Below are 72,089 nucleotides of genomic sequence, written 5' to 3'. Positions count from 1 at the left end.
CTACTACATATTTATTTATTAAAGAATACGTTCATACTGTAACTCTACTCGTCTACTGTATGTTCAGTACATGGAGGAAAGGGAAAGGAAATTGTGAAATTGTTTGTTCCTACTGTTGCATTTGATGTCACACTAAAGTGATATTGAAAGTTTCATAGCACTGGGGGGACAGAAGGGGTTATTCAAAATATTTGATGGGGTTATTGGTTTGAATTTTTCAAGTACATCTACTGATATGTGATGTAATAACTACAAAAAGCATCCAGTCTTCCAAGGAGTACTGTGAAGTATTGGAGTTTCAGGGTACAAACACTGAGTTAATGTGATTTTTGCCATGAAATGTTCTGTATTTGGATCCGAAATAAGATGACAAGGTGCAAAATTCATTTTCACTTCATTTTCTCTTCGACCCGTCTGCAAGAGGAACCAGACAGGCGTCTTCTTCCTTCCTCCCCCCCAATCTCCTCCTGTCCTCCCCTCTCGTCCAACCTCTTGTTCCACATCTCCACTTTTTCATCTCAACAGCCTGTCATCTCTGGGACACAATTATGACTCATCTGTCTGTCACATTAAAGATGCCAGACAAACAGACAGCCAGAGAGTCCGTCTTTATCTCCGGAGAGTGAATCACAATTTAGTGCTGGATGTCTCATCCAAAATCAGGCAATCTGTGCTGTCTGCACCCCTCCTTCCTCGACAGTTGGCAGTTCACTTGATTACAAATAGTTTACTGTAGAACTGATCAATATGATGCTGAGTCGTAGAGGGAAACACTTTTCCCTGAACTGTACAGTGAGGTAGAATTTTGATCGGTTCCTATAAACTTTGTAAGAACTCGTGAAGTATATTTCCATCCAAGGTTTCAGTAAGGAGCTGTTGTTTTTTTCATGATGGTGTAAACTTGGTGTCATACGCCCTCCCACGCTGACAAAAATAAATGTCTAGTAGAAAAACTGGATATTTTGATATTTTATGTAAGTGTCTGGCAGGAACATGATGGAGAAGCAAGACCAACTGCAGTCCAACAAAATTTTATATATAACCTTGAGTGTTTGTTTTTACTAGTTATTACCGAAAGGAATAAGTTTTACTTAGAACAGCAGCCCATGCACAAGTAGTCTCTAGTGCAGGCATAGTCAATTTTATTTCAGGAGGTCCAGATAAAGAAAGTTTCCTCATGTTCAGGTCTGCAGCAGCATCATGTTTAAGTTGCATTATAATTTAGTTATACATTACAATTATTTTATATATATATTGAAGTAGCATTATCATTGTATCAACATCTGCACTGTGTGAAGTCAACGACTCAAATCAAACAAAAAGCTATAATTCAACTTCATGTCAACAATATTTTCTTTCAACGCAACTCTGGACTCTGGAGAGCTACATACATTAATAAATAAAATAAATAAAAGTCAAATAAAAGTAAATTTGAATGAGAACTTTTTATCTACATAGTAAGCGGGTCCTCTTCGACGGAGTCCGCCATATTGCACAGCCATGTTTGCATACTACAGTACAGTGGTCCCTGGTTTATTGCGGGGGATACGTTCTCAAAATAACCCACAATAAACGAAATCCGCAAAGTAAGTTTTACAATTATTATACATGTTTTATAATAAAACCCCTAACCACACACTTTTATACACATTTTTACACGCATTTTGTACAGTACTCCCTTAGTTAATCAGGACGCAGAACACATGTGCGGTTCTCCCTTAGCCAATTTAGGACGCAGAACACAATGCGGGTTCATACAGTACGCTGTAAAAAAAAAAAAAGCATGCAAAATTACACAAAAAAAATCTGCGAAACAGCGAGTCCGCGAAAAGTGAACCGCGATATAGCGAGGGATCACTGTACCCCAGAGCGGACAAATGAGACACTGGATCTCGAGTGTGGCTTTTCTCAGCCACTGAAGGCTGTCGTACAAGCTTGGTAGTTGAGGGTGAGGCAAAGGGTATTCACTTGGTTGCAACCTTCAGCCTCACCACTAGATGCCGCTACATCCTACACACTGGACCTTTAACCTTTTCCAGTCCATCTGTCCCTATATTAATATTCTATTTTGTCTTTTGTCAGAGGATCTATAAGACAGGTCAACATATGCCACACAGAAGTGGTATACATCATGTGAAAGCTGCGAATCTGAAAAGATGTAGCTCAGCACTGCATGTCAAGTTTTTCTAGTCATGAATACGTAATAAAGATGGGTTTTTTTATGCGCATATTCAAGGACTTAGTACATTATTATGAAAATATATTGGCCATTCTCATGCTCAGGTTATGTTTCAGTAGTTGTTGCAGTAGATGTTGTGTTGATTTTAAGTGGCAACCTCCGGTGCTGGCAAGTGCTAAAAACTGTAATTCCTCGAGCTGCTACTTGAAATGACTTAAAAAGCCCAACTTCACAGCAGAAACATGTTTACAGCTAATTTCCTTTTCCAGTTTATTTATTGTTCAGATGATATTGAGCTGTTACAGAAGGCTTATTAGAGCAGCCAGGCTTCATGATCCACATCTTTGCTGATATTTAGATTAGCCGGGAGGCGGAGGAAGCAGTACATCCAACATTTATATTTATAAATGCTCAGAGTCCCTCCAGAGTTCTGCATTGAGACCTTGAGTAACACCATAGAAAAACATATATACTATGCTTCTATTGTATGTTGAAATGGCCGATTGTTATGCATGTGAAATGATGGTATTTTTCAGTCACCACCACAGCACAAGGTCCATACTATGTGCAAGGAGTCGTCTTGACATTGGCCATAGCCCACAGAAGTTCAGGTTGAAGTATTGCACATAATTCACCTCTTCTGCTCTCAATGCAACTCGACCCTGAGTGCGGGTTTATGTGGCGCTCCTGGAAAAACCGCATCTCCCATGATCCTTTGCCAAAGTGGCACAGTGATGAATGACAGCTGTCGGGGGTCAGCCTCGAACCCATTCTTTTGAAGCCGTGTTGTGAAAACAAGAAGTGTGTGGATTACATGAGTGTGTGTGAGAAAGAGAGAGATGGCCCACAGCGAGCACTGTGATGTTTTCCAGCCCACGCTGAGCTGACTCTGGTTGGACCGGAGGGGCTCAGTGTGACCTGCCAAAACACACAGCAGCCACACCAACAGTGAACTCTGTATGGTCAGGGACGGAGGGATGAGGTGGAAAGTGATGTATGAAAGAAACGGGAGAGGAGTGGAAGAGTTAGGGGAAGACGGGGGGAAGGAGGGAGGGAGGGTGGAGAAAATTCATCATGGTCACAAAATGTGCACACACACTCGGCTGTGACGTGTGTGTGTGTGTGCTCAGTAATGACAGAGTGACAGATGTAGTTCTGGTCTCAATAGGTAGATACCCTGTACTTAAGAACCCATTTAAGCTTGTAAAACCACTCACCCATAAAACTTTAGGCTCTGAATGTGTGTGTGTGTGCATACTATGAAGGACTCACTATTTGTCTGCTGATTGCGTTCCCAGGTCTTTTGAGTCTTTGCTCATTAATTTTGATTGCAAGGGCGAGTGGCGGGCGTTTGTCGAACAAAAACAACAGGTTGGCTGCGTCGTGAACTTCGCAATTCGTGGGAGGTGAGAGGTAGCGAGTTGATAAGAGAGTGGAATACAGAAGGAGACTAAAGGAGGGGAGGAGGCAGCAAATAAGTGCCTTTCAGTCTTGTGGAGGGGTAGATGAGCGGGGACTCTGACAGCTCAGAGAGTCCGACAGCTAAATGGCTCACTCAGGACAGGAGAGGTGATCAAGGAAGAATAGCAGGGGAGGAGAAAAAAAGCAAAAGAAAAAAAAAAAAACCAAACACGTGAAGTCAGCCGTGTAACTGTTTCTGTCGCCAGCCGGAGTCACTCATTGTTTTCTTGTCAGTGCTTTTTAACAGATTTTTGTTAAAGAGGTGCTAACAGACAGACAGCCTCTATATCATTTCCTGTGGTTGAAAGTTGAATACTGAAAATGAACTTTAACATAAAGAACCTGTTAGGGCACATTTTATAAATCAAACTATACGGTTTTGGATTAATAAGGCAGTTATTGATTTCCACTGTTGTTACAATGATATGAAAACGCTCTGTTGGTGTATTAAAGGATGCTGGCTGACTTATTAATTCAAGAAATGAATTAATAAGTCAGCCTGTTCATTTCTTTGCTTATTGGATATAATTTCCCACAACATAATTGAATGCAATGATTTTCAGCTATGTTTCAAATCTTTGACTTACATAGTAGTGCCCTTTGACGCCATCACCACCAAGTGTATCTGTCAAAATGGTCCCAACCTAAATTGCAGTATCTCACAAAATAATGGAACTGTGACGAATTAAATTTATTATGAGGGAATATGTATTTCAACTCAGAGATAAATGGAAACCAACGATAGAACAAGAAGCTTCAGTACTCCTTGACATAGATAGACTACTGGAGGAATCAACACCATCCTTCCAGAAAATAGTCCTTCATTTGGAGGAATCAACACCATCCTTCCAGAAAATAGTCCTTCATTTTTGATGTTTTGATGATGTTTGTGGATCACAGGATATGGCTCGCATAGTTTTTGTACTCAAACAATTCAGTAAGCCCTTTTGTCCTGTATGGTAGCATCTGCATTTTTTCAGCTGGCTTGTATATTAGTTTGGTAGCTTTACCAGGTAGACCGTCTCTAAGCAAAAACAAATGAATAAGCTAATGAATTTCGTTGTGACACTTTGTGGTGGTACTTAAAATATGCTAAATCCTTTTAGGAGATGAACTGAACTCACACCACAGTCATTAAAGGGGATTACTCACTTGTGCATCTGTACACCATGTAAGGAAAGTTAGTCATTTGAAGCCTGTTGACCATCAGGGTGTTCAGTAGATAAACATATGTAAATTTTTCTAAAAAGAGGCCAACAAACTAGCTATTTCCAAAAATCTCATTTACATCTCTGTATGTGATTTTACCTTCATTTTATAGCTGACAGTTGTGTTACGAAACATGGGGGGAATGAGGGAAAGAGGGATAACGGTCCACCAGGACACGCTGCTATCATTCTTTGACTGAACAGATTATTATTCCCAATGAAATTCTATCAGAAGCTGGTTAGTCTGTCTATTTGATACCGTTATATACGACACATTTATTTGACAGTACTATACATTCCTTTCATCAGTGATATAAGGCTCTATGTGTGTCTCTCCTGTGAGGTTTCGTGTTCTGCTCGGGCCTTTGTCTGCTCCCTCGCATGCATCCTTTTCACGTCGATGTAAGTCATATTAACAGATGTTGAAGAGACATCCAACAATGCTGGCAGTCGAAGCTATATGTGCCTTGTGCATTTTTCAATGTAACATTGCAGTTCATGATCAGCGAGTATACTTCTTATGTTCTATTGTAGGAACTTTGAATGTCTTGTGAGGCGTGACGGCGATGAGACGAGTCTGCTCCAGGAATGTGATAAAGAGGCTCGGGATGTGGCAATCACTATGTCCTTAGACAGACTCGTAACCTTTTATTCTACAGACAGAGGAGGATGGTGTGTGTGTGTGTGTGTGTGTGTTGGCTATATGTGTGCTCTTTCGCCTCACACTCTCAGCCACATCCATAACTTTTTATATCCAACAGTCTGCACTTCTCCTCATTGGCATAATTTACTGCTGTTTTATGCAGCATGTCCTGCAGGTCGTCCAAAGTTTAACACCTCTGTTAGATTTTTAATGGCTCTGTGACTGGAGCCGTGTGAACCTTTACTCGCCACACCGCTGGCCAGGCTCGGGGAACTCTTTTATTTCTCACAATACATCCCTAACACCTTCTTTTACTTTTGAATTAAATTAAGCAACATGTGTTGCATGTGAAGTGAATTTCACATTCACGAAAATTCTCTATTTCCTGTGTGTTAAGTGTTTAATCATTAGTCTTTTGATAACTGAGAGAGTTCATTGTATATATTTCTATAATTAACACCGTTTTGCACATAATTGAGATCTTTACAAATGATAACGTCAGTAGCTGGATTTTCCTCCAAATCTTTTATGAGATACTGAATTAAACAGACTGAAGCTCCCATAAAAGAAAGTTTTTACACTTGCTTAAGGCAAATGCATTTTATGATAATAAATATATCATGTAATCACAGATACGCAATGTGAAATAGGTTGTAACATTCCTCCTGTGTTTTTTTTTTCCCATGGTGCCTTTTTGTGTTTTAGTCTGAAATATGGCAAACATTTCATAGCGTTACATGAATAATGAGAAGAATCTTTATTGTTGGCATTGCAGGCGTGACAAATTCCTTGAATTCAGTGCGTTAACTTAAGTAGTCTCCACGTATGATTGTAAAATTGTTCTGAGTAGTGATTCTGTAGTGATTACTGTATGTACAACAGCCAGAGAACTGCGTTAACAGTCAGCCACTGGTCTGCAATCCTGATCCTTGAAAGGTCTTGAGAATTTTGTGGCTTTTTTTGGATTCATGACACACGCTGTAAAACAAAGCAGACATATTATATCCCTATAAACTGAATATGGTGAACGTGCTTTACATCCAGCGCACATGAAGTAATATTACAGCTCATTTGAAGTTGTGTTTCTGGCCACTTGACAAATATAAAGTCCGTGAGGGGAAATATCTGGCTCTTTAGCTGCTGCATGGTGCAGCTGGAAACAAATGAGAGCAAGGAAAGTGAATCAAAACAATAGAGTGGGGCACAAAACCGAAACAATAAGCTGAAAGATGCTAAAATGCTCACCCGGTCGGCAGCCCAAAACACTTCATCATTGAAGTAATGTACATAAAATAAGAAATTGAAGCATCCTTAGGGTTATGTTTACATGTATACAGCATGCCTAAAAAAACATCCTGTTACGCGGCCTGTGCAGACATTATAGGAGTACTTTTCCTCTTTGCTTTTTGAATGAGCAGGCAGGATATTATCATGTTTTTTTTTTTAAAAGAGATATCCGGTTCAATCAGACACACAATGATACATCTCATTTACTGCTATTAAATTACTGTTTCTCCATGTACCAAACACTAACTGCATCATACCCAAAAATAAGCTTTTGTGACTGCACAAGAAGTGCTTTGAGCATTATCAAACGTGCTCTTATTGGATGGAGGAGAAACTAATTACAAAATAAACCAAGGGCTGATACTGTTCTGCCTGATATGGATTCTGTGTGGGATGACAATGTTTACACTTCCCCTGTTTCTTCTTTCTTATTATCTTCTCTTCAATTACACCTGAATACCTGTGAAAGTGTGTCACCACGATGACAGAGAGTGTGTATGTCATCCCATGTTGTGTTATATACAAAGGCTCTAACAGGAGGTTTATTTACTGCTCATAGCTGAGAGGTGCATGTGCCAACTTTGCTCAGCGGCTGCCTGGCTGCACATGTCAGCCAAGCCTTGACATAACTTTACTGTTCTGCCTTTCATTCTTTCACTCTCTGCCTCTCCTTGCAACCCCAAGGCAGAGCAAGGCGATGAGAGTTCCCAGTAAAAGCAATGATCAAAAGTAGCACTCCGGATGCCTACAGGTTTCCCTGACATGAGAGGAGATTGTGTGGTGGGAAGAGCGATGGCGGAGCGGAGTTTGGAGGGTAGAAGGAGGAGGGCGAGAAAAGGAGGAGAGACACACCCATTACTTGTCAAGCACAAGTATAGATGGGGTACCTCAGGATTGGGAGAGATGTATAAAGAGGGGAGGGATGGTGGCGGGTGAAGCGTGGTGGTGGTTTGCAGGATAGGATGAAAGGTTTGAGGCATGAAAGGAAGGCAGACATGGGGTGAAAAGAGACGGAAAAGAGAAGTAAAGGAGAAAAAAGGATGAGAGAGAAAGTTGGGCTGAGCAGAGAACGACATGGGGGGGGGAGCCGAGCCGGGGGATCGTCTTGAGTTGAAAAGCCGTCATAGGTGAATAATTGAAGACAGGCTCGACTGCCTACACACACACTCACATACAACCAAGTCAAAGGCAGAGGTGGAGATGCGTATGTGCAAGGCTGAGCAACACCGAAGCGGAAAATCTTTCCGTAATGAGGAAATTCTTGACTCAGTATAATAATATTTTCCCAATTCGGAGAAAATGTCATTCCTCAGCACTCATTCACACCCGCTGCCTCTATTTCACTTTCGTCAGAGTGGATCTGATAGCAGCGCGTAGCAGAGCTGTGTTAACTCAATAACAAGCCGATAACTCCTGGCCTCTGTGATATGCGGTGGAGTTTGACAGTGACAAGAGTGTGTGAGTGCAGCTTTCTCTTTCGATCTTGCGCATTAGGTTTTTGTCTAGGCCTCGTATAAATGATTTTACACTCTCTCAAGGGCAATGTTAGGTAAATGATTTACCTCCTTGCTATTGTTTTAGTTTCTGATGTCTGCATGTGTGTGTGTCAGTGAGTGAGAGTGTGTCAGTACACGCCTTGTGCTCCTATGTGACATGATTTCTTGCTCACACAGCATGTATAATGCATTTCCCAAATTATATGTTGCATGTTTGTCTGCGCCCCCCTCCGCAACTCTCCAACCAAGGGTGAGCAGACATTCTAATGCGCAGGGCGCTAGCACTAGAATGCTTTATTTGGCTGCATATAAGACCAATTTCAGCCAGATTTATGACTTCTGGAGTCGGGTTATTTCACCAAATCCCCAGACGGGACACAATTCACGGCTGTTCTGTGTGATACCTGCTCTGTTTTCAAATCTGTGAACCGCAGCATTGCAGGCGTGCCGGGGGAGTTGTAAGGAGAAACCCTCTATATTTTCAGCGGCCCACCTCTTATTTAGCCTTTTCTACATTCACTAGCTGAAAAAAAAAAAAAAAAAAAAAAAAAAGCCCCCGGCAACTTTTATTACACCCTCCCCTCAATTACACCATCGTCATAAAACAACACACATTTAATCACAGCCTCTGCTAACATGATGAAGTAGTTCATCACAAAGAAACGCCAGGTCTTAACAATGGAAACATACATTTTAGAGCGGACGCATATTAGATACGTGTCGATAAAAAAAAAAAAGATATAGGCCTCGACGGTGCCAACGCAACCCATGAGTTATTATTGAGGGGAGGGGATGTCGCATTCCATAACTTATCCAACTCCAGGGGAGCCGAGTCCCGCGCTCCCTAGGGAGAAAGCGCGGCATCCTCGGGGTGGTGACAGGGGGATGTTGGTCGGGCGGATGCTCCCTCTGTGGGGGATTCATGTGCTTTAAGGAAACAGTGACAATCCATGTTGGGAATACAAAGTATTAGAAAAAATCCCTGAGGTGGGGAGATTCTCCAGACAAAGAGAAGAGTCTATTGTAGGTGCACGGGGATTCGCACTGACTGGTTTTCCCACTGGGAAGATGGATATATGTCACTGACGTGACTTTGACACCATTGTGACTTGACGTATAGGCTAAAGATAACAGCCCACATACATCTAGAGTTCTTTTTGTTCACGGATCACTCAAGTCACCCTAGTTTAACTGGATTTATTCCTGCGTAACCAGGCTGTAATGAAACAGACACTCACATACAATAGCGTAGAAGAATAAACAGCTCAGCAGGATCTGTACGCCAAACCACGCAGCATCCCCTCTCCTCTTCTTGTCCATGCGGGAGTTGCTCTTCGACACTGACGGTGCTGTCAACAAATCTACGGCAAATGGCAACAACAGTAGAAGTAGAAGAGGAGGAAAAAAAAAAAGCAGTTTGTCAGGATGAACAAGAGTGTTTTTATGTAAATGTCCTCTGATGCAATGCTAAAGCCAGCCAGGCAAGCAACGCACTCGTTTTGATTCCAACAGAAACAGAAGCACAGAAGAGTTGTTTACTGCGATGCTCCACTTGTGGAGCGTGTATCAGTGGGAGATAACCAAGGAGTTGTTGGTTGCATAAGCTTAAATATATAACTAAGATAACGGGTCATAACATGCTCGTTTTAGTTTCAATCATTTAGGTTATTTCAAACAGGTAGGATCAGGTTCAAACAATTCAAATGAATGGCACGTTGTCATGGAAGCAGAGTCACATGAACCAGACTTTGAAGAAAGAGGTGCAGAAATGTATTTAGAGCTCCTTTTAACCATTTTAAAGGTGAACTGTGTATGTGCCAAACAGAGATAAATCTATTTTCTTTCTTCCTCTTTCCCAGGAAGGTCATCTTCACATACCTGGCCGGTCTGTTGTCACTTCATAGGAAGAGCACCTGCAAGGAAAAAATGTATCCATTTTCTTTTCTTCTTGAAGGCAACTTGCTCATAAAACTTTTCCAGTTTTGATTTGATTTCCCATCGATGTACCAACATGTGGATAAATCCAGTGAGTGGGTGGATAGATACAATATTTCTCGGTGGTACTGAAAGCTGGGCTGTACTTTTCTTGAGCATGCTACATTTTGGATGTTTAGTAGTCAATAGTAATCATACTCAAGGAATATAACAGGAAGGTGGCCACAGGATAAAAAAGGATAGAGTGCGAAATGAAATTGTGAAGAAAAAATAATGGGATAAAAGACGTGACATCAAAGAAGCAAAACTCTATTTTTAGCTTAAAGGAGTGATTTACAAGGTGGTGTAGAACGCTAGACAGCACAAAACAATTTCAAAAGGGGAGAAATATTTCGTTATACGAAGGAAGAAGAAGAAGAAGAGGAGGAGGAGGGGAGAGGGGAGGAAAGAAAAGGTAGAAAAGAAAGATTAGAAAGCGCCCAGAGACAGTGATTTTGATTGAGAGAAAGAGAGGGAGAAGAGGGGATTCTCAGCGGGGAATTGGAACGATAGAGAGAGGAAGAGTGTGTCCAGGGGGCGAGGAAGAAGAGCTGCAATAGAAGTGCAGGTAGCGAGTAAGTGGGCGAGAGAGAGAGAGGGAGAGGTGGAGGGGAGGGGGGGAGAGGAGAGTTTGTATTGCATTCCTGTTGCATCAGTTCAGAGTAACAAGATTTGGAGATGCAGGCTCAGACATACTAATAGGTTTTGCACTGACGTCCACCCCCCGCGCACACACACACACACACACACACACACACACATACACGCACCCACCCAATATAATAGACAGTTCTGCTCAGCAACACCGGTTTGCTCTCCACTCACATTTAGCCCCTGTTGATACCTCTGTAACTGTGTTTGTGTGAAAGGGAATAGAAAGAGAAGAAACAAGTGACCAGCACACACACACACACACACACAGCACTGTCAAGAAGAAATAATCATCCGCGAAAGAGACGGATAAAGACAGTGAACTTGAGTCGCGGTGAATAGACCCATCACCAGAGGAAATAAACACAAGCAAGGCCACCATAAGAACACACAATATCTCTGCCCCAGCAAATCTAATTAAGACGTTTTTTCTTCCTAGACAACGCGGCCTTTTGTAGTGTTGTTAAAGTCTCGTAAGAATGTGGGCTCGCTTTTGTTCATCCCCACAGTCTGAGGAGGTATTTTGTATTTTTTCGTGGGGATGAAAACTCGTCTTACACGAATCACAATGTGTTTTAAGCTCTGCGTTAAAAAGAAAGAAGGGGGGAGCGGGGGAATTGGCGAGCGTCTTCTTGTTTTCGAGTGGTTTGTCGAATCGAACGGGAGCTCTCGAGCACTTTAATCTCCTCACCGACTGCTCTCACCGCAAACAATTGAAGGGGGGGGGGAAGACACACACAGACTCTGATATCTGGTCAGTTTTGAATTTCGGCTCCTCTAAGAGGTTTGGGTTGTTTGTTTTTTAGATGGAAAACTGATCCCAGGCCTGCACTCGAGGGCAGCTTAAACTGGCAATCAAAAACAGCCGAGTGTTGCCGTTATGTTGCAACATCTTGTGTATTTTTATCCTCGGACGTTAAAAGAAAAAACAGCTAATTTTTCCCATCTTCTGCCATAACATATTATGTAAATGCACAAACATGGCATCAAAAAACCAGAGACCATTACCACCTCTTCAAAACATAATAAATTAAGGAGAGGCACACTGATGTGAAATTACTCTGCAACATTTGTGTGTTTTTAACAGGATGATTAAGTTGGCCAATCTGCAACAGGAGCTTCACGTTGATCTGTTGTCTTTTCTCTCTCCTTTTTTCATCCTGTACTCCACCAAACTGTTTCAAATTTCAATTCAGCCTGGGTTTAAATCCCCTGATGTGTGTTTCCCTCGAAGGACTCGCCCCCTTTCTTCTATTCTCTCTCTTCTTTTTTTATAAGCTTGCGAGTTCTTTCAGGTCGAAATAGTACCTTATGTGTAAAGAAGAGAGACAGTGAATCAATAATCAAAGCTCACCGTCTTTATGCCCAAAGGCGAATGGTTTCTCCCTTCTCGATCTGTGCCGAGGATCATTCATAGTGTATAAAAGGCATTCCTAATGCCTTGCTGTATGAGCAATAAGAGAAGCCAGAACACACTCCTTTTATTCTCAGGGAGCTTTTGAGTTGATCCTTGTTGTTTCAGTGTCTTGTGAAGGGAAATCCAGCGCCACAAGAAAGGGGATCTCTTAGCTGCATGAGAGAAAGCGCTGTGGGTTTTGTTAATTTGCTTTTATAGATGAAGGCAAGGGACTGCCCCAGGTGAAACAGGTAGCGCTCAGATCTCTTTAAAGCATAATCTGATAGAGCGTTGTACTGCTTTGCGGTGATAATGGCGTTGAGCGTTTGGAAGTGTTCACTGTGGGCGGATGTCATGCAAACTCTTGACTAAATGCACACAAGAACAAGCACACGCAAGGCTAAAAAAAAAAAAGAGGCCTTTGAATATATCACTAATTAAAGAGTGATTAGCACTAATGGTACATATTGATTGTTGGAGGCTGACGTAATGGCAGAGGGTAATCTGGTTAGGATCATGGCGCTGAGGGACAGAAGGCCTGTAAATTGAACTCTGCTGAACCTAAAGTGGTTAAAGGCTCCCTTGCTTGTTTGTTTGGCACGTCATGCTTTTATGGTATTTAAGCAGGAATCAATTGACCATACACTAATGCCCTCCCTCAAATTGTGACTTTCCAATCAGAGATTTAAAGCCGTAGGGACGGCAAACCTTGTGTTTCTTTGTGTCAGGAATGGATGAAACTTAAATCTAATCCAGCGTTGCTTCCGAGGCTGTGTTACATTAATAGTATGGGCTTCAAGTATAACATTAGGTCATACTTGAGGTTCGTGCTTTGCACTCCAACAACCGCAGCCAAACTCATTTTTTAAGATAGCATTACATTCACCAAATGTAATGGTTATTCCTCACCCGAAAAGCTTTCTGTTACTGTGGAACCCCACTTGACCTGTCTCCATCATATCTTGGCTGTGACACTGTTTTTGTCTGTCCTCCACACGACTTCAAACCCGACCAGGAGCATTTCAGAAGCAGGGTATTCTGCTTACAGGACTTTAACTTAGCTCAGATTTGGTCATTTTTTTCCCTTTGGTTTATGTGTTTCTAAAAATGTTTCTAAATATGCTATGTTGTTAAATTGTTTCCCTTTTGGCTGTTTTCATGATCGGAAGTTCGTGCAGGATGTTTTATTTTGAAAATCGCCCAGATTCTGTTTCTGATGCCGTTTCTGTGTGTGACTCCTGGCCAGCTTGAGCTGCTCTGCAGATTGACATGGGCTGAAACGGACCATGGTGCTTCTGGTGGGGGTTTCAACATCGGTTAGAACAGGGGTGATTAGCTCTGACGGCCGCGGCGCACACTGAACACGTCACATCCGTGCCTGTTAAAGTGAAAACATACTACTTTAAAATAGGAACCTTGTCTAAGGGAGCACCTTACCAAGACAATCTGATGTTGTGTTTTTCTTAATCGTACTTAGAGGATTACTAACTCATATTTAAGATCTCTTTTACAAGATTCTCATTTTTTTTCTCATGTGCTTTCAACCAAGACATAACCCTAGTGACTAATAAAATCTCTCAGTGACAGATGACAAAACTGATGCTCATCAGCCAGAAATAAGAAGCTTGCATGTGTTTAACTCTTTTCAAAACTAAAGGACCCATTGTTTTAAAAATGACTGGATTCTGTCTGCTAAATCTGCTGCTGTTATCACTCAAATGTGCCGTGCAAGAGCAAAATGCTTGACTGGCGTTGCAACAGTAAGTCAGCAAACTATTTCCATGAATACGGCTTCGCTCGGAAGAAAAAAATATGTTGATGTTGGCAAACTTTCCCTCTGTATCCTTGTTTGGCTTGTTTACCTTTTTTCGTGATCTGAAAGCACATCATCTCACAGACGGTTGAGTGAGCTGTGACCTTTCAGAGCTTCCAGGTCAGAGGTGAGTCATAATCTGCCTATCACCATTCCTGTCATAACCCATCTGACATTTCACTGGCTCTGACTCCAAATGTCAAGCCATAATCTGTAAGGGTGAGTGCTGCCAGGCCGCGGCTCTCCTGCCTCTCACCGATACATTTTCCTGTTTTTTTCCAATACTTTCGCTCTATTTCAACATTTTTTTTCTGAGGATTTGGTTTCATAAACAAGCTGGATGTGTTTATGATATCCAACTCTGTCTGAAATGAAATTGGAAACTGTCCACTGGGTTCAAGTGAGTTATCTTTCATTTTCCTCAGTAGCTGAGTGAGCTCCAAATTCATGTGGGAGGTCAACGGCGGCCTGCATCTTTGTTTGTATGAGAGAGACGGAAGCTAAATGAGTATTGTTGCTGGTGTCTACTTTTATTCTGAGCCAGTGGAAAGATGGAGGGAGATCATTTGGTGCCCAGGTCCCCCTTTGTAATGGGGAAATGGATTGTGAGAGAAAGGAGTGTCGGGCCTCATTTATGCCTTGATTCCTCAATCTCTTTATTTATATTTCCCCCACATGGTCAGGGCGGCCTGCCAAATTTGTGCAAGTGTGTGTGTGTGGGGGGGTCTGTTTGATCTCTCGATGCAGTGCGAACTGGTAATGCATGCTCATTAAACTTTAATATATACAGTATAGCATATATGTTGGTGGTTGGCAGTTGTGGTCATTGCATTTACAATGAGATTCGGATTTAGTAATTTGGCAGTTTTAGAGGTGATGTGGAATGAGAATTTAGGCGAGCGCTGTTATTCATGGATTGTTACTTCTTAAAAGTTGTTTTCTGACCTCTTGTATCTGCTGCTCTCCTTCACACTTGCAGATGTGCTGAATATTTTTTCAATTCATATGTAGAGCAGGGTGATTTCACCCTTCAACCCTTTATTTTTTTGTATTAAAACTATATTATTGAAATTCCCAAAGAAAACTTGAAAACTAGGCCTGTGTCACGGGGATTTTGGTTCTGGAAAATGTGTTTTTATGCAACACTTTGAGTACTAACTCCTCAGTGGTATGGTTGAACCGAATATAATAATAAGACGACACTCCCTCTTCCGAGACACAAAAGATCTTAGGTAAGAGTAAAAAACATGAAATACTTCCATCAAATCAGAACATAACTTTCACCTTTGTGTAGCTTGTCTATGTCTACATACCCAGTATATACAGTACCCTTCTGTCAGAACTGATCCGAATGATTTTCTCTGGCTGTAAGCGCTTTGTGTCCTCCTGAGCTCCTCATCGTGACTTTCTGTGACAGCGGAAATTCTTTCCTACTTGACAAATGATTCGATCCCAGGTCTGTTTCTGTCACGAGCCATTAGAAACTCCAGTAGGTCAAACGGAAACACTATTAGGAACTGAAAAGACACAATGAAATGGCCCCTTGTACATATATTTTCATCTAATTTCACATCATAAAGGCGAGTTTCTGATGCTGCTCGATAATCCGACAAGCACTTCTTTCAATCGAGATGTTTTTCTCAAAACCTACATCTCTAATGAATAATGGTATATATGTATTTTGTGACCTGGGTAAATAGAACCTTTAAATAAAAAGTAAATTAATTACAACCTCCATTCAGCCATCATCGCCTGGATAAAAATCTATTTAACAAGAAAGCCCATCTTCATATATCATGCATCAGATATTAATACCACTTTTGTGCCGTTAAAGCCTCATACTTTGATATATTGTGTGAATTTAGGTCACAAGGTTTTATGAAAGCACTTTAAAGGCTGATAAAATCTATTCCTGTGAATAAAAAGTAAACACTCAGACTGAGTAAACCCAGTTTTTCTTGGTTTATCCCTCCCTACATCCCCTGTTCCCTTTCATCATTCAGCCAACACCTACTTCTTGTCATGTCCATGTCAAGCCTATTCTGACATATCCCGATACCTGAAGCACTGTCAGATCTCTTCCACAGCTGTGTGGAAGTGTGTGATGAGATGTTAAAGGAACTTTGCCACTGGGCCTGAGTGCCACCCCATCTTCTAGGCCTAAGGCTAAGACATCGTCTCCAGCTCCCCATCATGAGGCCCAAGCTGGAGCTGCCACGGATGCACACGCCAATCCACAGCATCCTTGCCATTTAGCCGCTCTATGTAAAGAATGCCAAACACATCACAACCCCCGCAACGACTGCCTCGCTTTCGATTCTACCTCGCTTTTTTTTTTTTCTTCTTCTTCTGTACGTTGAAGGTGGAGAGTGAGTGCTCAATCGCTGTGACATATATAGGTCCTGTGTGTTTAATGGTGTGTGTGTGTCTATGAGAAAGTACGAAATGGTATGGGGTTGGGGTTGGGTTAAATGCGTTTGTGTCAATCATTGAGGCACCCATAGATTACGATCCCTTCCCCTCAATTACACTTTATCAAAAGAGAGAGAAGAAGAATGGGAAAAGGGTAGAAAGAGGCGAAGGAAAGATCTCAACAATTATAAAAATGGAACTAGTCTCCGAGCTTCAAAGGGAAATCACATTTCTCCCATTTCATTTTTTCAGATTGTTCAAGATTACTGTCACACATATATGATATGTAATTCCACTAACGCGGCTGCTAATACTCTCTTGGCGGGTGTTTTACACAGTAGAAACAGAGATATCAGCCTATACGGCCTACATTTATTACTCTGATCCATAATATGACATTATTGCATCATCTGTCCACCCAACATTTCTCGAGCCCTAAGGCACTCGTAACTGAAGTGACAGACGGCGACTGTGTGTGTGTGTTTTGTGGTTTCATGCGTGTGTCTGTGTGCGTATCTGTGTGTAGGCCCTTGTGTACAAGCTGGAAGCGTGGCACAGGTTGTGTTTGAATTGATGGCCAATCGTTGCGAGTTTGCATGTCCATATGTTTAAACCCGCAGCTACATCCACCATCTGTCCTAGTATGATGCTAATTTAGCTCTGCTGTCATAATCAACTGTCTCTGTATTTCCACTGTCTACATGCATCGACTGCCATAGTGACATTACACACTTGTTTACCAGGCCATTTCCTTCCTCCTGTAATAAGCAAGGCTGGTGGTTCGAGGTAAGGAGCCTGAGGGTGGCGCGTGTGTTATGGGAGGAAGGTATAGGCTATACGGGTTCAGAAGCGCTTTGGGTTGTCTTAAAGCGTAGCCTGGGGAAGCATGTCAGGATATTCTCTGGATAATCACTCAAAGCCGGGGTGTTTACCCATTGCTCAGAGCTGGGGGGAGGGTGGTAAACCTGCGGAGTAGTTTGCTCATAGGGGTCAAGAGGGTGAAGGTGAGAAAATGTATGTGGGGGGGTGTGCACTTTTGTACTACATGTTGGCGTACCATTTTGTGGGAGATGAGGGAATAAACGCCTATGACACGCGCATGTATGAATGCATAGATACACTATACTGGACATCCGTCTGCATGGCCAACTTTTGAAACATGAAATGTATCACATGTAAACAGCTTGAAGCTGTTTTTAGCGTTACTGTAAGTGGGTTGATATACCAAAGAATAAACATTTAAAAAACAGACAACGTGAAGTTTAAAATTATGAAAAAGCATTTTCTAAATTACCTCAAAGAGGGTTAGAGCCCCAAAGCAATATAATGTCTACTAACATTGGAAAACATGAGCTAGGTAATGCAACTGGTCATACCAGACCAAGTTTGGTTGAGTGTATTGGTACTGGTATGAGGAAGGGTGCATTTGGTTGCATTTGATTTTGAAATACAAAACATTATATAGTCTAACTTTAATCTCACTTATAACTGTTGATCTGAATTATGCTTAGAGGGTCCTTATACATGACTTCCACAGACACCCACATGCCAATCAGAATTCAGTATGAGATCATACTAGGATTAGGTGTAAAGTTTGCTCATAAACAATATATATGTCCACTGATATGACTAATTTTGTGTTTGGAAAACCTGCCTCGAAAACCCATGAACCCTTCGAACGCTGTGTCCTTCAGAAACAATGAAACTGTAATGATCATTATGACGATTATCGACTGAAATGTGTCATTAGTCAATAGTTTGATGCATCTGGTCCAGCTAAGTAACATCATATCTAAGTCAGTAAAGCTATCATAGTTATCTCCACTGTATTTCCCCCTACAAGTCAACCATCTGTGTTACACAACTGTACCTTACCTTAGGGGACAGAAATTGCACAACGCATCAAGAAGGGGGGGCGATAATTAACGCAGCTCACCATGTTGTTAGTGCAGTCCTGGTTTCCCCTCAGCGCTCTGCAAAGCTGTCATATGACCGAAGCGGCATCTGACGGCTGCGCGAGCACACGTATGCTCGATGATTGTCTTTGAAGGTAAAGGTGGAGATATTCCTTTGGGGAGTGGGGGGGCGATACTCACCGGAGGTACATCAGACTGAAAGAGAGACAGTGTGTGTGTGTGTTTGGCATAGAGCGAGAGAAAGACACAAGCGTTTGGGTGATTGAGACAAAAGCAGATGAAGGGAGAAGTTGAGTGTGTCCTGTCTGATAAACAGGAACATGGCTCATCATTACAGGGAGCACCGGGGGAGCACTGAAGCCCATCTGCCGGCTAATACATACTAATGCTCTCACTGCACTGTACAGCCACCATCAAAGCCACAGGGCGCGGACGTGGCATGTGCACTCTATACCACATTTATTGAAACACGGGAGAGGGGTAAATCAAAGCAGGATTTCAAAGAGAGACTACAGTGTGATACATAATTATAGATGCTGATGTGCCAGTGAATAGTAAATCCATGTAGGTTTGTAGGTGTCCATAGCTGCTGCTTGCATTGTTTTCTCAAATCTGGAGCTAGATGTCCTGGTGATATGAATTTTCAATTCATTTTCAGCTGTATGAACATCACACAAAGCTAATGGGTTGGACTTGGCCACCTCCCTGTACAGTATGCTGCCATCCATCAAATGCTCGCTGGGATTTTCTCTTCCTCTTTTTTTCTCGCCATAATGTGAACACTTTGTTGGCACACTGTTATAACATTTTGGCTGCGTTGCAGTTGCCCTATTTTCCTCTTTCTTTTTCCTCATTAACCGCCAACACAAGTGTAAAAGGATGGACCATCACACAGTGCAGTTTACTGTGTCAGGATGATTTCAAACAGGTTCAAATCCCCGAGCGGTTAGGTTTGACACCCACTCAGGCGTGCTATTGCCTTTGATTTTGTGTTTTGTGTTGTTTTTTTTTCCCACTTGTGTGTGTGTGTGTGAGATGGGTGTCAGTGGTGTAAACAGTGAATGTCCCCGGTGTCTGGAGGTATTACACTGAAGCCCAGCCATGCATACAGGCCTAGGAGGGCCTTTCTGAATCAGTGGACAGCACCGGAGCGACCTTTTCAACACAAATTAAAGCAGGGTCACCTCACTGAGATACAGGTTTGTGAGAGAGCGACACAGAGAGGAAGAGGAGTAGGGAGGTAGGGGTTGCATGCAAGTGCCGCCTTCACTATACCTTGTGAAAATGTGCCCTTTCATCATCACTGTATTCCCATGTGCATCTGTCCATATGTATTTGTGTTCCCCGGCTCTGGAGGAAACGCATATACTATACACGGTCACGATATGCTGTCAGATAAATTGGGTTGATTTGTTTGGAAAGGTTTCAAAGTTCCGCAGCATGATCAGAGCTGAACACACTCCGGTAAAGGCGATGCTGTGCATGCAGAACAGGCTGTGCATCGATCAGAGTTGTTCCGCAGCTGTGTTGTCGTTTTTGATATCAACTTGTGGGTCCAATCACATCGCAGGCCTTACATTCCCTTATAGGACTAAATAAAACACATGCATGGGTGCGCTTCTCCTACCTCAGCAACAATCTGTACGAAAACTTGTGTGTGTGTGTGCCCGCTTCGTCTGTGTGTGTCTGTGTGTGCACGAGTGCATGTGTGTCTCAGTGCATCAGACTGGTGAAGAGAAGAATAACCCAATTATAGAGACAGTCTGCCTCACAGACATACAGTATGTGCACGGGGTAGAAAGAGGTGTGTGTGTGTGTGTGTGTGTGTGTGTGTGTGTGTGTGTGTGTGTGAGTGAGAGACAAAGACGAGCACAGGGAGGGAGAGTGATTTTTGATGAAAAGAACACAGCGGAAAAGAGGAGGGCGAACAAGAGGAAAAAATCGCACGGCTCAATTGAATGAATGCAGAATGAACTGGGTGTGCACTGAACAAAGGTGAGCTGGTAAGAAAAAAATAAATAAATAATAAAAAAATACAACCAGTTCTTGAAAATAGTGTGAGGGAAAACTCAAATATTGAAATTGGGATTTATTCAAATGAGGAATCCCGAGGGTGGTGCTGCACTGTGCACGCCTCAGTTCACGTACAAAGTACCTATCCCTCTGCAGTTTTTTTTTTTTTTAGGAAAAAGGGGTGGAAAAGGAGGGGAATGTGGCCCTGAACCTGACAATTTGGAGGATATGGTTGCATAGCAACAGACAGCAGCCGAGTACCTAAAAAAAAAAAAAAAAAAAGCAAGGCTATTTGGCTTGTTAAATATTCTCTGCCTGCCAGGACAGCACTGAAAGCCAAACACGTTACCATAGAACCAGATTTAGAAATGCAGCTTTAAAACAGCACATAAGGTGGAAGCTGAACACAAACCAACAGTTCATCTATTTGTTTTTTGTTTTTTTCTTTGATCCAAATTGTGACTTTATTGACATTTTTTTATCCGCAGCATATCGAACATTAATACAGCACATCCTTTTATTTACACACAAAAGAAGCGATTGCATCTTTAGAAGATGGCCGGTTGCTTATGATGTAATAATATTCAATATGACAAAAAAAGATGAGTTTGTCAGCATCGAGTCACACGTTTCATTGTCCACATGGAAGGAACATATTGCGTTCGCATATTATCTAATAAGCCCGTACACAATGGGGAATTAGCATTTGAAATGGCATTTGTGTGTTTGTGAGCTTTATAACATGCGGCGGGGATCAAAGTCAAGGTGTTTTGTCATATTACAGATAAACACAAAGCAATTTCCCCCTTGAATTTATTAACATTTCAGACGTGAATCCTCAATCTGCGGACACGTGTGTGCACATATGGGCCGTGCGTGCCTCTGTGTCCTGCATGTTGGGAGATTTCAATAAAAGCAATAAGCTGCAGAAGTTGTTTGTTGTCTGTAAAGTCAGCTGTAGATTAAAATTGACAAAAAAAAAGAGACAATATTCCTCCCCAAAGGACAAACAAGACTCCCTTTTATTGAACTTCTCCAATATACAACGCCCATACATACCTGCTTCTGAATAATACATCAAACATCGATTTTTTTCTTTTGCTTAATCTAGCTTGTGTTGAATCCATACCAGCCCTGAAAATCAAAGCCCTGTTCTTCCACAAGATTTGCCAACTTTGCAGAGCCTCTCCGCTATCGTGGGTTATTAAGGTTTCTTTTGCACATGAATAGGACGGCGTTGCTCAGGGATATATTGTAAGTGACTGCTGTTGATCTCGCCACCAGTGTCTCTCACGGAGCTGTGAATAATAGATAGGAAAGCTGACCAGAGATAATATGTCTCTCATTGAGGACGTATCTCCTAGAGCAAGCAGCGTCTAAGAGAATGCTAACAAGGAGCGTTGTTTTTTTTTTCTTTTCTTCTCTTTTTCTTTTTGCAAAGCCGCAGAATGTTCCTTTTTTCTGTCGGCTCTCATGCATTTATTAATAACAGTTCCTTCCTTTCAAAACATCTCCTCTGGATAAGATGGAGAACACGTTCCTTTTATCATACTCTCTGCCTCACACACACACACACACACAGTATATCGCACTGACAGTGATGAGCTGTGAAATCGGACGGGAGGGCTGGAGTGGGGTTTTGTAGCCTTTCAACACATAAATTTGGGTCACAGAATAGATTATCACCCCACACATGTCACTCTGACACCGATAGATACATGCAATCCCACACCACTCATAAATTACACATGCTTCATGAAAATTAATGCCCTGTTTAAATGGGTAAATGATCATTCTGTAGATTGATATGTACTGTACATGCAGCACATATTCAGCATTCATGTGTTTTTACATCTTAAGGAATACTATAAAAGTTTATAAGTAGGCATTAATATCACTCCGCGGCCTTAAGCTGTGTATTTTTGAGTTTAAAGTACACTTCTGGATTCTCGGCTCGTTTCAGATGAATTGAAAGTGCCCCGGTTTACCTTATAGAGCTCACGGTCTGTAACTGCAGAGGCCGTATCAAAAGGATCCTATAGAAAAGCAAAGACAGACAGCTCTGTCGCTCCGCAGGAGCACACCACTGTGAAGAATTCAAAGTGTTTGAAGTCAATGACAGCTTTTAGGGATTTGGTGAAGACTGAAGCGTTCTCTTTTACCCCTCTCACACATAAATATGAGCGTGCATGTGTCTGAAGGTGACATAAAGACATAAAGTACAATTTCAGCTACCCTCGGAAGCCAATCGTGCTACAGTTTCTAAAGATTTAAAACATTATTAAAATCACAAAATAAGTCATTGCCCGCTGGATGTTTAGCTGATTTTTTGTCAGCGACGACATAAGAGACGTACTTTTTTGTCAAGCCGAGACGACTAAAACTACATAAGGTTTGGGGAAGATGATTAGAAGAAACATCCACCCTGACCTGCTCACTAAGAATTTTCTGGATGTGTAACAACATCACATTACTTTCTTTTCTGCTACTGAATCTGAAGACAGCTCTTTCTAAGCCGTTTGAACAAAGACTAATGCTGTCATTTTTCTCTCTTGCTTCCTGCTGCTGAGAGGATGACACATTTTTTATCAGTTTTTTTATTTAACTGTAATTTCCCAGCTTGGGATAAATAAAGTATATCTATCTATCTATCTACCCAAAGGAGCCAAAATCAAAAGTTACACTTACATTCAGTGCCATTCACCAAAATGCATCGTGTGTATACTTATGCTGTAACGTGTGTGCATTCTCATGCAATACCCACTTATAGAAAAACAGCTCCACGGTGCTGGAGGTTAAACACTTCATAGGAAACATTTAAAAAGAAAACAAAAAGGATTTTGTGTAAATGGCACAAAAAGCCAAGTTACTATCTGGATCTTACAGGAGGCTGTAAGTGTGTATGAATCATTTCCCCTGGGTTTACTCTTATAAAACAATTATTTTGTGATTCCAGAGGGAATCATGTTCTTCTTGTGATCACAATCACAACAAATTTTTGGTCTATTCTAATGCACTCCATGTCATCCTTCCTAAATATCCTGATCCTGGTTAAAAGTTACGTGTTGCTCATTTGTTAATGTGCTGTAGAAAACCACACGTTGCATAAAGTTCACTAAACCAGGCTAGTTTCCCTCGTTACTCACTGTTTTTCATGGATGCAGCTATGTAGGAAGATGATTGGTCGACTTTTTATCCAACACATGTAGAGGTCTGAAGCCAGGCTAATCAATGCTTTGTGTTTGTGTTAGTTCATAGACCATCGGACAGTACTACAACTCGATCAAACCCTTTTATTGTTTTGGGATCTACCCAAGGAACCAAACTTTACCATGAGTTCCAAAAATAGTACTTGGAAAGATTCCTCAGATGACAAAACTTTTGTGTCGTAACCTAATGCAGCAGGTTCCTATTAAAGCTACTTAATGCCGTGTAACATAGTGTACATAGCATGCAGTGTAAAAGGCCATAGAGGCAGCTAATCCTCTTAGCGATGCTCCTGTTTGTTTAAGGTTGCACTGCCATAAATCCTGCACATAATTCATATGTCAATAAGGATGTTTAACAGCTCCATTGGTTTTGTTATATGTTGTCTTTCTGAAAATGATGTTTTTTTTCCTGCTCCAATACTGAAGGCTTTACGGGAAATCTATTGGCATTGCATTTTGTGGTTCATGCCACTCCGTTGTGAGGCGAAGCAGAGACAGCTTTGTTTGTTGTACGTGGAGGTGACAGACAGGAGGTCCGCCCCTCTCGCCCCCACAGATATCACCTCCTCTCCGTTTGGTGCACATCAAGGGGATTAGCGTCTTATTTCTCAGGTAAAACAAGCAACATCAATGGAGCCCTGTAAAAGATTTGCCTGGCGTTCTGCATAAACCGCGGGCTGCTGAGCCGTTTATGCAGCCCTTTGTGAGTTAAACACTTCAACATCAATCGATCGACTGGGGAACAGGCGAAGCCTTTATGGATTCACCTTCCCCTCCTACGAAAAGAGGAGATAAAGCCTCATCTTGATGGGTTTAATTCTGGGGAGGAATGATGGTGGAAAGGTGAAAGAGAGGAAGGACAAAAGGAGGGAAAGTGGAGATGATGGCTTCCTCCCACTGGGTTTTTCGCCAGCTGGTGGGAGGAAGAAAAAGAGGAAAATTTTTGTGAAGGAACTGAGAATCTGTTTCCTGTTGAGTTTCTTTCTTTCATTCTTTCGTTCGTTCTTTTTGCACTCCATTTCTTTTCCTACTTCCTTTTTTCATCCTTCCTTGATTATTTAATTATTTCTTTTCATACTGCACTCATTTCTTACCCTCCTTCTTTTTCCTGTTTTCGGGTGTCAGGTTCAGGGCCTCTCTTTCTTTTCCCGTCCTATTTGCTCCTTTTCTAGCCCTTCCTTTTTCATTCTTTCCTCTTTCCTGTTTTTCTGTTGTTTTCTTGTTTTGTTTTTCCTTTTTTCTCGCTTCCCCATCGTTCCCTCATGTATTTCATACTTCCTACTCTCTTTATTTCCCTCCTCCTTTTCCACTTTCCTTGCTTATCCTCTGCTTCCTCCTTCTTTGCTTTCTGTAAACAAGATTTTCACAATAAAGGTCAATAAACAACAGCTCTGTTCGTTAGCATCTAACCGTCATGACCATTAGAACTGCAGATCCTGAAAAAGCCTTATCAGTGTTTTCCCCTGTTCCTGCTGATATCAGCTGCCCCCCTCCCTTCCACAACAGACACACACACACACACACACACACACACACACACACCCCTAAACACCTACACACACAAACACTGTTATCTCTGCTATCTGGTGTTTAGCCAACTCAGAGCTAATCCAGTGTGAACCCACTCCCTGGCTTGTACTCAGCAGTTTGCAAACAGATTTGGAGAACAGACACGCACACACAAACGTACACGCACACACACATAGGGAGTCAGAGAGTTTGGCCCTGGAGCAGGGAACATCACGCTCCAGTAATGTGATGCTGAGGCAACACTGTGGTACAGTAGTGTGGCATTAAATGTGCAAGGAGCATGCAGATATTTAGAGCTGTCTGCATGTGATAGCTGTCTCATTACTCCTGCAGCGAACTCACTGTCCCAAACAACGCACACACACACACACACACTGCCTAACACTGCCAAAACATGTCCATCCCAAAAAGGCAGCCAGTCCTAATCTAATTTTTCTTCAAGCAAGGGAAAATTTCAGGCAATGAGGGAGATAATTCCACTACAGAAGCAAAATGCTGGTCAAAAACCAAACAAGATGATCATGAGCAGCAGTATTTTAGTAGGGCACATTCAGACTGGCTATAGGTGCGAGTTAGAAGAGACATATGAAGCAGAAGGTTCAGTTTGAAAGTTTATCAGACACCAAGAAACTCTGCAGCAGCAACCTCTGAGGCGGGATTTTTTTTAATTTTATTTTGTGAATTTATCACGGCAGTAACTTTTCCACTCTCTTGACACTTTCCAGGCAACGCAAATAGTTACATTAACACAATGCAAGAGAATGAAAATATTATCAGTAGTAGATTTATCTGAAATTTCGAGAACACCTTCTTCCAAATAAAGTTATCAGAAGTCATACGGTGTATAGAGAAGGCAAAAATAAATTACACATTTATTGTAATTAAATGATGAAGTTCTAAAGTGTTGCCGAGTTCTGCCCTCTACAAGATTTGATTTGTGTGTTTGCGTGTTTCTGATTGCAGTGAGTCGCTGGATAGCGTTCCCCTGCGCTGTGTCAACAGTTGAGCCAGATTTTATTTGATGAAGCTCCGGACGCCGGCTGTCCAGCATTAATTTCACTGAGCCTTGACATTGAACCATCTCACTTTTAAAAATACAGGGTCACAATCATACGATGATTAAAGAGATAGAGAATATATAGTATTTATGTCATAAGACAGGTTTATATTTCACCTTCCAGCTGTATAAAAATCATTTGAATCTGTGAACAAAATAAATCACCGTTAAGCTGCACACAACTTACATCCACAAACGTTATGTCCACATGTTCACACATGTTTATCATGGCATGGTCATAAATTTTAGACTGTACGTCAGTAGTCTATGCAGAACCTTGCAGATGTGGCCAGATGATTAAGTTTACATCGCACAGAACCTTGGATGACGTGGATATGAAAAGCATATATTCGACTTAAGGCAATAACTGTATATCATACTGTACTTCAAAACAGCCCTTGAATTGAGTGATCAGGTTCAAATTCAGTTTAATTGTCATATATAATCACTCTGATACCAATCAAGTCTATGTGTTTACAGTAATGAATCTCTAATGTGCGTGCCAATACTTGTGTTGTTAAATTATGATTGCTGACAAGCGTTTTCCAAAGTAGAACGATTGATTTACTGCTGGCTTTTACAGTAGATTTAACAACATCTTCATCTGTAGTCAAGTCCAATACAGTCTGACTCAACAGCACAAGGTCTGCCTCTGGGCTCCACTCTCACCTGTATGTGACCAGGCCATTTTGCATGAGCAGCTTTTTTTTTTCTTTCTTTTTTTTTTTTTTAATGACTTGCTGCCGTGATTGGCAGCAACACAGCTGGGGAGTTAGCTTCGAGCCCATTGGTCAATTTCCAAGTCCATATAAGCACGACAGTTCGCTCTTTAAAGCAGAGAAATTGCCACATCCTCGAATTCCCCTTCTTTTAATATGTTGGACTAATTCTCCCTCATGAACCTGTTCCCGCTTGTTAAAAAAAAGCAGCCCTGCTTCTTCTTCCAGCAATTTTCTACAAACAAGCATCAATATGCTGAGGGGTGGGAAAAAAGAATTTCATTAAACCAAACTCTGCACTAGACTTGCTCACTTGTCAAGCTTGTTGCTTTTTCTAAAGATAAGCTGATATTTTAAGACTCATGGTAGACCCTGTGACTCATTAGGATGGATGTTTTTGCAGTGCGAAGCAGCTCTGTTGATATGACTTTCAGTTCTTCCCACTTCCCTTGCATGCTTTCTAAAGTCTGCAGCCTACCTACACTCCAGTCTCTCTCTGTCTCTGTCTCTGGTTTTCTCAGGAGGCCTGGTTAGATAAGACCGCCTGGGCTATAAAAGCAACAAAGAGCCTGGGGAGAAGAGTCTGACACGCAGAAAACATTCAGCAAGTGTAAAGTGCGGAGGCAAAAACCAGAATGTGCTGTTCTGAAGCAATGAACACACACACACACACACACACACACATATAGACACACTTATATGTGGGTGACAAACACAGACAACCCATTTTCTTTCTCTCGTCTGATCTTTCTTCTCCCCGTCTCCTTCTCTCTTCTCAAAAGTTTCTATTCGTGGAATCCCTGGAGGCCTCTGCGTCGTTATGGCACTATTATTATTATTGTTGGGTCAGTCTGGGCCAATGTGAACTGGCTGGCTCTTTCTCCTTCAAACAAACAAACACACACTTAGATTGTCATCAGAAAAGTGTTTATTCCACCTGTTTTCTCTGTGTGCCAACACAGTCTGCTATTACTGTACATACAGCTCCACACCGTTGACTCAGTTGTTGTGTAACAAACAGATACACTCGCTCCCCACTGCTTTGCTCATGTTGGCAATTGTTTGATTTCAGCACCTCACATACAAGCACTGCAGTGGTCAAATTAATGAGCAGATATCTACCCTTTCTTCAACGCTTTAAAGCAGGGCTTTTTTTGAAAATAGGCCAAAAGCACGGCGAGAAATATTCAGTCACGAGCCTCCCTACTAGAAAAAAGAAACTCCAATCAGTGGGATTTGGTTTGGTTTGGATGTGCGTGCATCGCCCAGTGCATGAGCTGTGACCTGCGTTGTCCAAGAGCTCAAATGGAGACAGACAGCTAAGGTAACCTGGAAATGTCAGTAGTGCAGTAAACTGGATGTTACCATATTGTTTAAAACATGGACATGGTCTCTGTGAAATCACCTGTAGGTTTTTTTTTTTTTGAAGAGTCATTGTGAAGCTCAGAGTGTGCTGGCTCTGGCCGTTGCCATCTTGGCAATGCTCCCGGCTAAATCCAAACATTGGCAAAGACGTAGAGCATTGAGGCGGGCTGAATGAAGCCTGGTTCCTCAAAACAAGCCACCTATGACTTTACAAGTGTCATTCAAGGAGGCCATGCTCTTTATTATACATAACTTTAAGTATGATTTGAACAGGTGAGTTATATCACAAATTACCCTCATTGTGGTCGTCCCAGATGTGAAAATTAACTACAAAGACTAAAACTGTTTTTGTACTAGGCTACAAACATGTTTATTTCTGCTGTGAAGTTGTATTTTAATATGGGGGCTTATGGGGATTGACTTGTTTTGAAGTGAAACTGCAGTTTTTAGCACTTCCATATTGGCTTCCCTTCACAATCACGGAGGTTGCAACTAGGTTGGATTTCCATGTTTCTTGAGTAGCCCAGAACAACAAACACTGGTGCTTTTCATTTTTTTTATGTGTTTTGCAACCACCATAGTTTTCTTCTACATGCTAGAAAGGAGAGGGTGAGGCAAGGGGTTGAAATCAGCAACTGCACCACTAGATGTTGCAAAATCCTACATATATTTCATTAAAACCCTGCAGTGAAATAGCTTCCATGTGTTAAGTTACTGCTCTGAATAGCATGTATGTAGCTATTTTCAACAGACATGTAGCATTGTGGTAGTGTAATTACTTCCATTGAAGAGTGGCTTGTAGCTACACACACACACACACACACACACACACAGAGGAGGGGAGATGAGCATAAAGAAATCAACAACAGACCTCTGTAAAGGTTCCCCTGTCATGGCAGCAACACTCTTACATCGCCAGCACAAGATGTGACCAACACTCAGACACTAATCAATGCAATACACTCTGGGCATTGCTATCGGATGACCCGTGTGTGTGGCAGTGTGACATACACACAAACACACACCCCCCACACACACACCTCCCCAGACAGCAGATTACGCATCATAACACAGCTGATTTGCCCCATGGGTTGACACTCGCTGTCCAGTCCAATCATATTACTCTTCCCCAAGTCGGCCCAGTGGTGTGTGTGTTTGTCTGCACCCAAGTGTTTACATGCTCTGGGTTCATCGAGATATTGCTGTTATTCCTTAGCGCTTTCAGCAACGTAATTTGTCACTACTTGTAAAGTGTTGAGCAAATACAAAAAGCTGAAGGCAACAGGATGGGGGAGAAAAAAGTGTGTCATGGATTTCGAACGGGGTAGTGCAGCAATTTTGTTCTGAGAAAAAGGTCACACTGGGCAATACTTGGAAAACTTTGATGGAGCACTCTTACACACACCTTAAATACATCTGTGCTCATAAATAGTACTCTGCCTGAGGCTATTTGAGCCATTCTGATGATATACTGTAGCTCCATTTCTAGAGTTTTGCATGCTGAACCCCCCTAAAATGGGACTGGCCCCATCCCAACAGATTCCTCATGACCTCTGGAGTACAGAAAGACTAAATTCCCCTTAGTGGAAAAAAAAACAGCTTGTTCGCCTGTAAACTCCCCATTAAAAAGATCTGTGGGCCAAACCGCACTCCTCCACCGCTGTCAAATGGCTGTTGTTTGCAATGGCAGAGGCGCAGAATGAAAGGGTCTGGGGGTTTAAGGCAGCTACTAGTTTGGATGTCATACGAGAAGGACATTAAGACAAAAGACTGAGGGAAAACAGGCCAACTTGAAAGCTGATGGGAAACACGCCCCGCAGTTATGATAAAATTGTGAGTGTAAGGGACCCATGCATACATGCAGGGATCTATGTGCAGATGTAAGATATACACCAGATGGAACCAGGCAAACACGTACACACTCACTCTGAGTCTGCTCTGTGCTATTTTGGGAGATGGGGAAGAAAATGGTCTGACTTGGCAAGTGTACATATGTGCACTAGTGTAAGCAGTGGGTCCCTGTGCATATGGGGAAGTATAGGGTCTGGCACATGTTTAGTGTGGTGACCCACTTCTCCTTGCATCTGGACCTCATAACCCTCTCCAGCAGTAATGGGAAAAAGATCTAGACAGTGACATCTCTATCTGCCCCTATCTGGACTGACTTTGAAACTTGGCTACAGCAGCTTGGAGTTTTATCCATAATCAAGCAACAAGGCGAGTGTGTCATGTGAAATGAGCAACACACTACTCAACATCCAGGACAGACACACAAACTACAGTATGGACTGGTGCTGTTTTTAAAGCCGCTCTTGGTTTTTTTAAGTGGATGGTTTACATTTCATATGGAATGAACCGGGTGCTCTTTCAATTCATCCCAGAAGAAATTGCACCATTGTTTGGTTTCGAGTGGATTGAGGTTACATGTTGCTGTTTAGTAATTCAAACAAGTCATTCATTTTCAAAATCAAATTTTCCTAAAAGGCACACAAGAATTTTCAGCATCAATAATCCACCGGGAGAACATTTTGGGGTATGATTCGTGCTCGGTAACACCAGAATGTGGCACGGCAAAAGTTTCTACTCACAAAATGGATGTTTCTGGAAGCTCGGTGACGTAGTGGCTTCTTGCAGGTTGCACAGTGGCTACATTTGGTTGTAGCTAGTTATGTTTTTGGCAACATGGATACAAAAAGGAAAGTTCTGTTGGGATTTAATGACTTGAATGTCCACATTTATGTCTTTTGACGTTTACTTTAAAAACAGATGGTGTTTGCTCAGTTGCCATGGAATTATAGATATTCAAACATTCCATTATTCTGGCCCTTAAACGACTTTGTGGACTTTTCCATGTTAGATAAAAGGAGGCTTGACAGTTTAGTTTTATCAACAGCTGTTTCCAATATCCATTTTGTGTTATTCGGGTTCTCAAAATTGTGTCATAGATCAAGCACTATCCAGAACGGTTTGCTATTAGTCAGGGTTTGGAGAAGTTCTAAAAGAAATTGTGGGTCAAACTTTAGCAAAGTTGAATTTGGACAAAATCAGTGAGTTGGAATAATTAGACATTTTGGGAAATACTTCTTTGCTTCCTTGCCAAGAAGATCGATACCACTCTCATGTTTTTGCACTAAGTATGGAGCTACAGCCAGGGGCTGATTAACCTATCTTAACATAAACACCAGAAGAAGGGTGAACCCGGCTAGCCTCGCACTCAAGTTCAAAAAGATGTCTTTCATTGAGCAGATTCTCATTTAGCAGAGAGAGGCTATATGAATTAGTGCAGCACAGCTGATCCAATAGTTTCAGAGTTCAGCAAAGTTGAAATGTACGTTGCCACAGTTAGCGAACAACAGCAATTCCATTGATATAATTTAAGTTTTCTTAGAAATCCAGATATGACCAATTTTTTCTTGCCAAAAGTTAGATGATCAATACTTCTCTTATGTCTATGCAGAGTGGAGATAAAAGCCAGGTGGTGATTATCTTAGCTTAATCTTAAGCATTAAGATTGGAAACAGTGAGCCTGGCTCTGTCTAAAGCTGACATACTTCTAAAACCTCACTATCTCTTGTAATGGCAAAGTGTGTTTTTACGGGGAGTTACATGCTGTAACTATTTCTATTGCCAGGTGAAGTCACTTCCTTAAGTCTCTGCTGCTTGTCTGGCAAACTCAATTTTTTTTATCTCCCTATAAAACCAGATTTTGTGTCCAGATTTCCTTCACTTGGAAAACAATGATTTTAGGTCTTGTTATAGCAACAAATAACATTTTATGTGGCAATTGTGGGTGATTTCTTTTTTAAAAAATGCTATTTTGAGACTTTCTTGTGTGACTGAAAACTGTGTAAAGGTGCCAACAGAGGATTTTCTCCACCGATGTTTAGTTTGATTGCCTCTGATCTCTTGCAATCTTGGCGAACCACTTCTGTTAATATGTCCACTGCCATAACACAGAGGTTAGTCCTTTCGTAGATGAACTGCGAAGACTGACAGCTCCCAATAAATCAGGTAGGCTTTAGAGAAGAAAACCAAACTAACCCTTTAAATGCCTGGACCATCTTCAATTTTCAAATCTCTTTGTGAGTCGCTGACCTTACTAGGATACACCGACCCAGCTGGATTTTACTGTACCATCTAATATACTTGCCTTTTTTTTTCTAGCTCCCCAGGGCCTATAGATGTTCACCTCAGGATAAAGACGTTGTTAGTGTGACTGAGGTATGTTGCTTTAGAGACTGACGTGCACTGCCACATGGGGTCCCAGGGGAACACGCTAACGTTATCCTGATCTATCTGCTTCACAATTGGTATTGATCCATGTTTAGTGTCGATGCTGGCACTGGGGAGTAATAATCACACACAGCCGGGTCAACACAACCTGCCGGAGCATTGCAGGAAAGGGCACAGTCAGTCTGGAAGAAAATGTGCACTGAATGGCTTTAGGCGCACAGATACATACATATCCACACCTGCCTGAACACACACACACACACAGGAGTACAAAATGTTCTGTTTCTACACCCTGCCGCACTGCAGAGCCTCTGCTGCACCGCTCCAGCATAAAATAAAAAAAAAAACACACACTCACAATAAGCTGAGTCGAGCTGATATAGCCACAACAACTGAGCAAGAGATGCCAAACCCTCCCCTCCTCTCCACCACACACACACACACACACACACACCTCCTCCTCCACCTCCTCCTCTGCGTCCTCCTCCCTCACTGCAGCTGAAAGCCAGAGCAGACAGATAAGCAGGCAGCCAGAGACGGACTAATCCTCCCACAGTGAGACGTTTCGGATGGTATATGATGAAAATGAAGAGAGAGAGAGAGAGAGGGGGGCAGAGACAGAGGAAGCGAGGGAGAGGATGGGGAAGGCTACATGGGGAGGGATGAGAGGCAAAAAGGGGTAAAGTGAGGCGAGGATAAAGATTAGCAGAAATGATGAGGACAAAAAGGGATTTTTTTGAAGCGTTATTAGTGTGAAAGGTGGGTTGAGAGTTTAATTTTAATTCTCTCCCTCTTTCTCTCTCCTCCCCCTCCCTCTCCCGCATCACACCACTGCCTTGCACTTCTTCTTTCTGATAAACGTTTGCAAACCGAGCCTCTCCATCCGTGTGCCTGCTCTCCAGTTTCTCAATCATTCCTTCTCTCTCTCTCTCTCTCTCTCTCTCTCTCTCTCAACCCCTCACACCCACCCCCATCCCTCTCTCTTTCGCTCTGTCTCTCTCTCTCTCTCTCTCTCTCTCACACACTCTCTCTCCCAGTCTGACTGAGGCTGATGTAGGTCAGTGCGTCTGGTGCCTGTCTGGAGCTGCGTTGAGCATCAGAGCTCCACGCCTGGTCCTTCGCCGACCCCTACAGCGGCTGCCCGAGTTGAGGACATGCTCCCTGGGCTACGTGAGGACAGGACCAAGCCCGCATGACCTGCCTGAAGGAGGATGCGCCTGCAACAGGAGTAGGAGGAGGAGCAGGAGCAGGAAGAGGAGGAGGAGTGGTGGCGGCGCGGGGTGATATGGGGTGTCTGTCGAAAGCTTAGTCAGTGTATGCTGCTTGCATGTGGCTCTAATACGTAGATGTATATGGAGGCAGGGAGAGGCAGAGTGAAAATGCAAGAGATCGGAGGTGGATAGGCGCTGCAGTTGTCTGCATCTCCTCAGTGATGTGCAGCACGAGTACAGAGAGGTCTTTTTGGGGGAAAATTTCCATGCAATGTTGCCTCTTCCTAGACATACACTCTCCACACTCTGCCTGCCTCTTTCGCCGCTCGCTACCTAACTTCTTCATGATGCTTTTATGTCTCTTTCCCAGATCCGATTCTTCCGCGTCGGCAGCCATCAACGTTTCTGCAAAAACCACAGCGACCCACAGCAAACTCCAAACTCTGACGCCACTTCTCTCCCGCAAAAAGAATCGAAAGAAACAAAACTGTCTCTTCTGTCTTCTTTTGCAGTACATCCATCGCAACGCTGCTCCATACAGATCCGAGCCCTCCAACGAAAAATGCTGCACATCGAAAGTATCCGTCCTCCACTCGTCGTATGTCAAATGCCCTTTGATGGAAGCCAACGAGCGCAAGGACGAGTGAATCTTGCAAAAGAGCAGAAAGCTCTGTTGACGACTTCTCCATCTCTTGATTCTGCTCTCCTTTCCTTCCCTTCCTTTCCTTTCCTTTCCCCCTCCTTCTCCTCTGCTCTCATTCTCCGCTCCTTCGCACTCCTCTGGCTTTTAGACAATGCCCCCAAAAAAAAACGATCGTTGTATCAGAGTGTCTGAGTGTAGTAGAGTGCAGCTGTGCGAGTGGCTGAGTGTGTGTGAGCGAGTCTGTGTACGTTTGTGAGCGAGTTTGGTGTGTGTGTGTGCTCTCAATTTGACTCTGCCACACGTCTGGGTCCTGTAGCGGTACACTGGTACTTAGCTGGCTCTGTCTCACCGTGAGTTTGTGTGTGTTTACGCGTTTGTGTGTGTGTGTGTGTTTTGCGTGAGTTTGTCTGCATTGCCGTGACACAGCAATCATCTGACCTGCTGCGTCATCACTATCCGGGCGAACGATGCTGGGAGTTCCCGGGGCGTGCCGTCTCTAGACTGACCACACCTCCGGTTTGTTCACATTTATTCCTCAGTTTCTCTTCATCTTGACTCCCATCATGACCCAATCATCTGGATTACGGCAGCAATGGAGGGGAAAAAGCGATTTTTACACTTTTAATTGCTCTCACTTGTCTCGCGCTCGCTCTTGTATTTCACCTCTGGTTTGTACATTATTGCACCTTCAAGGACACTCTCTCTTTTTGCATCCACGTGACGCTCACCCGCTTCTTCCTCTGTGCTGCTCTCTCTGTTTCTGTGTATCTCCAGGACTTTATAACGTGATCGAAGCCAGGAAGGACAATAGGGATCAAGGAAGGAAGAATGTGAGGATAAACTAAGTAATTGCTTCTCCTTCTCTAACAACTTTTTCTGCCTCTGCGTCTCCAAATATGAGCTCGATTATCAGACGTAAAGAAGTGGTGATCGGCAAAAACTCCTGCTCATCGGGAGAAGGCGGTGCGGGTGTAAACACGGCAACAAGAACTCCAAGTGAAGGCCTCAAAAACTCCAAAAGAGGTCAACTGAAAGCTCTGACTTTAGATTATTTGGTCCACTTACCATTTGAATAGCACTTATCGCTCTGTTTGTTTTTAGCCTTGACGGCCAAAGTTGAGGAAACAACACAAATACAAGGAAGTATTAGTTACTGTAAGTTGCATGGCAACTTAAAAATAACCGCTCTGCTCGTGTTGTTGTGTAAGGCCCTGACAGCAGTAGGTGGGTGATACTGTGAGATGGCCACATGCACTGTCTGCCACAAGCACACATAACACAGACAGGACACAAACTGCCAGTCGATGAGTCACGAGAGAAAGGGAGTGTGTGTGTATGCAAATCAGTGCTTAGTCTTCAGTTTTTATGTTTAACTGCGGAGTGGAGGGGACTTCCCACTGGTTTTCAAACTTTCAATCCCTGGAAAAGCTCCAATTCAGTTAGGGCTTGACACACACACACACACACACACACACACACACAAAGGCCTCATTGTGTTTGACCCCGGATGACGAGCAGGCAGGTCAAAGTGGCACGTCATTCCTAGGCCGTTGAAAAAGGCAAGTACATGGTAATGAGTAGCTGTGTTTGACTGCACGCAGAGGCACAAACGCTCACACACACACACACACACACACACACACACACACTTACTCTTCAGTACAGCTCATTCCCTGCGTCTTCCATTTCCATCTCTTTGCTCTCTGTTATTGGAGTCTTAATTTCACCCCTCGCCTTTTACGACACACTGTGACGACTGTGCTCTCCCTTTTTTTTTTCAGTCTCGGTTATAATAAACCCAACTCCCTGAAAAGAGGCAGGCTTGCACACACTCAGTCACATGCCGCACGCTCATTTAGCTTTCAGTTTGCTCTAGGGTTAGCCTGACATATCGGGTTAATGTTTATGTTTTATTAAAAATCGCATATTAAAACACAGTGTCAGTCAGCTCTGAAATAATGGGGGCTGCTACCTTCGCTGCAGCTCTTGTAAATGTGTTTTTAACGTTATTTTTTTTAAAACCTCCTAAAATAATTTCACTACTACAACTTTTAATGGAGTGTTTTAGTGTCCCAAGGTTAGCAAAATGTTATTTCACTGGGTTTTTCACTCACTTTTTTTTATTTTTATGCTTTTATTCATGAAAAACCTCCAAATTTAACCCAAAAATATCAACATCAGCACAACAGAAGAAAAGAAAAAAAAAAAAGCCCACAACAGTCCAACTCTATAGCTCACATCACGCACACTTTTAACAAGTCGCTGTAATAGCCTCAGCCTCCCACAGCACTCTCTCATAATGACACTATCCCTTTAGGCGTCAACAGAGCCGAGACAAAGCGCCGGTGTATTTGGGGTAAACACATGGCTCTGGTAGCTCTGAAGATGATAGAGCGATAGGCCCGGCGTGATGGGGCTCGGCGTCCCAGCGCTGCCAGAGCCTCACATCTGCCAGTGACAGAGTGGAAAGCTACCTGACAGCTGCTTCTCACACATCAGATAAGATTACAGGTATACCTGCTACACCTGTTTAAACAAACCTGCATGCTGCTGCTGCTGCTGCATGTGTGTGTCTGTGTGTGTCTGTGTGTGTGTGTGTGTAGAGAAGATAGAGAGAGAGATAGCAAACTAATCCAGTGGCAGGTGTATACTTGTAATTGGGGCAGCTAAAGATATAGACTGATGAAGCAGCTCATTATTATTTATGTGTTTGATTTATGTAAGCACCGAGGGGGGTACAGAGGGTGAGTTGTGAATTTTTAAAGAGTTTATGACTGTTTTAGCCTGACATAGATCTTGTCATGAATTAAGAATACACATCATAAGAGGCATATCTGATGTTATTTTTAAAGCACATGAAGAGCAGACAATAAAAAAACTTTTGATTTCTCTGGAGGACAGAGCTCGCCCACTTTCCCACCAAAAAACACAAATTGGGCCGCTTTCCCCACCAGCTGCTGACATCACCTGCGTGATTTAACGATGGTTACCTCAAAGCCGACGATTACAGGACAGAGATGAATCTGCTGTGCATGTTCACATATATGTATATATATACACACACACACATACAATGTACACCTCATCAGCTCCCTTTGGCTCTAGCCTGACATCTAGCGACACAGGCTGTAATGTGATCCTACATGACATGGACATGTTAACATAATGGAGCTGTGGAAGGGAGGGGGAGGATGAGGAGAAGGAGGAGGAGGAGGAGGAGGAATCTGTGCATTGTAGAGCAGGGACGCTGCTGGAGTGAGTGTGACTTTGTTATTTCTGTGTGGCTCTGATACATAATTCTGCACACTTTCATAATATTGGTAATTATCGGTTATCAGCTCTCTGGTTCACCCGTAATGCACCGATGCAGGTTGTAAATAAAAACACACCTCACTTGCATCTGTTTATACTGCCCCGCTGCAGTGATGTAATGATGTGAGCTGGTGTTGTAATGATTTGTAAATAACAGGTTGGGGTGATGAGCTATGTTTGGGTGGGTTTAACTCTCTGCTACATCCCTGCTCACCACAGTGCAGTCTGACTAACACAACATGTTGTGGCTGCTTTTGTGTTTTCTCAGCATTTCCTTGACCCCCCCCTATATTACACATGATCTAAATTTAGTCAATACTCATCCACATGAAAGTAATGAAGTTCTAAGTATATCCTTGCAAGCTTCCCCTTGCAGCAGGGGGAAAGGACACTGTGTTCCTCTACAACACACACACACACACACACAACACACACACCAAGTTCGTCTTTCTTCCAGTGGAGTCTGACAGGAATGAGGTCAGACACACCGATCCTCATTGCACATTATTATTATTATTACCCGTTTTTTTTATTCAGCCAATGGTAAGCCAGGTGGGTGTGGCTTAGCTGCAAAATCAGGATGGAGACAGACGCTGATTGGCTTTTATATCTCGCGATGAGGGTATAAAACGGCGAGGTTCTCGTTGTTGTGTTTACAGTAATATTACAGAGCGCTCAGGAAACAGGGAGACTATGAGAAAGCGCAGCCGCTCCATTCAACCACATGGTTCCTCAACCGCACAGACAAGCTGCGCTGCAGACAGCCAGGTTCACATAAGGGACTTGCACTGCTGTTGCCCACAGCGGCGCGTTTTGAACCTTGCAGGACGAGTTTTCAGCCGCACAGGCAGTTGAAAGTTGCTTTTAGTTTCGGGATTTATCTTTTTTTTTTTAGTTTCCGCTGAGAAACAACAAAAAAAAAGTTGAGAGATCAAGCGTCTCCAAAAACGGACTGAACTGAAAAGGAGAGACTTGGATGAACTTTTTCCCTTTTTTAAAAAAAAAGTGTCTGGCTTTAAAAGCGCCTGAATTAAGAAGAAGAAGAAGTGAGGAATATTTGATCGCTCATTTTTACGCACTTGAACTTTGTCAAAGCACTGCACAGCACAGTGTTTCAGACACTTGGAGGAAACGATGGTGCAGCACCTGAGCCAGACAGAGAGCGCCCACGCTCATTCCCCCGGCGGGGACTCCACGGACACGGGAGAAATGGATTTGGAGATGGATGCGTCTCCGACCCCCGAGTCCCCTTCCTCCGGTGAGCGGAGCGACTTGGCGTGGTGCAAAACTCCGACGGGGCACATCAAGAGACCCATGAACGCGTTCATGGTCTGGTCACAGATTGAGAGGAGGAAGATTATGGAGCAGTCGCCGGACATGCACAACGCAGAGATCTCCAAACGGCTTGGGAAGCGCTGGAAGCTGCTGAAAGACACAGACAAGATCCCGTTCATCCGCGAGGCGGAGCGGCTCAGACTCAAACACATGGCAGACTACCCAGACTACAAGTACCGGCCCAGGAAGAAAGTCAAGTCGGGAAGCGGAGCGAGCAAGCAGGCGGACCGCGCGGAGAAGAGCGGGGAGCGCAGCGCCAAAGCCGGTGTGAAAAGAAGCCCCGCGTCCAAAGGAGTGAGCAGGACGCACAAGCAGGGGGGCATTAAGAGCGCTCCGGGGCAGGACTACGCGTCTCCCGGCGACCACCAAGCGCTCTTCAAATCCAGGTCAGTGTCTGGCGCGAGACAGATCCCGGAGAAACGCACCGGAGAGGCGAGGCGCGGCCACATGTTCGGCGGGGCGGGCAGCCTGGAGAGCGGGCCTCCCTCTGTGGGAGTCCCGGCCAGTCCCACCCTGAGCAGCTCGGCGGAGTCCAGCGACCCGCTCAGCCTGTACGAGGAGCAGAGCCCGGCGGCCAGCGAGTCATCACACACCGCGCGCCTCAGGTACGCTCGCGCGTCCTCTCCAACACCATCAGCTTCTCACTCTTCCTCATCTGTGTCATCCTCATCATCAGATGAAGAGTTTGAGGACGAGCGGCTCGACCTGAACCCGAGCCCCGGGTTTGAGAGCATGTCCCTGGGCGGGATGGGCTTCTCCGACGCAGAGCTAGACCGGGACTTGGACTGGAGCTTCGGGGAGTGCGGGGCGGGATCTCACTTCGACTTCCCTGACTACTGCACCCCGGAGGTCAGCGAGATGATCTCAGGAGACTGGCTGGAGTCCACCATCTCCAACCTGGTGTTCACCTACTGAAAAAAAAGGACCACGGTGGAGAGGAACCGCGACGTCCCCCCACGTTTTGAACTGTTCACCCCCCCTCTCTCCCTGACAGGCGTGTGCATCCAGACCACAATATTTCCGCCATTCTTTCACTAAATAAGGGAGAGTGAAAACAGGAAAGAAAAGGTGGCCTGTGCGCGTTGAAGCCCAGGGACGCGCCGCTCACAGACTTGGACAGCGCTCGATGTGCTTGACGGGAACGCGCAGACAGGGGGGGGGGAAATGCTTAGTTTGCATTTGGACACGGGAGGAGGAGTGAATGTAAGCAGAGAGCAGTGAAACACACGAACTTCAGCTCAAATGTTCAACCGAATCCGCACAGGATGAGGACTGAGACTGAACTTTGAATCTTAATGTTATTTTTCGGGGTCGGGAGAAGGGGCATTTTACTGGAGAGCTCGTCATGTTTGGGTTTTTGTTTTAAGATATAGCCAATTCACATTGACCATCAAGTTGCTATTCAGGTGTAGTTTTTTTCCAAACTCAAACTAGTTTCAATATCAACACGCATGCCCTCCGAGATAAGGAGGATTTTGTTGTTGCGTAAATGCGTAAAAAAGAAAAAAAAAATGTTCATTGCTGCGTAAAGTACGCAATTTTGTGTGACCATAGGACACAATTCACTATCACCAGCTTCTCTTTCAACGGCAGGACTTTAAAAAAAAAACAAAGACTGACTCAAAACTTCAGAAACCCTTTTCTGAAACCTTTTTAAAACACTCAGTGCACAATTCAGGACCAATGTTTTCCCCCCGACGCGCATCCTTTCTGCCTAGTGCTTCAACTTTGTAGTTCCTCTGTGTCAGATGACGTTTTTTATATTGATGTATTTATACCGGCCAAACTTTTTTATACATAGAAGTATTGTCCTCGTACAGGTCTCGTTTGTGTTTGTGCACATACACCTGTCTGTATCCAGCGCGGAAGGGCTAGAAGTGTATCTTATTTAAAATGTCTGACGTCTCTCACTTTTAAGGAGATTTGAGTGTGTCATGATTTTCTACTTGTATTTTTGTACAAAATCTATAGAAAGGTTTTTGTTTTTGTTTTTTTCCGGCGAGTGGGTAGCCTACAACATTGTTGTTTGGATCTACATTGGTGTTTAGACGTGCAGAGGGGGGGTTGTTTGGCACAATCTGACCTCACACAGTGTTTACAGTATTTACCCACATGCTTCTTAATGGCACAGTGACTCCAGTTTCACCAGCCAAGTAAACAAAGCACCACTGAGGCTCCCAGTCTGAGTGGGGACTGTTTCCAGTACACATAAACCTAAAGTATATGAGTGAAAGATCCCAGAGAGTCACTGTTTGGATAGAGCTAATACCTCTGTGTGCTTTTTTTTTTTTATCAAGATAAGTTTTATTTCAACCACTGGATGGAATTTCACACTCATTCCACTTTGCCTAGACTTCGGAGGGAGGGAGATGTATGAAGTGCTTCATCTGTTATTGCGCAAATTGCATCAAAAAATAGTATTTAACCTTTCTGTACCTGTTGGCTAAGTATAGCAGGCTAATTGTTTTCCTATATTATGGCATGGCAAATAGCATTTGTATTTCAGATTCAGGTATATGTAGCTATAGCTGTTGTGTTTAAGATTTTTAAAAGAATAATAACATGAAGATATTTATGTAAACTGACTGTACTATAAGCAAAGATTGTGTGTTTTATGTATGATGATGATCAACGACAGGCACTAGGACAGCCATCTTTGGACATCCTTATGTTGAAGATGATTGTGGTCCAGGAGTTTCTTTTTCTTTCTTTCCTTATTTCTTTCTTTCTTTCTTCTTTTCTTTTCTTTCTTTCTTTTTTTTTTACCTTTCAAGACATATTTTCTATCGTCCTCTTTCTGTTTTCATTTGTGCAATATGCTGTGTATGATCATGTTTTGTCCAATCATGCCAATATCATTTGATGTTTATAGCTCAAAACCAGCCAATGTTTGGGTCAATCACTGCCTCTCAGACCTCTGTACAGATTGTTGTTTTTTAATTTGTTTTTTTTCTTTTCTTCCAAGAAGGAAATAAAATCAGCTGGAACTGAAAAGTACAAAAGTGTTCTCTCTCTTGTGTTTTTTTTTGTTTGTTTCCCCCCCTAAAAGAGCTTAAGTAAGTGCCATCACCTGGTTACCTAACAGTTTTTATGTAGCACTGTGAGGAAAATATGAGGGGGATAAATGGAGCAGTCAGACATACTGAAGCACCCTTCTCAAAGGTGAAAGCATGCTCAAGAAAAAAGGTGAGCCTTCATTATCACATTCCGTAGCTGAGCCTCATTCAGAAGATCCAATCAGATGTCGGATGTTTACGCTCTGTTTGTGCATAAGTGTGCGCTAATATGCACGTGTGTGTGTGTGTGTGTGTGCTGTAGGTGAGTGTGCAGCTGCAGACTGTGAATCAATAGCCAGCCAGTGAATTGATAGGAGTGGTCTCTTTCTCCCTCTCTTACTCCGTCTGATTCCACACGTGCAGAAAACGTGGCTGCCATGGAAACACTGTATCCAAGAGAGAGGCTGCAATCCGCTATGCCACTCTGTGTGTGTGTGTGTGTGTGTGTGTGTGTGTGTGTGTGTGTGTGTGTGTGCTAGGGATAAGGGACACAGACTGATCCATCGGGGTGGGGTAGGTGTGTGCGGGGGGTGTCAGACATTTCTGCAAGGCATGACTGGAATAAAGGAGGATGAGGAGGCGGTGTGTGCCTGTCTGTCTGTGGGTGGGTGTGTGTGCCAATAGGAAGGAGGGAGGTGAGGGTGCAGAAGGGGGGGTGTTTGTCTGTCCTGGTGGATCGTGCAGGAGACTGCTCCCAAATCCAATTAATTCCTTCTGGATGCATTCATTTGTCTGGTACATCTGACGAGAAGAAGAGACAGAAAAAAAAAAAGAAGAGAGACCCCTAAGGTACAGTATTTAGTGTGTATCAATTTACGCCCTATTCCACAAGAGACATTGGTAATTATTTCCGTCTCTCTCTCTGTCAGGAGAGCAGGGTCGTCTCCAGCTTTCCCCTGACATGTCGGGCTGGGTAATGAGAAAGATAAGGCATGGTCATTACACACACCATCCCGAAGACGAGACGCTGACCCCCAGATGTCTGCAATAAGCTTGACATCACACAGGGAATGGTGGCGTGAGGTGTGTTCCTGTTTTTACACACACACAAAAAAAAAGAAAATCCAATCACCTCCAGAGTCTGATGGATACTGAGAGATAAAATAAAGATGTCGATGCTCCGCTCACACACACATTGACACACTGGCCCACATACAGACACCATGCATGAGTGTAAACAGTTGTATTCATGAGAGGACCGGAGGTGCCTGGACACTTGACCTTCATGGTTGAACAGCTTGTTTGTTTCCTGTGTGGACTTGTGTGAGAAAGATCAAGTCAACATGACTGTTAAAAATACAGACCAAAAACAAGAATACAGTTTTATGAGTGTGCTGTAATTATGACAAATATATATATTTAAACTCACAGGGCTGTTTAAAGTTTGATATGAAACAAATTTGTTTCCCTTTGATCCACCAGTAATGAACTAACTAAATACATTCTTTCAGTTACCATAGTTACTATTTACAATACAATATGGGAATCTAAACAAGTAAATATAAATACAGTTTCGAGGTATGTGTACTTTACATGAGTATTTTCCAGTTATTACTGCTTTAACTTCAACTCTACTCTCAAAAATATACATTTCTTTGACAGAACTTAGTTTGTTTTTTTACTCTTTTCTGCCTGTTAATCATCTCACAACCCCTATGTTTATGTTGTTATGTTGTATTTATGTATAATAATACATCAGTCACAGGACGAGCACCTTTACTCTTTATGGCTCCAACTTTAATCACATCTTGCTGTAACAATTTCAAATGCAAGACTTGTAATAGAGTATTTTATTTATTTATCACAAGGATCTTCTCCCGCAGTGTTCAACAATAGTGACTTTAATTAAAACCATATCACCATATATTCCGCTTATGGCTCCTGCGGAAGTTACACTGTGTGTATATTCAGCAGCCATGACCCTGTTTCTTTCAGTTTTAAATGTTTTTATATCATCTCATGCCATTGTTATACGGATTCCTGTGCAATGTTTTAGTGTATTCCCACCAGGCTATGTGAGAACAGCAAAAATATTTACTGTTATTAGACAAGTATCACACCAGAGTCTCCACATAAGATAAGAAAAACATACCATGAAGTGAGAAGAGATCACTGCTCACTGCTGAGCTGATACACAAGTCCCTGCAGGAATATCATAGGAATAATATAGAATATTATATTGATTGAAGAGGAGATAGAAATACTATTAAGTCGATATAAACTCACTTTGAACATTCAAGACGCACTCACAGTCCCTAAAGGAATAACAGCATATAGAAGCTTTATTGTGTGTGTGTGTGTGTGTGTGTGTGTGTGTGTGTGTGTGTGTGTGTGTGTGTGTGTGTGTGTGTGTGTGTGTGTGTGTGTTTTCCGCAAGCTGCCGGTGAAGTTGAAGGCGGGACACAAAGTCATAAGGCATGCACAGACAAAGAAATATACAAACACTGCTGACATGGCATGCAGCCCAACTTTGTGTCATTGATTTCAGCCAGTTGGCGCTCCTGCCGTCTTAGCAGCTTGGAGGGGCGAATCAAACACAAGGATAGTTAGAAAAGAATCTAGAAGTCTGGAGGTGAAAAAAACAAAAAGTTTAAGAGGTGAGATTAAACTTTAAAGCTATCCAAAAGTGTTTTGAGTGGAGACAAAGGAAAAGGAGTTGAATCCGGGATGTTGATGCTTAAAGTTCGGATAAGTGGACCGAGCAAGTGTTGGAAACAAGCAGGATTTGGGCAGGTAGGCTGTAGACCACCTCTCTACTGTTAAAAAAAATGTGCTTTTATTTTGAAGAAAAACCTCCATGTGTTCTTTTTTTCTTTCTTTTTTTTTCGTGTCACGGGCTTATTTTTTTATAGACATGGCTGGCATCTTAAAGATAACAGTTTCTCTGACTTCGAAGTTATTAAAGAAACATTTTCTCTCCAAAGGGGAGACTGCGTGCTTTTATTGCGGTATAAAAAACGTGCTGTAAATGTAGTTTGTGGGAGATCCGAGGACGTCTCATACCAAAGCTGTTCTATAAGGTAACTTCTGACAGGCAACAGCAGCAGAAAAAAAAAAAAAAAAAAAAAAACAGAAAACCCAGCGCAAACTGTTGTCCAGTTAATCACTGTGACAATTAAATGCTGTTTTTCTGCGGCTGCTGACTGCCCAGGTTCAGCACGGCAAGGGCTGGACAGCGGCTGTCTGGAATGATGTGTGTGTGTGTGTGTGTCGTTAAAACAATTGTGCATGGTGCAATGATTACAGTTTGTTTGCCTAACCTATCTGATGGGTGGAGGCTTGAGTGGACAGATGCACAACGCACATTACAGTACAATCCAATAGAGTGGGCAGTTGCAGGACAGGGTTAAATGATTTCTGGCAATTCGGTGGTAGCATAGGACATGTTTGCCCGGGGGGCTCCGTGCTGGATAAACAGGGTAGTGCCCCCATTAAACTTCCATCAGTAGATAAACTGTGGAGTGACACAAATTGACAAGTCATGGCACTGCAACAGTTGTAAACACACACGAGTGTGGCTCTTTAACAGTGGACTGCTTTTCATAAACAGGATTGAAGCTCATGTACACACCACGACATGTCATAAATCAGTATGTCTGTCAATAACCGAGCAGGCTCAAATAAATCCTGGTGTTTTCTTTGCTTGAAGCACACTTGGTGATGAATGGTGATGTTGATTTAGGGACTGTACAAAAATGACCAGGCTAGAGAGGGAGGGAGGGGTTAACATTAACCTCTCCATAGTTGATATTATATTCTTTAGACCTTTCTACCAGAAGAAAACTGCCGTACTCTCCCCCAAAGTTATCAAAACAATAAAACCCTACTGTCTATCGTTAATAGCTAAAAGAGACCAAACAATTAAAGTTGGTCTATCACAATTTAAGCCACAATATCTTTTAAATGTTCACATCGTCACCAATTTTACATAAAAAACTGAATTAACAATTCACACATTTATGGCATTTATCATAAAATGGTGTGAAGACTGTATTTGTTAATGACAAGATGCCAAGCAAACAGTCATTATATGTATATTATTAATAGTATATGCTGTCCTATGAAAACCACGAAGTCATCAGTGAAGCGTCTAATATGTTAACTGGATTTATGTGGATTGTGAGTGAAGGTGGATATGGATGTCTTTTTTTATAAACGGTTCTAACAATGCGTGGGTGGTTCTTAGCCTCGACTTTCCTGTTTATGTCCACCTCGGTTGGTAAACTATCAATAGCAAAGCTGTCCTACATGTTTTCGCAGAGCACATTGGTCTAATCAAAGCTTTTACTATTTTAAATCAGCATAATCCAGCAGGTTAACGGCCATCTGACACTGATGTGCAGTCCTCAGTCTGCCTCGGTTCAGAGATCACAGAGTTCGTTTGTCTATCCTTGGCTCAAAACCCAAAACATTATTTATCCACTTCTATTGGTAAATGGACTGTACTTATATAACGCCTTTCTAGTCTTCCGACCATTTAAAGCGCTTTTACAGTACATATCTCATTCACCCATTCACACACATTCATACACTGATGGCATTGGCTGCCATGCAAGGCGCAAACTGCTCATCAGTTTTAGGAGCTAATCATTCATTCACATTCACACACCGATGGCGCAGCCTTTGGGAGCAATTTGGGGTTCAGTATCTCGCCCAAGGACACTTCGACATGCAGACTGGAGGTGATTGAACCGGTCGAACCGCTGATCTTCTGATTAGTGGACGACCCGCTCTTCCTCTGAGCCACAGCCGCCCCTATTGGTCGTACATACATGATGTAACAAAACATCTTTTCATTGATCAATAATATTCTAAATGCTGACCGAACAAAGGAGAATATGCACGTTTCATACATAGAAAAAGGTCAAAATCAAGTGGAGATACATGGTTTTCATAATGAAATGAGTGAACTGGGCCCAATGTGTCAAACTGACCTTGAATAATATTATAGACTAATTTTATATACATATTTAAAAAAAATTTGTAAAGGTGCGGATGACTGTGTAATTACTCGCATACATAAAGATTCAATGTGTTCAGTTTCTGGTTTTTTTATATATATCTTGCAAGGTGAGGAGAAATAAATACATAAATAAATTGCCTCCCCTGTGCTCCCAGAACAGTTCAGACCACCTTCCCTTCAGCAAAAAGTAAAAAATACATAACCCTTTTTTTTTTCTCCCCTCACCACATCTTCCCTCCCTAATCATTTTCATACAGTCCCTTACTGCATCAGGGTCTGAATCACCTTGTTTGCGAGTACATCAGGTTCATAACAGTTTATCTAGTTGACATGGGTGCAAGGAGAAGAGAAATCAGTGGCAAATAACAGCAGGTCCACACAATACGTGATGAGTGTAGTGTAGGACACACAAGAGACAGTATCACTCCACCTACTTCCAGACTTAGGCCTCAGTGTGCGTTCAGACATCACGGCACACTGTGTACTCCACATAGAGAACTCATTGTTAAGCACTGTGCTGAAACAGTTTAGCATGATAGAGGAATTCTGAGTCATAGTGGTAGGTGTTGTACTGTAGTATGCTTGAAAAGATCTGAGAACACTCAGGCTTAGATCATAATTTCTAAAATCTTACGTGGCACAGTGTACAGTCTGGTTTATGCACAACAGACTGAGCGCTGTGTAAAGTGACACTGGTCGAGTCATGTTTGTATTTATCTCCTCAGACGTGACCCAGACGTGATGCTTTTCCAGTTGTGATCTGGATCATATGGATCCGAGATACAAAACTGCATCCCCGAGACAGGCGACCTACATGCAGCTTGAATTTAAATGCTCAAATTGGAATGTGTCATTGTTACTGTGACACAACCTAAATTACATCATCTCCTTGGACAGTTGTCATAATTTCAGCGCTCAGCTTGTCTGAGCCGGTGCCAACATGGAGGACAGCAGAAATTAATAATGAAATCAAAATGAGATAGCGTGACTTGTTTTGCTGATTCAATTCAGTTTAATTAAAAAAAAAAAAAACACACACACACACACAGAAAAATAGACTTCCAGGTGTTGTCATAAACAGAAAGGCTTGTGTGTTCAGTCCCCATACAGCGGTACATCCAGCTTGGCTTGTGGGTGGGAAGCCAGTGAGGGATCGTGCCCTTGTCACATAGGTAGCGTGAACCTGGTTAAGCTCTTTGCCTGCAGGTGAAAAGAAGCAGCAGGTGACTGATTGTGTATTCGAGGTGGCATGTGGCTGTCTGAATCTTCAACACTTATCATCGCCCTATGTGAAAACCACACATCTCCAACACGTCAACTTTTCACAAGCTCAGAAAAACAGCAGTGTTTACAGCTTTGGGCCAATACATTTGTATTTAATCCAGCAGGTTTTTTAAAGGTTTATTTATCTTATAAGATAGGTTATCCTTTTTAAAGTCTGTTTTACATCATTCTAATATCCATGTGTATATTTTAAGAATTATTAATGGCTGGAATAATTCCTTTTATTCATACTGTATATCTTTCAATGTTCAAAGTCACCTAATTTGGAGATACATGGTTTTCACAGGACAGGTAAATTGTCCGTACCAAACCGAGGCGAGAACAAATGTGTTAGAAACAAATAGAGAAAATGTAGATACAAAAACACGTGGTGACTTTTCCTTTGTTACTTTGCAGGGATGTGTCTTTTTGTATGGTGGAGGATGTACTGTACATGCAACCTGATAGATATACACTCAGATACAGGTAGCAATTAAGCAGGAAGCAGGGAAGGTGTGAAAGCAGACTACTAACATGTGGGATATGCTAAGCAGCTTCCAGTAGTAGGAATGCAGCTCCGTAGGGGCCTGAGGTGGTTGGAAGGCTGTCAGTACCAGACGGAGACAGACAGACTAACACCTGAGCAAACTGTTCAGGTGTTGTGGTTTGTTTCGCTCTCAGTGGATCAGTGCTGTCTCTCAGATCAAAGTTTTTTTTTCATGAAACACAGCAATAGGAGACGTGATGGCAGTCTCTCTTGTCCTTTCCTTCAGCCGGCTGCCCACTGTGCGGCAATACAGCGAGGCTTAGAGCAGAGGCAGACAGGAATGGAGGATGTGAAGATGCTTTTGATTACTAAACCGAAGAATTGGTTGTGAGGATCCGAGCAACCTGCGGGGTCCTCGGGAAGAAAATCCTCTGGTGGGCTTTAGGAGATGTTCTCATGCTATTTGAGGGATGATGGTGGGCTATCAAAACATTACAGACTCGGCTGAGTTCACTATTGAGCGGCTCATCTGTAAGGGATGATGAGCAGGCAGTTTCTTTCCATGTTTCCTGCAGGTTTCAGTGTTCAGCTCTAAGTTATTATTCCTCCTCCGCCCCCCATGGTGAGAGACTGCCTTCTTTTAAATTCACTCCAATGAATATGTAATGTTTTTTTTCTTTCGATACAGTAATCAGATCAACATCACACAATAACATTTAGTTAAATAAGATACCTGTGTGCTTCACTTTCAATGATACTCTGTTCGTGCCTTGTGATGGCTTAGGAGTCCCACTTCAAGTGAGGTGTTACACGCACCAATAATTGTTCACTGTTTGTGCCGTCCACAAAATTACGCAGCGCGACGGGATCATAGCAGGAGGCATAGTCTGATGCTCAGGCAGCCGAGGAAACAGAAGATTGAATCACCCCAGCAGTACTATATGAATAATATTTCTTTATGACCTTGGGCATTTCAATTCAGGCCAGTGGGTGCATTGTTTAAGTGAAAAAAACAACAGCAAAGGCCAGAGAGTTTGTGAAGAAGTTTTCATCTGTGTTTGAGCCCAGGGTGAAACGCTATAAAAGGTCACTTTTGTTCAGATAATTTGTAGGGTCGGAGAGCGAAGCGATATATATCTTTTACACGGTATCTAAATGCTGATCTGTGGTGACTTTTGAGAGGAAGAGGCAGTTTTGATTTTTTTTTTGCCGTTGCCTTAATAGCAGTTTAAAGTTAAAATATGGATGTTTGAAGCCCATTCCTAAATGAGGCCCCTGTGGCTATATGGCTGTACTTCTGACTGAATGCTGAAATGAGTCAACTCAGCAGCAAAAAAAAAAAAAGAAAAGAAAAAGGAAACGTTACTCATTATGATGACTCAAGAGGGGAGTCCACATTCCACATTATTTTGTTTCCTCCAAACTGGCTTATTAAGGACAGTCTCATGTGTCCCACAGTGACCTCCGCACAGTGACCAGTGAAGAGTTTGTTAGCCTTCAAACTCCTCAAACAACATGAAAGCGCCCTGTCAAGATTGGGGATAGAATTAAATATATGTGTTAAAAAACTACCTTCCAGGATGGTGATGGATTTAATTGAACTGTGCAAAGCCTCCTGTAAATATATAACAATTTTCGCAGCAGCCTCACTGTCTCTAATCCAGAGGTAGGCACGGTTTGTCAAATCATTTCCAAATGAATGCATTTATTTAGAAGTGGCGAACAAATTAGCAGATGTGTACAGCAGAGAGAAAATGTGTTACAATCTATCCATTTTCTCGTTTGTCGTGCCCATGCCTGTCAGCGGCAGTTAGGTGCAAAGTAATGATTTCTAATTGTACGCTTCGCACTGACGCCAATTTCAGACTGTGGTAAACTGATGGTTATCTGTCAAGAAATGTGAGTGATCGTTTCCCGTTCTCTTGTTACTTTTAGCCCACCCTGAGTTGAAATTTTTTTTCTCGGATTGAACAAAACATTCAAATTTGAACATGAAAGCGAGGTAGAGACAATCTTTTGTGGACCCATATGTGCAAATATGTCGTGTGTTTGTGCGTTTGAGCGCGCGCATGCATTGCTGCACGTCTGGAGGAACTGCGAGATATGTTGTTGTGACATGCCTTGTCTTCCGTTCTGTAGAAAAAACAAAGACAGTCGCTGCTGGATCCAGACAGCATAACTAATTAGTCACGAACACACATGTGAACACACACACACACACACACACACATATGTGCAGACACATATACACAGCGTGGATACATGCGGCAGCCTGCGAGTAGGATATGATGTCACCTCCATAACCATAATTACCCGTCATAAATCATGTGGTGTGACACCCTGTCACAGAGTGAATGGGTGTCCTATGTGCCAGCCAGGGATGGCTGCACTTTACTGCTGGGTGCCACCGTGCCACTGTGCCACCGTACTATGGACTCAAGTGTGTGTTTTGACGTTCATTTTTCTTCACTCATCATAGCTTCCTGAATGATACAAAGTGTTCTTTTATGGTTTCTTTGCTATTGTTTAGTAACAGTCAGTGTGCGTCTGACAACACAGCGCACAGTAAGGATTCTCTCCTGCTAGTTGTTTGTCTCTTTGTGAATTGTACAGCATTTGGTAAAGTTAAACCAATGTGGGTCGTATGGATCGAACAGATTTAAATATTAACACCAAAAAGATTTAAATGAATACAAAGAAGAAAAAAAGAATAAGCAACAATATAGTGATTTCTTTTACATTGCTGTTACTAATTCCACTAATAATCTAATATAATATTAATTTGATAACTGACTTCTCAGCTGTTAGCTGTTGATGGTACCTCCAAACAGAGTTTTATATCTCTACACAAGTTAAAGGACCATTGTGTAGCATTTAGTGGCATCTAACTTGTGTAGTTGCTGGTTGCAACCAAGTGGCAACCTCCATGTCTGTGAAGTGAAACCAATGCAAAAGTGCCAAAAAAAAAACTTGAGGCTGGCTACAGAATCAATCTCTATAAGCTCTTATATTGTCCAACTTCACAGCAGAAATAAACATATTTATATTGCGGTACAAAAACAATAAAATAAATAAAAAATCTATATCTATAGCTAATTTTCTTGTTCATCTAACCCTAACACCTGACATATGTAGATATAAAAGGCTCATTCTAAGGTAACTAAAGCATAACAATTCTTATTTTCAGGTGATTATACACTAATGAAAACAAGGTTATGAGTATTGATTTCTTCCATATTCTGTAAATAGAGCCGGACACACTGAACCTTTAAATACAGAAGATGCAGTATGGCAGCTTTGGGCTTTATATTGTGTTTGGATGGAGCTAGACTGAATAATAAAAGTAAAGTAACAAGTAATGTAAGTAATTATTTTTGCTGCTGTAGTTCATAATATTCCAGTAGAAATATTTTAAATTATGTGTGTAATGAGAAACTGAGAGATGCATAATTATGCATACTTTTGTGGAATCACAATGTCACATGAGAATTAATTAAACCGACAAAGTATTGAATAATATCCCATCAAATATTAAATATATTCCAACATGTACACTAAAAGGTAAATGAAAAAGTACATCGGATAAGCTCACCCATACATCAGTGTACTAGTATGTGGCTGCATAGTATGTGTGTGCTTGTCCTCTGTGCCTATGTAGGAAAGTGTCCTTGCTTTATGGAAGAACAACACGGTGAGTTTTCATTCCCTGTGGATAGGCACACATGTACCACACACACACACACATGCGTGAGGAAAACTGCTGACGGTGCTGAATAGAGCAGCTTCACTGTCACTAAAGCCCTTGAAGTGTGGAAGCAGCTCCGGCAGTCCTTCTGCTGTTTAAGTCAAACCCACACCTCCACTTTCTGCACCTCCTCCTCCTCCTCTTCTTCTTCATCTTCTTCCTGTCTTATGTTCCTCCCAACTCCCTTTTTTGTTCTCACACTAATTCGGTGCATTAACTTGACTGCTGTGACTATCATAAAGAAACAATACTGCCAAAGTAATTGTATAAAATGTAAATTTCCAGCAGCCCAAACAGTTTATACAACCAAGCCGTGCTGAGATGATAAATTGCTTTCTTTCTCCCAAACCACAGAGAATGTGTGCAACCCCCTGCCTCCATCCCCTCCATTGCCGTCTGTCTGCCTCCACCCCTCACTGACATATAGACTCATGCACATCCTTCTTTCTTTCAAACACACTCCACTGCTCCTTTCACATACACTGTAGCTCACACGCTTGATCAAATATACACGGAGATTCGCCGAGCTATATTCGTCTGCTCCTTGCGGTGCTTTTTTTGCTTGTGTAATCTTTCCTTATATAAGTGGACTGGAGGCAGGCAGGGTCACAGCATCCGATACAGCGCACTCAGGAGAAGCACTCAGGTTTTGTTTGTATGTCATGGACGCTGTCTAGACGCTGATCAAGGTCGAATATTGGCAAACTTGCGAGACTTGACACAGAGGCTCTTCAGAGTTTTGTGTTCTCTTGTTTTTAGTTCAGAAGCAAAAGCAGGGGCGTTCAGGTTGAGTATGAGCGGCGATGTAACCGATGAAGAAAAGACTGTGTGACCTGCAGTACTGAAAGATAATTATGAGGCGTACGACCGCCAATAAAACACAACTCAGCTGAGCTGACCTCTTCTCACATGCATCTTCAAGCATGTGCTTTCATGTCCTAAACATGTGTCATTAGGTCTGTGCTGCACTGCCTGAAATGTATTTGTGTGTGTAACCGATTATATAAGATTATGTTACCATTGGTATGTGCTAAACCTAAAAGCTATGGTGTACTAGTCCAAACATGATCATAGAATAAAGTATACAGTCTGTTAGACACATACTTAAAAGGTGTACCACAAATGTTGTGTTAGGTGTTAGGTGTATTTATTTAAATAACTATTTAAACAAATTATTAAGTGTTGCTAGGGAAATGCTAATTGTGGGCTAAAGACGACTTCTGCACTTAGCCAACAAGTACAGGCAGTTTGACATAGGCTAAATATAGTGTGAAGAATAAGCACTGTAAATTAGGTACATGTGTGATTAGTCAGCGAGTCAAATGAACGTGGCTACGCTTGCTAGAAATACTAGTCGGGTAAACTAACTATTAGTATTTTATAAAAGTACATTAGTGGATAGTTGTTGCATCGAACAGTCAGTCCACAACCCGGGCCTGCAGCAATAGGAAAACGAGTCATTAGGAACATCCCTATTTTCAGTGCAATATTGTGGCAATCTTACACTGAATGTACAACAGAGTTGAAATAAGATGCCTACTAAGATCAGTAAAGACTGCACTCATCCCGTTAGTGTCGTCTTACTATTGATTGTGTTTTATTCGAGGGGAAGCCGATGATAAAGATGGGTAGATCATGATGGGCAAAGATAGTAGATGTATTTAACATAGATTAGCTTTAGAGTCATCTGTGGGACTCCATCCCACACTGTGAATGACATACAGAAATAAAGTACAAAACAGTAGCTTCCCACTGACTCTCTCTATTACTGAGTGGTGCTTTTGCATCAGATGTCGCCAATCAAGTCAAGCAGCGTTTTCATTACCGAGCATCTTTTCTGTGTTTTCTGTTGATGAAGCCCACATTTCTGAAGGCGATCATATTTATTTTCCACAAACTGCTCCTCTGCTGGATCAAAACACATCACTTTCTGTGAGGCTGAGGTGTTTTCAACTAAGAGCTTACATGAACTGGCTACAGGTTGAGTCACAACTTGCTGGCAGATTGCAACAAAAAATAGTACTTTATTTATAGAAAACGTGGTGCTTTCCATTTCCCTCTAAGCTATAACACTGATAACAAAAGTTCTTGTTATTTGTATATTCTTTCATTTTCATGTTGATATTATCATTTACCATTTTATAATAGCATTATATACCTGTTACTCTATCAGAAGATACATTCATGCTTTGACTTATATCTATATTAATACATCACACTACACACCATTTTTTCTTCTTTTCTTCATCATATTATAGCTGGGTATTCTGCTAAATTAAAATGTTGGTAAATAGGTTTTAGGTGCTGTACCCTCCACTATATCACTGATTAGGAGAGGAAGAAAGCAAAGATGAAACTCCTCTCCTCCTATGCTTCTATACACGAGTGAAAGGATATATTTTCCAGATGGAAAGCTCTATAAGTGTACACAGGCAGAGTACGAGGCACAAGGCAGGAAACCATGTAAGTAAAGTGTAAAAGAGAGAAAGAGAGAGAGGGGTAGATGAGTGTGCAGAGAGCACATCTGTAAAAGCCATTCCTCTATAAGGTAGTATGGAGAGGAAGAAGGGAATAAAGATAAATGTCCTGTGACATTCTGAAAGTGGGCCAAACCAGGGTGTGTTTAAACTGATCCATATGGGGTTTGAAAGAGAGAGAGAGACTTTATCATCTTAATACAGTTTGAAATATGGCACTACAGTATTAGCTAGTGTATGGTGGGTTTTTGAAATATTAGGTTTTCGCTCACTGTTTTGGCAGTTGTGTCTTTTATTAAAACACATGTCAATATAGTATATGAGTAAATCCACACCAGAAAGAGACAGAAGACAGAACAAGAGAGCTTTTTCTCTGGATCACCCCAAAGGATATACACATTGAGGCCAAAAGTACACAGACTTTATCTTTGATTCAGGGCTGTTTAGGGCTTATAGTTTGAATTAAGGGAACTCTTTAAGAGCTACTACAGCGATCTAGTGTTGAACCTTTATCAAAGACGCTCCTCAGACATGTTTTAGGCACTAATTCTGGCACTTTTTTATTTAGTTTTAGTCCTTTGACTAAATTTATATTAGTTTTAGTCAAATTTGATAATTGTAGTATGTTCTAGCCGAGTGAGTGAAATTCAGTAAAACTTTTGTCTAATCTTTGTCATGATTTGTGTCTTTTGTCCATGTCAGTCTGCTGTGCAGTGATACATCAGATGACCTCGTCTCAGCAAATCCAGTCATCTTTTACAAACTCCAAATATACACTCACTTAGCATTGGCATGGCAAGAGCTAATCATTCATTTCCAGCTAGATTTAAGTTGGGAAGTCCATTCTCAGTGTATGTGCACCAATGGCTTCAAGTTTCCACATCACAACTGTGGAAGTTGTATATGTAATTGGCACCATCTTTAAAGTGAACACAGAGAGGCTTGACTCCTTCAGAAGATAAACATGGAAACAGTGACGTCAAACATCCAAGTGAAGTCAGTGGGACACATCTTTTAGTGGAGGGTGGCTTTAAGACATGTTTGTTTCAGTCAGAGTCCAAAAACACATGATCCTACAATTCCCACAATGCAACTTAATAGTATCATTTGTTAAACTCTGCCTCCCTGGTATTGGTCCACTTCTTTCAAACTTTAAATTCCATGCTAAAATAAGTCTCCACCCCAAGCAGAGACAGCCTTGATAACATCATCTAGGGTTATTTCCCAAATGACATCATCAGGGGTGGTTTGGGAATGAGATGTTCAGCAATCACTGTTGAGTTTATTGTTTGGATCTTTACATATTTTTGGTGATATACATACAGGATCTTTAACATAGCTCAATACAAAAAAATGTATCTGAAAGGTCTCCTAAGTACAGCAAACAGTTTGAATCTCAAACATTCCTAAAACATTCACATCACTAAGTGAGCCAATAGAAAACCTACAGAAGCTTCAGAGAGAGTTTGTGCTCTGAAGTCTAGTTTCATTAAGTCAGCATACTGTAATACAGCAGTAGGGACATGTGATATGTGGCTATTCCCTTGCCGTTACTATTGTACTGCTCTGGCCAATAGATCAGGCATGTAGGGGCCATGTTTGACCCCAGATTCTCCAGTTTCCATAGCTCCTAATCCCACGGGATGAATTTATAGTGGTTCGCTCCCCTTCTATACCTTCTTCCCACCACCTTACTACCGCTTTTTACAGGTCTTTTTCATCAAAGTTCTGATGAAATCGCATTAGAGATTTCTGCTGCATTGGAGAGGCTTGTATAACAGTTTGAGCTTTTCTTGGTAATGAAATGTGAAGTGGGTGGACTCTGGCTTTGCCATGCATGTGTGAGATTTAATGTAAACCAGCTATACTGTAGAGGGGAAATGTGATTTTTGGCAGGCTAAGATGTGGTTTGCAGTCTCCCTCTTTTTCTCTCTCACACACCAGCTGGGGATAGACTGATATGGGTTTTTGAAGGCCAATACTGATATTTCTTTTTTGACACTTTTCAGTCTTTAATGTTACAGTTTCAATGTCAATAAATTCCCAGTACTGCTTTATTACTGATGCAGTTCTTATAGGTGGATTAGGCACTCTTAAGGCAAGGTTAATGCTCCCACACCATACTTATATCTGACAAAGTTTGACATGTTTTATGATGAAAATAATATAAAATAATAGCAAAATATATACACCACCGTCAGGGATGATTACATTATTATAACAATGTTTGGCTGGTCGCTGTCAAACTCACAAAGCTTTAGTCTCTGTTTCTGTAGCTTTTATTGCTCAGTGTAATTTTTCTTAGAGGCCCTCTGTCATCATTCTTTATGAAAAGCTGAAATGTGATACCCGAATCTTTGCCGTCTGAGCTAAATTGGTATCTGTACTGGCTGGTAAAGAGAAAAAAAAATAAATCTTGTATAATTTTTAATGAGCATAAAAGAGTGTAAAAGTTCATTTTTGACCTCGGAAAAGTAGTTAGCAAAATAATAAAACTCAAGGTCCACTTAACAAAGCTAGAAAGCTCTGGTAAAAGCAAGTTGAAGTAATAAATCATAATAAGTAGACCTTGGGTTAAGACTGTGAAAAAGATGAAAAGTTTTTTCAACAACTACTGCTCCATTGAGGTTCTGACAGTGCTTCTGTACCTAAAGTAAGAACATGGAAATGTGCCAACAAAGGCACACAAGAAAAAGACTACAAGCGAACATGGATGCATGTGTACAATTTAAAAAACGCATTGCAAACATTTGATGAGGAAGGAATCTATCAATCTGCAATGGATAGGGTAACAGCGGCAAAGTGTTGGGACATTAACAGAACATCACAGATGTATTAATAGAGCTGGATACAGAAACTCAACCTTGCTACCAGTTTGTCTTAGTGACAAATCCCTGTACTAGACAGACAGACAGACAGACAGACAGACAGACAGACAGACAGACAGACAGACAGACAGACAGACAGACAGACATAGATAGATAGATAGATAGATAGATAGATAGATAGATAGATAGATAGATAGATAGATAGATAGACTTTATTTATCCCAAGCTGGGAAATTACAGAAATCTATTATCTACTGTGACATAAAAAAGTCCCCTTTGGCTCCAAAAACACTGTCCACATAGACAACCATTATAAAGTCTGTTGAGAGCACACGCTGAAGTAGGAGGACTTCTTCACAGGTCCATCCGAACCGTAGGACCTAAGATCCAACCAGGGGCCGGTACGGGTTCAGATCTTACATTTATGAGGTCAGTCAGATCCAGGTCACACCGTGTTCTTTTACTGCAGGTCCAGGGTTTAACATTGTGTCCAGTGTGGATCTGAGAAGACCCAGCCGTGATCAGACAGGGCTGATCATGATGTAAGTGCTGTGCGTGTGTAATAAAGTGCATCATGGTGGTACCAAATGACCTGCCGGAGCGAGTGCCCCTGGTCAGGAGGTGAAAGGTCAGAGAGCCGAGGTCAGATTCGTCTCGGAAAGCGCATATGATCGGATATTAGCAAGGCTAACGTTAGCCGTGGCTGCGAACGAGAAATCATTATGAGAGTTCAAAAGGCTAAACAAGTAATCGAAGTAATCTTTATTATGCTTGATGCAACAAAACTGCACAGCTGAATCTAAATGCGTCATTTCAATCAGCAAGAGACGAATAACAGAAAACCTGGATGTATTTTAGAAACTTCCTTGGCAAGGTGGATGGATAGCAGGCACAGAGCAGATTTTATATAATAGACCTTGATTATTACTCTGTATTGTGAGAATTAGGCCATTAAATCCGATTTAGTATTTACATAGCTAAACTTACATAGAGCCTAGAAAAGTCTCCTCTTTGTCTATGACCTCATGACAATGTAGAGTCTATGGGACGTGCCGGTGGGGCCAGGGAAATACACTAATGAGCATGTGATGTGAGAGGCACAATGTGGGTGATCAACTTTAACTTGAATTAATGGAAAAAGTATCCAATTCTCCTATTGTGTTGTTGCAGAACACCCAAGAGACAAACCACTAACCCACACATTCCTGCGTGAATCAGTTGATTTATAATCAGGGTTGTCAAACAGGATTAAAATAGATATATTAGTATGTGCAGAATGTGGGGCTTTCCCATCCTTTCAGTGTCTCTCCATGTCCTTCTCTAATATCTTAGCAGCTATGGGTTAAGCTTAAACGTAGAGAGCGTTTGTGCTTTTATTTAGAGCGGGGAACTGTGTGTTCTGGAGAAAAATGAAGCCCCCACCCGGCTCTCTGCAACTGCATACAGACCTATACAGTGTAATCCACAGGTGGAGACCACCCTCACTGAAGGGACACACACGTACTTTCATACAGACAAGGCAAAAGCACACTTAGACATACCTGCACACACACACACACACACACACACACACACTCAAAACCACCTGGATGTAGTAGATAGTAGCACATACATAGACACACAAATATGTGCACATACACAGACTTAAAACACACGGATGTACTGATGTTTATGCACTAATATGGACACAAACTCTTTCTCTCTCTCTCTCTCTCCCTCTCTCTCTCTCTCTCTCTCTCTCTCACCCACTCACACACACACACACACACACACACACACACACACACTGGGGTGAAAGGATTCCTTGTTCTTTTATCACAGTGAGGCCTCCCTGGATTGAGATGACATGGCAAGTTTGCTAATGTCAGAGAGGTTTTCTTCTACTATTACATGCATACACACACACACACACACACACACACACAACCCTGAATGCCAGCAGCTGCCTCACCGAAAAGACCACACACACACTCACTCATACGCACATGCCACAAACTGAGTCACAATCAAGACTACTGATCCCTATCACACACACGCACACACACCCTTAGCGGTGCCATATGGGGAGCGGCGTTTGTGGCTGTGTGTGGGATCAATGGGAACACCGGTGGCAACTGCAGTAAGCTCTGGAGACACACCATTAACCTTGACAGAGAGACATACAGACAGACAGAGAGGGAGGGAGAGAGACAGACAGAGATTGAGAGTGAGACACGTTTCTTCCTGCGACCTCCCGAGCTTTTCAGTACAGCAGACGGAAAGTTTGTCACACAGCCTCTCTGATACATTTCTCATGTTTTTTTATCGTCTTCTTGTGTTTCATGCTGTAAGGCCTTTTTCACACAGTGTGCAGTAATAACTAGGTCATTTCCACTGTGGGAAACAGAAACGAGTCCATACACAAGACAACCCATCCATTTTCCCTCCTCCTGTATTTGTTCCTGTCGTCCGTCGCTCCCACTGTCTGCTTCCTCTCTCCCTCCTTTTTCTGAGATCCTGGGGAAAGTCCCAGTCGTTCTCTCTAACTCTCTCGCTCTCTTTCGCCTTGCATTCCTGCAGTGAGTGGAAGGCTAGGGCCCCTTCACACTGCAGGAATTCTCCTGTGTTTGTGTGTGTGTGTCAAAATGTGTGTGAGTGTAAGAAAACGTCTGTCCATTTCTAATTGCACCCTGAGTGTTGAAAACGGTCTGTGAGCACTATGTCACTAAATATAACAATAGACAGTAAAAGGCAGGAAGCTGCAAGTACGTTGGGGTTTCACACTGTGTGTGTCTGTGTGTGTGTGTCTGTGTCTGTGTATATGCATGTGTGTGTTCAATTGCTTCTACAGCTGCAAGCCCCTTACGGGCCCACTGTAATCAGTATACTTCAGCTGCACATTTCTCCCACTCAGTGGACTAAAGCCATTTTGCCTTGCTATTCTCCCTCCTGATGTCTCAATTTAGAGTTGAGGCAATGCTGAAGGTTTAAACACTGTATTCATTATTACAGATTTTATACATTATTTATGGAATAATTGATCTTAACAAGACACTTTCTTATGGATTCTGTAAGGGTAGACATGAAGGTTGTAGTACAGACAGTCCGTGCTGTGGTACTAATTAGTAGTATGGACAGTGGAGGTAGTAGTAGTAGTAAAGTAGTAATGGAGTAGTACTAATACTTAAGTAGTCAAGTCATATCGTAGTAGTGATTCGTAGTAGAATTGAAGTAGTGGTTCACACAGTTGTAGTAGTTAGCAGTAACTGTATTAGTAGTGTTAGTTATAGTAATCACTGTTTTAGTATTTCAGTAGTAGTCAATAGTGTTTATAATACTACTACTAGTAGTAGTATTTGTATCTAATACAACAGTGACTATATATATATGTATATGGCATTATAAACTTAGGATCGGTCTCCAATTGATATGTTTTTGCACAGCTGTAACAACACTGGCAGCGACAGAGAGGGCTTACATCGGGGAAAGGGGTACAAAGGCAAGGTCGTGAGAAGACTATGGTTAACTTTACACCTGTAACCATTTAGTCGTGAGCACACAGCTGTGTTAGATTGTAACGTGCCTGCATAGTTTAACTTGTTATAAGGCCGTGATTTAGTCCCTGAACTGTCTTACATTAACAATGATTTAATATGCATAATAGAATTAAAGCCAAGTCTAACATAACTTAAACCTAACCTTTCTAGCTAGCATTTGACCACCCAATAAGTTAGCTAGAAAGACACTCGTATATCTTCCTTTGTGGATGAACTTGGATGTTGCGGTGTTCATGTCAAGGATTTTTAGGCTTAAGATCTTGCATACCGCTGTTCTACTGTCATTGACAACATAATCCTACAATCCAAATGTTATTATTTTTGGACTTATCCCCTCCATGATAGCTGCCTTGTGTGTTGGCCTCTGCTTGTATGCTGCTTCCTAGTAAACTCAAAGTCAAGTCAACTCCTTTCTCAATGTTAGTACGTCTCAAGGCCTAAAATTTGCGTCTTGAGTCTGACTCGAGTCCCCCACCTCAGGTACTTGTATACTCTGTCGCCCATAAAGTTGGAATAAAATATTTTTATCTCTTCTCATGAAATGAGAGGTTAAGAGGCGGAGGCAGAAGTAGTAGTAGTAGCAAGAACTGCGGTGGTGATTGCAGGTAGTTCTCATAACAGGAGTCTTGTGGTAATAGCAGTATTGGTAATACTGGTAATACTACTACTACTAGTAGTAGTAATAGTAGTAGTAATCACAAAGGCAATAGCAATAGTAGTAGTACCAGTACTAATAGTTGAAATTGAAACTGTAAAAGTAGCAGCTGTGGTAAAAGATGTAGTCGTGGGGCAGTCGGTAGCGTAGTGGGTTAAGCAGCCGCCCCATGTGTGGAGGCTATAGTCCTTGCTGCAGCTGGCCCCGGTTCGAATCCCGCATTGGATGGCTAATTTACTGCGTGTCACGCCCCCTCTCTCTGCTTCCTGTCTATCTTCAGCTGTACTATCAATTAAGGCATAAATAGGGCCAAAATAATTATCTAAAAAAAAAGATGTAGTCGTGGTTGTTGTAGTAGCATCTATAGTTATAGTTATAGTAGTGGTCGTGATTGTAGTAGTAGTACTAGAAGTGCTAAGTGTAGTATCAGTAGTTGCAGTAGTATATATGTTTTCAGTGGAAAGTATGTTGCTCTGAGGTTTTTCCACCTCTCTTGAAATCACATTCATGTGAAATACTGAATAATGTAGGATGATTTGTAAAAGTATTGAGAGTATTGGCAGCTTCCGATCTCAAACTATGAGCATCAGCCTTCAAAGAGCGTGTATCATGTGAGTTGTGGTCTCAGCGAATCAGTGTTCAAGCTAAGCCTGAGATCCTGTTTGCACACCACCACAGTATTAACTGTACTGAAGTTCTTTTTTGTTTTCATTAGGGGGTTAGACGGCAGCGCCCGAGAGATTCCTCCATTTCTCCTACTTTGTTCACTTCTGCCTATGCTTCAGTGATTGATATTAAATCTGTTCTGTTTGATCAATAATTAAAGGTGCAGTGCGTAGTGTTCCCAGACTAGACTGAGCATTATGAATTATAGATTGTTATTCCTGCTGGTCTGATCAAAGAATAACAACAACAGCTCTTCGCCGGGTTGGAGCACAACCAGTACTGATGCTCTCTACAGACTGGATAACACAGGATTATTATTTCATCTCTCTAATACTGATCCTCGATCAGGTTTTTTTTTTTTTTTGCTACTTAGTGTAGGGCCAAGTTTTTATTCAGGAAGAAAGAGTTCCTAGAGAGAGGTAGAGAGAAGCAGAGAGGAGAGATGAGTTAAAATGAAGGTCTTCGGCCAGATGGATTCGAACCCTTCCGAGTTGATGCCAATGCTGGCCAGCATATGCAAAAGACAAGCTTGTTTTAATTACACTTCCCCACAACAAATTGAGTATTGTCACGCTAGGACATGATACTTCTGTACACTGTCAGTGATCAAAGTCAGAGCGCACAAATGAACACATGCTCATATTCACATGAATGTGCACTCACATATGGTCTTTCATTTTTCTTTTTCGTTTGAATGCACCCCTCCAAGTTGTTACACCAGTTATTATAAAAACTGCCTGGAGATGTCAATTTAGCTTTTCATAAATTGTGGTTTATTAGTTGGGAAATGGACTCAAACGCTCGCTGAGAGTTAGATGAGAAGATTGATAGCGCTCTCATATCTGTCTTCAGCCAGCAGCTGGTTAGCTTAGCTTAGCACAAAGACACAAAAGGAAATGAGACACTCTGAACAAGCCGCTACAAGTTAATCTGATGGCATGTTTACTGCCGGCTGACCACTGTTGGATGTCTGAGCTGTTATCTAATCGACCACAAGGGCTGTTTGTTTGACAATATTGTTTTATGAGATTTTGTAAATGATTAATACATTTCACTAGAAACTGATTATTAAAAAAAAAAGGACCTTTGTTGCCTATTCATTAAAGTGGCGTTGAGTTATGCCGACATGTGATATTCCTCTGAACAGATTGAACCACACGTAGAAGAATTTGAAGGAAAGTGTGTTAACTGAAATACAGAAATTGGAACGTAACCACAGTTCATATGAAATGAATCCTAAAAAACTTGATTAGCCAGAAGTTATGTCTACATCAATGACTGTAATGTCTGAGTTTGGCGGGAGGTCAGCTTGCTACAAGTTCTTAGTTTGTTCCTCTCCTATTTATTTAAAAAATTTGGCATTGTTTAACTCATATTTTGATGCAATAAATAAAGATTCTTGGCTGACTTACTTACAGTGTTACTGTGTTTTATCCTTTGCTGTGGAGAGTTTTGTTTTGGGCTTCTTCACTGTTCCTTTCTAGCATTTGTCCTGACGTCTGACGTCTAATTCAGGTCGATTTTAACGTATGGATACTGTGTTTTAGGTTAATTCTAATGTTTGTTTATTGTATGTTTGCATGCTGGTACTGGATACTTGAATTTCCTCCAGGATCAATAAAGTATCTATCTTTGGCTGTCTCCTGCATATAACTCCCCAGACTGTGCCATTATTACCCTTTTTTCGGTTTAAACAAATTAAATATAACATATTAATTTGTATTAACTTGACAGATTGCGCTGGCTAAGTTTACCAGCTGCTGACTAAAGCTTCATATTTGACAGACATTAGCATATTTACAGCTATTCCTTTAAGTAACCTTTTTCCTTTTTTTTCCTTGAAGTGAGCTTGTTATATTATCTTGATATGGAGTCATTTCCTGAGGAGTTAAGAAACCCCATATCAAAACTTGCAAGTGAGCAGAGGGGAAAAACAGTTCAGGCCAGCACAGCCTCCACGTAACGCCATTGTGTGACAGTAGCATATTGTGTGTGCGTGCGTGTGTGCGCGTAAAGCATTTTGTGCCCAGACAAAAGCAGTCAAAACAGGAAAAACAGGAAAAACCCTCCAACCAGCTGCCCTTGTCTGTCACCCCCGCTCACCTCTTTCTGAGGCTGAGCTCATGAGTGTGTGTATGCATATACTGTGTCTGTATCTGTGTGTGTGTGTGTGTGTGTGCCATTAACACCTGGCAGTCTCTGTCTTGTCCAGTCACTAATAGAGTGGCTGAAAGGGGTGAAGCTGCCCACAGCAAGAAGAACAATGTGTTAGAGACAATAATAGACCATTACACTGTGGGAAACTGGACTGTCTTTTCAGGGCCATTCATTCATACAGGAAATGGAGAGATATACAGAAATCCACACACTTTAACACACACACACACACACACACACACACACACACACACACACACACACACAGTCGTTACACATGTTTCCTTTGTTCACACACTGTACCAGAAATGAGTTTATTTAATAATAGGCATGTAGAGCAATGGGATGTATCACTGCCTAATATGGCTAATTTAATAAGTCAATTCTGAATTCAGCGCTTGTATATTTATATTCACACCGTCTTTTGGCACAGTTTTATTTTCACGTGGCAGCTCTCCAGATATGATGCCTTGTTTTCAACTTTTGCCAAAACCTCCAAACCACCTTCCTCCTTTCTAATTCTAATTTTTCACTCCCTCTCTCCTCAGTTACACCCACCCACACACACACACACACACACACACACACACGTGCACACAGACCCATGCTGAGCCTCGGCTGTGGTAATTAGATACAGTCTGTCTAACTGTCAGACATCAACTGGTACCAGACACCAGACTCCAATCTCATTGGCTAATCCTCCAGACGGTGCTATGCATTCTTATTGGCTGCAGCCTCCTCCACTGCTTTGACTCTGACCCAGTAAACTCGCGTATGAACCAAATCCACACATTTCCATTGGCTGTCTCCGAGACACATGACTGGCGCTCACAGACACTCTCCAGCTCCGCTGCTCCCAGAGGAGGATACAGTTATCCTCCTTACAGAGAAAAACAACACCATTCATCACCTCCTTCTCTCTCTCCATCTTCCCTCATCTATCTCTCTCCCTGTGTTTAGGCTGTGTTATGCTGTGTTGTTATGCTTCTCTCTTTGTCCCTCTGAAGGTTTTGAAGCCACTCCAAGTACTCTGGATGCCTGGGTCAGGCTGAATTACCTCCTCTCTAACTATACAACAGTTAAAATTGATCCTATCAGATGCAGGCTTGGGTGAAACAATCCTTAAGAATGTAATTTATCGACAATGATATCCCCTTATATAGCCTTATATTTGACTGGGAACGCAAGGCTAATTATTTTTTTTGCTTTGTTTCCTCCCACCCTAAACTCTCACACCCCCGGCCCAGTCATGGATCCATACATATTTATCCAGCACACTCATCTAGCTCTTACTGTTCAGCACCAGTGTGATGAGGCACGATCGGCTTCACACAACAGGTTTATGTTGACATATCCTGTTGCTGACAGACAAGCACAGTGCTGCTGAGGTTCCCAAAGCAGGAAGAATATGTGATTTTCTTCCTTTATTTTTCTTAAACCCTGACCTTCTTTTCCTATTTCTCATGGTATTATGCTTCACGAACCTACTGTACACGTGGGTCCTGTACTTTTGACCCCAAAACTGCAAGTAAAATTCGAATGATGTCTTTAACGTGAACATTTATCATGTAGGGATCCCAGTTGCTTCATATCAAACTGAAATTTAAATTTAAATTTTTTGTGAAGAAATCAGTCTATCCTTGATGTTTCTTGAGGCCTCTGTGCTTATTTTGGAAAGAAGAAGAAGAAGTAGTTATTTTTCTTCCAGGATAGTGTCTGCCTACATTACTGTTATCCAAGAGGGGGGAATTTTTGTTTCGGACTGACAAACTTAAAGGACCAAGGCGTAAAATTTAGTGCCATCTAGAGGTGCAGTTGTGGATTGCAACAGCCTGCACTTGCCCTCACCCTCGAAAAATGAAGGAGTGGCTGCAGAACACCCTGTCTAGAGCCGTCTTGTCCATTCTGGGCTCCTGTACAAGCATCAACCTGCCAGCGATTCTTATTCTCAGGTGATTACGCACTAATTAAACCTTTCCTGTGAATTTTTAGCAGCCTGGCCATTTGCTGTCACAACTGGACCCATTAAAGAGACGCTGCTAATGCTTGAACTCCCTCCTTTCTTTAATCAGTTTCTAATATTAGCAAGCAACTTCCACTCTCTAGATGGCACAGGGTTAGCCTACCCTTTACTGTACATTTTGAAATGTTTTCGCAGGAAAGAAATTCCATAACAAACGCTATGTGAACAAAAAGGAAACAAAGATCTTGTATCGATGTTTGTAGGCTTTACGGGGCTTTGCTGCCTGCGGCCATTAGCACACCATTAAAGATGACCGCCCATTTCTTAGAAACACCAGCTGTGTTTAAAAAAAACAAACAAACAAAAAACAGACATCCTCTTTTGAAAAACTGAAAAATATGGTATCATTATAGTTTATATCCTGACACAAAAACTGTGGAAAATTCAAAGTTCAGTTAAACTTATGGGCGCTGGAAAAGGATTGTCCTGAGCAGCTCCTAGTGTAGTGTTACTTGTTAAAAGTCGCAATCTACTCTAATTAAATAGTGTTAAAACTATTTATATGTATTAGCTCCCTGCAGACAAAGATGCCAGCGTATACTGTGATTTATGGGGGTCAATCGACTTCACATCACTCTCATATCCTTCTGAGCGACCAGAGGATATTTGATCAGCAAGTCCCATTAACACGTACAAAGCACAAAGCGTCATGGTACGCAGAGCTTTCCAACACAGAAGATCACAGATAGAAAGCCATTCAGCATCCTGTATCACCATGTTGACATGTTTGATCAGGCTTTATGTTTGCTCATATGAAGTGTCACTGTATACGGGTCTATGTACCTACGCACACAATTATCTCCTCTCTCTAGGCCCTGATTAGAGCTGTAGAGCCAGCAGACTAGTGATGTGTGTAATCCAGAGCGCCTGGGCATTGAGGTTGGTCAGTCAGGCTTGTGAACACATTTGATAGCATAGCAAATGGTCCAATCAAAGGTTTTTTCAAGTAAATTTATGTAACAGAAACTACTTGGACATGCATGTTGTATTTTTAGCAAGACCGTTTCACACATTCACACCCAATGACTTCCTTGTACATTTCATTTCTGGCCACTGAGCAGCTCGCTTGCTGAAATTGGGGTGACTGGTTAGAGTAAAATTGAAATTACAACTAATTAGTATATCATTTATCTTTGTTAAATTTTGTCATTACCAAGAAATTAAAATAGAAGGAAATAGGAATGATTTTTTTTCTGTGTGGGTGCAGACTAAAGATATTTTTTTTTATATCACTCAGTCCCAATTAATTGATTGTACATGGAGTCGGCATGGAGTTGTCACTTGAATCAGGGGTTAACGTACGATGTGCTGTGATTAGAGGACTACACCTTGCTGTGAGTTTTGACATACCAGTTATTTGTTGTCAACACATCTGACAGCTAACGTTAGCGAGAGCTCCTTTGTATAAAGTGTCACAAATACAACTGTGAGAGGAGCGTGTCTGACGATAACTCAACAGATGCTGAAAGAACATAAACAAAGAATATCTTCCATTGGCAAACAGTGTAAAAGTATAGACTGTATAAAACACAACGTAAGCAGTACGTTTGCACCATCTTGGCAGTTTTGTCTCTGCAGCCTCTCGGCTAATTTAAAAATGGGCAACGACCTCCATTGTGGGTAGAGCTCAGGTGGGCTGAGTAAAGCCTGGTTGCTCAAACAAGGCACTTGTGATGGTGCACACCTGGCAATCAAAGCAGCCATGCTCTCAATTACACATAAAAAAATTCATCTTCAGTACAGTTGTCATGAATATAAGACCAAACCGTTTTTTTGTACCAGGCTGCAAAATACTGTATGTTTGTTTCTGCTGTGAAGTTTGGCATTTTGATATGGGGGCTTATGGAGACTGACTCAATCTGTAACCAGCCTAAAAGGGCCAGGCTAGCTATCTTCCACTTTCTAGAAACTTAACAGCTGGATAGGTCCTCCAAAATGTTGATTGCTATACAATAAAAAGACTTGAGGGAAAATGCCTTGTATCATTTGTACAGTACACTGTTCTCCAGTCAGTAGCACATTGTGGATATGTGTCAACATCATCGGTCACAACCACTGCCATTGGAAATGCCCTCTCCGTGGCTTTTAAGTTTAGATGCTTGTTGCACCGTTATAAAAAGGATCCTCTTTTGAAAACTGGAAAATATGCACAACAGTTGTAGTGTCATTATTTTACTGCGCTCACACAAAAAGTGTGGTGTCAAATTTCAGTTTCATTTTATTTAATTTGTAAAACCAATGTGGAAGCCTTTCTGATAATGATGAAATTGTTTCACACAATGTCCATGTAATTCCTTATCTTACATTCTAATTTGAAAAAGAAACCATCAAAACCACAGCTACGAGGTCTCTTGCCAACACTGATATGATATACCAAAAACAAGGTCAGTTCAACGTGCCTGGGTGAGAAATCTCATGAACCTCCTGGAGAAATTCTACACTAACTACGAGAACCTGATTTCATGCTTTCACCATTTGCACTCATATACGGCTCAAATTCCTTGAGGTATATGAGTCACATACATGACTGCAGCAACAGCAAACATGTCATCTCCAATATGTGATGCAATTCCCCTCTGGGCCAATCAGCAACCAATATGTCACCTTGATTTGACCTGTAATTGTAGAAGGCCCTTTTGGGCCAATTAGCATGGAGAGAGAAATGCTGTATTGTGAGTGTTGAAAGACATCACATGACAGATGGACGATAAAGCAAATGTTTGGAAAAGACCAACAGAAATGACGCTGTAGAAATGAATAATGATTCACTGTCTTACCCCCCCCACACACATAATTCAGTTGTCAGTAACACTATCATGCTGTTGTTTATCAGCGTGGGTACTTTCCCAATTGAGTCATCTGGGAAACTATTATCTTTGTCAGTGGTGTAAACTTAAAGGAGGAGTAATTTCTATCTAAGGGCATAACTGAGTTCAATACTATGCTTTAGAAAACATCAAAATCAAAACTTTAATTAACTTATCAGTGATACAGTCAAAGGAGCAACAGCGAGTTTATAAAAATCTGTCTGAGGCATACACATGTTGTCAAGTGTCTATGGCACTTGAGGTCATGACTCATTTTGGCAGTCAGACAAGGAAGGACAGCCACAGACAGTGAGCGCGTTAGCCATTTGTTACATTAAACTGGACATTCTTATTTTGTTGTTAATAAGTAATCCACTTAAAACAGGCTACAAAATCTTTTCAAGATCGCCTCTGTTCGCCGTAATTCAGAAACAAAGATTTTCTACTTTGGTTTTATTCAACAATATTTCCTTCTGTCTGCATTTTCTCGATCGTGTCCTGAACATTGCTGTTTGCACTTTTTGTTTGCTTATAACTTTTCTGAGCTTATCCTCCAGTTGTGCACATTTTGTGTCACACCGGTCAAGGGCGTCACCTGAATATAAACTGGAAAAGAAAAAACAGAAAATGCCTGAATGCTTTCCATCAGTCTGATCCGGGCTGGACCAGACACAAATCTGGAAAATTGTTGTTGAGATACTCTTTGCTAAAAAGCTGCCACCACTCCTCAGTGACACCAAAAAAAAAGAAGAAAAAAAAAGAGGCGGTTTAGACTCTCAGACACATACGTACACAGAATAAGAGTTTAGAGCAGATTAGGCTATTAGAGATGAGCATCAGCAGTATTCTAAAGCTGATTCAGGATTTTTTCCAGACTAAAGAAAGAAATGGGCTAATCTCTGCCTGGACACCTACAACATGTCTGTCAGTTGAGGATTTACACCTACAGGGCTGTCTGGGCAGGAGCATATGCTCTGTAAGAGGAGGAGCATGTGCAGAGTGAGTGTGTGTGTGTTCGTGTGTGTGTCTGTGTGTGTCTGTGTGTGTGCGTGACTGCCCAGCATCTTTCTGGAAGCATGACAGCTTCTTTACCAGCAACTGGGCTGATGATTAAGTGACACATGTGCTCATTATGCCCCTTCTATTGTCCATCCAGTAAAACAAACCGCAAGTAGAGTACAGAGAGGCATAGTGGGGGTATTTATTGTTGGTGAATGATTAAGTCTGCGTGTGACTTCTTCTCTTATTCCCTTTCCTATCTTGTTGTCTTCTTCCCTCTCCTCCCTCCTTGTTGTTCATTCTTTCCGTCACCACAGATCCTTGTCCATCATTTCCCGTCCTCCTCTCTTCTCTCCTTCTTCTTTTTTCCCTTTCCCTCTCATCTTTCCTCTCATTTCCTTTCCTTTGTTTGTCTTTTCTCCTTCCCTGTCCTCTTCCCCTCTCTCTTCTATCATCACCTTCCACTCCCTGTCCTTCCCTGTCTTCTTCTCTCCTTTCCTCTCCTGTACTGTCCTCATTTCCTTCTTCCCCATGGTCTTGTCTCCTTCCCTTCCCTTAGCTATCATCCCTATCACCTCTTTCCTTATATGTCCCATCCTCCTGTTTCCTTTCCTCTACTTTTCTGACCACTCCTCTTCTCTCCCACAATTTCCATTCCTTTACTCTCTGTTTCTCACTTTTCTTTCCTCTTTTCACTCTCCTTTCCTTTCCTTCCCTTCCCATTCTTTTTCTTCTCCTAACATTTCCTCTCCTCTTCTCTCCTAACTCACGGAGGCATGCCTGAGTCCCGGCCACCCTTATTAACCTTATCATTAAGCTGACCCCCCAGCTGGACTTCACTGCCCCTTCACTGCTGTGTGGCTTTGAGGAGTTGTGTCAATACATACACAGCCGGCCATTAAGCTGGAAAAGCAAGAGCTGGGAGAAGGAGGGAGGGAGGGAGGCAGAGCTGGTGGATGCACAGCAAATTTATATAACAGCTGAGGCGGCGAGGGAGGAGAGTATGAGAGAGGGGGAGAGGAATGAATGATACATCCAGGTTGATCTGAACTTTCCATGTACTCCATTCCTTTTGATGTGCTTTGAGTGTGTGCATTATGAAAGCCTGTGGTGATTAGCCTGCCTATGTCTCCGCGATATGAATAAGACCCCTGGGGAGCAAAGATGTCTAGACTTATTCAGAGGAAGCCTTATTATCTGCTGTACAGTGACTATGAAGAAGCTCATATTCACACTTTGCAATCCAACTGCTACAGTGGCCTTACGCAACAGTCCAATAGCAGGAGTCAAATCCCAATCAAGCCATCACACGGGAGAGTGGATGAGGACAGAGTTAAAAGAGAGTGAGAGATAATGTTCCTGTA

The 72,089-nt window shown here is 42.1% G+C and overlaps 1 protein-coding gene and 1 long non-coding RNA gene across 2 annotated transcripts; both read left to right on the top strand.

Annotated features, from left to right (window-relative positions):
- Nucleotides 1-28,644: 28,644 nt before the first annotated feature.
- On the top strand, nucleotides 28,645-36,547 carry LOC113747354 (uncharacterized). Its single transcript, XR_003463596.1, has 2 exons — nucleotides 28,645-32,550; nucleotides 33,600-36,547. It is a non-coding gene; the product is annotated as an uncharacterized LOC113747354 (long non-coding RNA).
- Nucleotides 36,548-37,678: 1,131 nt separating this feature from the next.
- sox4a (SRY-box transcription factor 4a) lies at nucleotides 37,679-42,065 on the top strand. The gene has a single exon (XM_010735699.3). The coding sequence runs from the start codon at nucleotides 38,863-38,865 to the stop codon at nucleotides 39,976-39,978; it is 1,116 nt and encodes a 371-aa protein (XP_010734001.1). The 5' UTR covers nucleotides 37,679-38,862; the 3' UTR covers nucleotides 39,979-42,065.
- The last annotated feature ends 30,024 nt before the right edge of the window (nucleotides 42,066-72,089 follow it).

This window comes from Larimichthys crocea, chromosome XIII (assembly GCF_000972845.2).
Source record: "Larimichthys crocea isolate SSNF chromosome XIII, L_crocea_2.0, whole genome shotgun sequence".
NCBI classification, from domain to species: Eukaryota; Metazoa; Chordata; class Actinopteri; family Sciaenidae; genus Larimichthys; species Larimichthys crocea.
Note: the sequence above shows the minus strand (reverse complement) of the source record. Positions and strands in the feature narration are given on the sequence as shown.

Excerpts from the sequence above, each read along its gene's own strand:
- sox4a (XM_010735699.3), top strand. The coding sequence starts at position 38,863 with ATGGTGCAGCACCTGAGCCAGACAGAGAGCGCCCACGCTCATTCCCCC.